Here is a 72089-nt window from a genome sequence, read left to right as displayed (position 1 = left end):
AGTAATTGGAATATTTTCGGTAAAAAGTTCGTAATTTCAAACTGCGAATACGTGCACAGAGTCAGAAATTGGCTCCAAAATACGGCTCAAGCGTTGAATTTGGGATGTTTGGGATATTTTGAAAACTGAAGGGAGGGTTTGAGCAAAATGTGAGCCATCGCCGCTTTCAGTAATTGGCATATTTTCGGAATAAAAAGACGTAATTTCAAACAGCGAATACGTGCAGAGAGCCAGAATTTGGCTCCAAACTATGGCTCAAGCGTTGAATTTGGGATGTTTGGGATATTTTCAAAACTGCAGGTTGGGTGTGGGCAAAATGTGACCCATCGTAGCTCTCAGTAATTGGCATATTTTCGTTATAAAAAGCCGTAATTTAAAACTGCGAATACGTGCAGAGAGCGAGAATTTGACTCCAAAATATAGCTCAAGCGTCTAATTTGGGATGTTTGCGATACTTTGAAAACTGCAGGGAGGGTTTGGGCATAATTTGACCCATCGCCGCTCTCAGTAATTGGTATATTTTCGGTATAAAAAGTCGTAATTTCAAACTGCGAATACGTGCAGAGAGCCAGAATTTTGCCCCAAAATATGGCTCAAGCGTCTAATTTGGGATGTTTGGGATATAAGAACATAAGAACATAAGAACAAAGGTAACTGCAGAAGGCCTATTGGCCCATACGAGGCAGCTCCTATTCTATAACCACCCAATCCCACTCATATACTTGTCCTACCCGCGCTTGAAACAATCGAGGGACACCACCTCCACCACGTTACGCGGCAATTGGTTCCACAAATCAACAACCCTGTTACTGAACCAGTATTTACCCAAGCCTTTCCTAAATCTAAACTTATCCAATTTATACCCATTGTTTCGTGTTCTGTCTTGTGTTGATATTTTTAATACCCTATTAATATCCCCCCTGTTATGTCCATTCATCCACTTGTAAACCTCTATCATGTCACCCCTAACTCTTCGCCTTTCCAGTGAATGCAACTTAAGCTTTGTTAATCTTTCTTCATATGAAAGATTTCTAATTTGGGGAATTAACTTAGTAATCCTACGTTGGACACGTTCAAGTGAATTTATATCCATTCTATAATACGGCGACCAAAACTGAACTGCATAATCTAAATGGGGCCTAACCAGAGCAAGATATAGCTTAAGTACCACACCAGGTGTCTTGTTACTATTGCTTCGATTAATAAATCCCAAAGTCTTATTCGCCTTATTACGAACATTCATGCATTGATCCTTTTGTTTTAAATTCTTACTAATCATAACTCCCAGATCCCTTTCGCAATCCGACTTCGCAATCTCAACACCATCTAGCTCGTATCTTGTAACTCTATCATCATTACCTAGCCTCAGAACTTTACATTTATCAGCATTAAACTGCATTTGCCAATCATTTGACCATTTCAAAACCCTATCTAGATCAACTTGAAGTGATAGTGAGTCCTCCGAATTAATTTCCCTACCGATTTTCGTATCATCGGCAAATTTGCAAATGTTGCTACTAAAACCTGAATCTAAATCATTTATATATATTATAAACAACAGAGGTCCCAGGACAGAGCCCTGAGGTACTCCACTAACAACATTATCCCACTCTGACTTAACCCCATTTATACTAACTCTGTTTCCTTTGGAATAGCCATGCCCTAATCCAAGTTAATATAGCTCCCCCAATACCATGAGCTTCTATTTTTTTAATTAGTCTTTCATGTGGCACTGTATCAAAAGCTTTGCTAAAGTCAAGGTACACAACATCACAATATGTTGATACACAACAAGGTACACAACATCAAAAGATACACAAAACATATTGGGAAAACTGCAGTGGATTTTGGGCAAAATGTGACTCATCGCAGTTTTCAGTAATTGGCATATTTTCGGTATAAAAAGACGTAATTTCAAACTGCGAATACGTGCAGAGAGCCTAAATTTGGCTCCAAAATATGGCTCAAGGGTCGAATTTGGGATGTTTGGGATATTTTGAAAACTGCTGGGAGGGTTTGGGCAAAATGTGACCCATCGCCGCTCTCAGTAATTGGCATATTTTCGGTATAAAAAGTCGTAATTTCAAACTAGAGGGGGGGGGGGGGGGTTTGGGCAAAATGTGACCCATCGCCGCTCTCAGTAATTAACATATTTTCGGTATAAAATGTCGTAATTTCAAACTGCGAACACGTGCAGAGAGCCAAAATTTGGCTCCAAAATATGGCTAAAGCGTCGAATTTGGGATGTTTAGGATATTTTAAAAACAACAGGGAGGGTTTAGGCAAAATGTGATCCATCGTCGCTTTAAGTAATTGGCATTTTTTCGGAATAAAAAGACGTAATTTCAAACTGCGAATACGTGCAGAGAGCCAGAATTTCGCTTCAAAATATTGCTCACGTGTCGAACTTGGAATGTTGGGGTTATTTTGAAAACTGAAGGGGGTGATTGGGCAACAAGGAACCCATCGCAGCTCTCAGTAATTAGCATATTTTCTGTATAAAAAGTTGCATTTTCAAATTGCGAACACGTGCCGAGAGCTAGAATTTGGCTCCAAAATATGGCTCAAGCGTCAAATTTGGGATGTTTGGGAGGTTTTGGGCAAAATGTGACCCATCTCTTCTCTCAGTATTTGGCATATTTTCGGTATAAAAATTCGAAATTTCAAACTGCAAATACGTGCAGAGAGCCAGAATTTGGCTCCAAAATATAGCTCAAGGGTCGAATTTGGGATGTTTGGAATATTTTGAGAACTACAGGGTTGTTTGGGCAAAATGTGACCCATCGCCGCTCTCAGTAATTGGCATATTTTCGGTATAAAAAGTCGTAATTTCAAACTGCAAACACGTGCCGAGAGCCAGAATTTGGCTCAAAAATATTGATCAAGCTTCGAATTTGGGATTGTTTGAATATTTTGAAAACTGCAGGAGGGGGGGGGGTAAGTTTGGGCAAAAGGTGTCCCATCGCAGCTCTCAGTAATTAACATATTTTCGGTATAAAAAGTCGTAATTTCAATCTGCGAATACGTGCAGAAAGCCAGAATTTGGCTCCAAATCATGGTAAAAGCTTCAAATTTGGGATGTTTATGATATTTTGAAAACTGCAGGGGATTTTGAGCAAAATGTGACCCATCGCTACCTTCAGTAATTTGCATATTTTCGGTATAAAAAGGCATAAATTCAAACTGCAAATACGTGAAAAGAGCCAAAATTTGGCTCCAAAATATGGCTCACTTGTCGCACTTGGAATGTTTGGGATTTTTTGAAAACTGCAGGGGGCGGTGGCAAAAAGAAACCCATCGCAGCTCTCAGTAATTAGCATATTTTCGGTATAAAAAGTCGTAATATCAAATAGCGAATACCTGCAGAGAGCCAGAATTTGGTTTCAAAATATGGCTCAATCGTCGATTTTGGGATGTTTGGGATATTTTAAAAACTGCATGGGGTTTGGGCAAAATGTAACCCATCGTCGCTCTTAGTAATTGGCATATTTTCTGTATAAAAAGTCGTAATTTCAAACTGCGAACACGTGCCGAAAGCCAGAATTTGGCTCCAAAACATGGCTCAAGCTTCGAATTTGGGATAGTTGGAATATTTTGAAAACTGCAGGGGGGGTTCGGGCAAAATGTGAACCATCACCGCTCTCATTAATTGGCATATTTTCGGTATAAAAATTCGTAATTTCAAACTGCGAATACACAGAGAGCCAGAATTTGGCTCCAAAATATGGACCTAGCGTCGAATTTGGGATGCTTGGGATATTGTCAAAACTGCAGGGAGGGTTTGGGCAAAATGAGATCCATCGCAGCTCTCAGAAATTTGCATATTTGCGGTATAAAAAGGCGCAATTTCAAACAGCGAATACGTGCAGAGAGCCAGAATTTGGCTCCAAGATATGGCTCAAGTGTCGAATTTGGGATGTTTCGGATATTTTCAAAACTGCGGGGTGGGTTTGGGCAAAATGTGACTCATCGCCGCTATCAGTAATTGGCATATTTTCTGTACAAAAAGTCGTAATTCCAAACTGCGATAACGTGCAAAGAGCCAGAATTTGGCTCCAAAATATGGTTAAAGCGTCAAATTTGGAATGTTTCTAATATTTTGAAAACTGCAGGGGGGTTTTGGCAAAATGTGACTCATCGCCGCTCCCAGTAATTGGCATGTATTCTGTATAAAACGTCGTAACTTCAAACTACGAATAAGTGCAGAGAGCGAGAATTTGGGTCCAAAATATTGCTCAAGCGTCGAAATTGGGATGTTCAGGATATTTTCTAAACTGCAGGGTGGGTTTGTGCAAACTGTGACCCATCGTCGCTCTCAGTAATTGGCATATTTTCGGAATAAAATTCGTAATTTCAAACTGCGAATACGTGCAGGGAGCTAGAATTTGACTCCAAATTTTGGCTCAAGCGTCGAATTTGGGACGTTTGGGATTTTTTGAAAAGTGCAGGGATGGTTTGGGCAAAATTGTGATCCATCGCCGCTTTCAGTAATTGACATATTTTCGTTATAAAAATTGGTAATTTCAAAATGCGAATATGCGCAGTGAACCAGAATTTGGCTCCAAAATATGGCTCAAGGATCGAATTTGGGATCTTTGGGATATTCTGAAAACTGCAGGTGGGGGGGGGGGGCAAAATGTGACTAATCGCCGCTTTCAGTATATGGCATATTTTCGGTATAAGAAGTCGTAATTTCAAACTCCGAATACTTGCAGAGAGCCAGAATTTGGCTCCAAAATATGGCTCAAGGGTCGAAATTGGGATGTTTAGGACATTTTGAAAACTGCAAGGGGGATTGGGCAAAATGTGACCCATCGCCGCTCACAGTAATTGGCATATTTTAGGTATAAAATTCCTAATTTCAAACTGCGAATACGTGCAGAGAGCGAGAATTTGGCTCCAAAATATGGCTCAAGCGTCGAATTTGCGATGTTTGGTATACCATGAAAACTGCAGGGGGAGGGGGGCAAAATGTGACCCATCGCTGCTCTTAAAATTTTCATATTTTCGGTATAAAAAGTCGTAATTTCGAAAGGCGAATACGTATAGAGAGCCAGAATTTGGCTCCAAAATATGGCTCAAGCGTCAAATTTGGAATGTTTGGGATGCTACGAAAACTGCAGGAAGGGTTTGGGCAAAATGTGATCCATTGCTGCTTTCAGTATTTCGCATATTTTCGGTATAAATTTCGTAATTTCAAACTGCGAATACGTGCAGAGAGACAGAATTTGGCTCCAAAATATGGCTCAAGTGTCGAATTTGGGATGTTTGGGATATTTTGAAAAATGCAGGGGGGGGGGGGGCAAAATGTGACCCATCGCCGCTCTCAGTAAGTGGCATATTTTCAGTGTAGAAAGTCGTAATTTCAAACGGCGAATACGTGCAGAGAGCCTGAATTTGGCTCCAAAATATGGCTCAAGGGTCGAATTTGGGATGTTTGTTATATTTTGAAAACTGCAGGGGGGTTTCGGCAAAATGTGACCCATCGCCGCTCTCAGTAATTGGCATATTTTCAGTGTAGAAAGTCGTAATTTCAAACGGCGAATACGTGCAGAGAGCCAGAATTTACCTCCTACATATGGGTTCAAGCGTCGAATTTTGGATGTTTGGGCTAATTTGAAAACTGCAGGAAGGGTTTGGACAAAATGTGATCAATCGCCGCTTTCTGTAATTCCATTTTTTCTGTATAAAAAGACGTAATTTTAAAGGGCGAATACATGCAGAGAGCCAGAATTTGGCTACAAAATATGGCTCAAAGTTCGAATTTGGGATGTTTGGGATATTTGAAAACTGCATTGAGAGGTTGGGCTAAATGTGATCCATCGCCGCTCTCAGTAATTGGCATATTTTCGGTATAAAATGTCTTAATTTCAAACTGCAAATACGTGCAGAGAGAGACAATTTGGCTCTAAAAAATGGCTCATGCGACCAATTTGGGATGTTTGGTATATTTTGAAAAATGCAAAGGGGGTTTGACCAAAATGCGACCCATTGCTGCTCTCAGAAATTTGCATTTTTTCGTTATAAATTTCGTAATTTCAAATAGCGATATCTTGCAGAGAGCCGGAATTTGCCTCCAAAATATGGCTCATGCATCGAATTTGGGACGTATGGTATATTTTGAAAACTGCAGGGAGTGTTTGGGCAAAATATGACCCATCGCTGCTCTCAGTAATTGGCATATACTTGGTATAAAAATTCGTAATTTTAAACTGCGAATACGTGCAGAGAGCCAGAATTTGGCTCCAAAATATGGCTCAACCTTTGAATTTTGGACGTTTAGGTTTGTTTTCAAAACTACAGGGAGGGTTTGGGCAAAATGTGATCCTTCGCTGCTTTCAGTAATTAACATTTTTACCTAAAAAAAAGTCGTAATTTTATACAGCGAATACATGCTGAGAGCCAGAATTTGGCACCAAAATATGGCTCTAGGGTCGAATTTGGGATTTTTTTGGATATTTTGTAAACTGCAGGGGGGGTTAGGCAAAATGTGACCCATAGATGCTCTCAGTAATTGGCATATTTCGGTATAAAAAGTCTAATTATAAACTGCGAATCCGTGCAGAGAGCCAGAATTTGGCTCCAAAATATGGCTCAAACGTCGAATTTTGGGATGTTTTGGATATTTTTAAAACTGCATGGAAGGGTTCGGTCAAAATGTGATCCATCGCCGCTTTCAGTAATTTTTATATTTTCGGTATAAAAAGCCGTAATTTTAAACTGCGAATACGAGCATAAACACAGAATTTGGCTCCAAAATATGGCTCAAGGGTCGAATTTGGGATTTTTGTTAAATTTTGAAAACTGCAGAGAGGATTATGCAAAATGTGACCCATCGCCGCTCTCAGTAATTGGCATATTTTCGGTGTAGAAAGTCGTAATTTCAAACTGCAAATACGTGCAGAGAGCCAGAATTTGGCTCCAAAATATGGCTCAAGGGTCGAATTTGGGATTCTTTTGATATTTTGAAAACTGCAAGGAGGGTTTTGGAAAAATGTGATCCATCGCTGTTTTCAGTATTTGGCATATTTTCGGTATAAAATGTCGTAATTTCAAACTGCGAATACGTGCAGGGAGCCAGAATTTGATTTCAAATTTTGGCTCAGGCGTCGAATTTGGCACGTTTGGGATTTTTTGAAAACTGCAGGGATGGTTTGGGCAAAATTGTGATCCATCGCCGCTTTCAGTAATTGACATATTTTCGTTATAAAAATTCGTAATTTTAAAATGCGAATACGCGCAGTGAGCCAGAATTTGGCTACAAAATATGTCTCAAGGGTCGAATTTGAGATGTTTGGGATATTCTGAAAACTGCAGGTGGCAAGGGGGGGGGGGGAGTTTGTGCAAAATGTGACTAATCGCTGCTTTCAGTATTTGGCATATTTTCGGTATAAGAACTCGTAATTTCAAACTGCGAATACTTGCAGAGAGCCAGAATTTGGCTCCAAAATATGGCTCAAGGGTCGAAATTGGGATGTTTATGACATTTTGAAAACTGCAGGGGGGTTTGGGCAAAATGTGACCCATCGCCGCTCACATTAATTGGCATATTTTCGGTATAAAAAGTGGTAGTTTCAAACTGCGAATACGTACAGAGAGCCAGAATTTTTGTCCAAAATATGGCTCAAGCGTCGAATTTGAGATTTTTTGGATATTTTAAAAACTGCAGGATGGGTTTGGGCAAAATGTGACCCATCGCTGCTTTCAGTAATTGGCATATTTTCGGTATAAATTTGTTTATTTCAAACTGCGAATACGTGCAGAGAGCGAGAATTTGGCTCCAAAATATGGCTGAAGCGTCGAATTTGGGTTGTTTGGTATACCATGAAAACTGCATGGGGGGGGGGGGCAAAATGTCACCCATCGCCGCTTTCAGTATTTGGCATATGTTCGGTATAAAAAGTCGTAATTTCAAACTGCGAATACGTGCTGAGAGCCAGAATTTGGCTCTAAAATATAGATCAAGCGTCGAATTTGGAATGTTTCGGATATTTTAAAAACTGCACGGTGGGTTTGGGGAAAATGTGACCCATCGCCGCTCACAGTAATTGGAATATTTTCTTTATAAAGTTCGTAATTTCAAACTGCGAATACATGCACAGAGCCAGAATTTGGCTCCAAAATATGGCTCACGCGTCGAATTTGGGATGTTTGACATACTATAAAAACTGCAGGGGGGGGGGGCGAAATGTGACCCATCGTTGCTCTCAGTAATTGGCATATTTTCGGTATAAAAAGTCGTAATTTCAAACTGCGAATACGTGCAGAGAGCCAGAATTTGGCTCCAAACTATGGCTCAAGCGTTGAATTTGGGATGTTTGGGATATTTTCAAAACTGCTGGTTGGGTGTGGGCAAAATGTGACCCATCGTAGCTCTCAGTAATTGGCATATTTTCGATATAAAAAGCCGTAATTTAAAACTGCGAATACGTGCAGAGAGCGAGAATTTGACTCCAAAATATAGCTCAAGCGTCTAATTTGGGATGTTTGCGATACTTTGAAAACTGCAGAGAGGGTTTTGGACATAATTTGACCCATCCCCGCTCTCAGTAATTGGCATATTTTCGGTATAAAAAGTCGTAATTTCAAACTGCGAATACGTGCAGAGAGCCAGAATTTTGCCCCAAAATATGGCTCAAGCGTCTAATTTGGGATGTTTGGGGTATAAGAACATAAGAACATAAGAACATAAGAACAAAGGTAACTGCAGAAGGCCTATTGGCCCATACGAATACGTGCAGAGAAACAGGTGGTCAGCAGGGCTCGCACGTGAGCTCCCACACCCTACCCCGCCACCTTTGTGGGCGTTGTGAGACAGGTTCTCTAGGGGAAACTCTCTGTGGGTCCTTGTTGCCTGTGTGTTGCAATCAGGGAGGACGTGCATCAGATGTAACTCTCTCACTCATAGTGAACTCGTATCGACACATCTTTCATTGCATGAAAGATTGCATTACGAGTACATTACTTTTCGGTAATTCACATTTCGTATCATTTCCTGGAACACTAATGAACAATTTATGTAGAACATATTTGTCAAATAATGTTAAGTGCTCTTAAAAGTTCAAATTTCTTCATGAATGGAGACCTCCTGGGCCTCCAAGCACAATATATAAAAACATTCTAGATTTTTTTATATATGCTTTCATCCTGGTAAAAGATGTGGCAATATAAGCAATTCTAATGTTTTCCATTATTACATTAACTGAAAATTTGCAAAAATTCATCTTTCACTTATGTGAAACAACTGGAGCCTAGTGCTTGAGCAAATGTTCATGGCTTCTGTGGAAGGCACATCACAACATCTTATTGCGTCCATAACAGTTTACATCTAACAAAATTACTGATTTTAGAAAGTTCGTCTATTATTCAGGGTTAACTTAACACAATGTGACAAATCCAAGTTTTGAGCATCTATTGGGAAGGGAGTTGGATGCCTCCAAGTTACTACAACAGTGTAATACATTGTGGAGATCTGGTAACCTGTTTAAGCCTATCAGGAACCTCTTGTCCAGGAGCAAGGTTGTCTGCTTGGTTACATGTAGGATACTGGTCTTAACTTGACTTGAAAGTATATTTTTATTTTCAGAAAGTAAAGGAAGTACCTAAGCAAACATTAGTTGTGGGAGATTCCCAGATAAGGTATTTGGATAGAACGTTTTGTGCTAGAGATAGGGGGAACAGGTTAAGGGTTTGCTATCCCGGAGCTGGCATTGGTGATATTATAAACAACATGAATGATATTATGGCTGGTAATGGGAACAATCCCATTATTTGCATTAGCGTGGGAGGAAATGATGTTGGTCGAGTCAGGAGTGAGGAACTGATTCAGAGGTATAAAACAGCCATAGAGTTAGTTAGGAGCAAGGGAGGAATCCCGATCATATGTGGCATTCTTCCAAGAAAGGGAGTGGGAAATGAATGGATATCGAGGGCACTTGGTGTCAATTGCCGGCTGGAAAGATATTGCAAATCAAATGCAATATCTTTCATAGACAACTGGGAACACTTCTATGGAAGAAATGAAATGTATGCTCGTGATGGGGTGCATCTATCGAGAGCTGGGGTTGTTGCTGTTGCGAACTCGCTAGAAGAAGTGGTTAGAGGTGTTTGTTTGGGTTTAAACTGTTAGTAGATAGAGGTATGGGAATTGATTTGGAGGAAGGAGGTAATAAAAGTATGTGTTTGTGGGAGAAAGGAATTGGCAAAACGATCAGGGAAAGAGAAGGTCCGCAAAATAACAATTCACTTAGGGTATATTACACTAACAGTAGAAGTCTAAGAAATAAAATTAACGAATTAAATGCTCTTGTCTGCACAGAAAAAATAGATATTATTGCACTTACCGAAACGTGGATGAATGTAGAAAATAGAGAACTATTAGCTGAATATCAAATATATGGATTTAAACTATTTCACACAGATAGATATATTAGACGAGGAGGTGGAGTAGCCATATATGTTAGGGACAATTTGAAATGTAGTCTCAAAGAGGGAATCAAAACAGAGCCACACACAGAAACTATTTGGATTGAATTAAACGAAAAAGCTAATAATATTATAATAGGAGTAATATATAGGCCACCAAATTTAGACAGAATGGAAGCAAAGCATCTATGGGATGAAATATCTAGAGCATCTAGATCTAACAGTATTTATGTCATGGGTGACTTTAATTTTAGCGGAATAAACTGGTTGAACAAAACAGGGAATAGTGAAGCAGAAGATTTTCTAGAATTAATTGACGATTGCTTTCTTACGCAACACATTAAGGAACCAACACGGGAAAATAATATTTTAGATTCAGTGTTAACTAACAGGGAAACGCAAATTAATGACATCGAAATAGGGAGTGAGCTAGGGAGCAGTGATCACAAAGAAATCAGATTTAGCATAGAATGGAATAGACCAGTAGGAGAAAATTCTGTTAAAGTGCCAGATTTTCGAAAAGCTGATTTTAATAGCCTAAGAAATTTTTTGGGTCAAATTGATTGGAAAGGCTTGGGTATGGGGTGTGGGCAGGTCTTGGAGCGAGACATGAACCCAGCGATAGGTGACTTAAATGGGGATTTCGATGTGGATTCAATATATAACTTATTTAAGAATATTCTAAACAAAGCACAGGAACGTAGTATACCATACAAATTGAATAGATCGTATACTAATGACCCAAAGTGGATAACAAAGAATTTGAAGAACCTTATAGGTAAAAAGAGAGCTTGGTACAAAAGGATTAAAAATGGGGAGGTCACTTTAGAACAGGAATTCGTACAACTGGTTAGAAATGTTAAAAAAGAGATAAGGAAAGCAAAAAGAAACTATGAAGTTCGCATAGCAGGGCAAGCAAAGACAAATCCTAAAGGGTTTTTTCAGTTATATCGTATTAAGACTAGGGAAAGGATAGGTCCATTAAAAACTGAGACAGGTCAAATAACAGATAGTGATGAAGAGATGAGTAGTATTTTTAATAAATATTTTGTATCTGTGTTTACTAAAGAGGAACTTAACAATATGCCTTCAGCCGAACAAGTCTATGTGGGTGGGGACGAGGACAGGTTGACGAGTTTAGCAGTTACCAGGGAGGATGTTCTTAAACAAATAGTAAAACTCAAACCAAACAAATCCCCAGGGCCGGATGAAGTGTTTGCTAGGGTGCTTAAAGAATGCAAAGAGGAGCTTTGTGACCCACTGTCAATCATATTTAATAAATCAATAGAGTCAGGCAGAGTGCCAGAGTTTTGGAAAGTTGCTAATGTGATACCAGTTTTTAAGAAAGGAGATAGATCACTTGCGTCTAACTATCGACCAATTAGCCTAACGTCTATTGTGGGAAAGTTACTCGAATCTATAATAGCAAATAAAATTCGTCTTCATCTTGAAAAACATAAATTAATAATTGAGTCGCAACATGGTTTTATAAATGGCCGTTCATGTTTAACAAATTTGTTATCTTTTTATTCTAGCATTGTTGAGGCAGTTGATAGTGGTAAGGATTGCGATGTTGTATACCTTGACTTTAGCAAAGCTTTTGATACAGTGCCACATGAAAGACTGATTAAAAAAATAGAGTCTCATGGTATTGGGGGTGCTATATTAAGCTGGATTAGGGCATGGCTATACCAAAGGAAACAGAGAGTTAGTATAAATGGAATCAAGTCAGAGTGGGAAAATGTTGTAAGTGGAGTGCCTCAAGGCTCTGTCCTGGGACCTCTGTTGTTTATAATATATATAAATGATTTAGATTCAGGTTTGAGTAGCAACATTTGCAAATTTGCCGATGATACGAAAATCGGTAGGGAAATTAATTCGGAGGAGGACTCACTATCACTTCAAGTTGATCTAGATAGGGTTTTGAAATGGTCAAAGGATTGGCAGATGCAGTTTAATGCTGATAAATGTAAAGTTCTGAGGTTAGGTAATGATGATAGAGTTACAAGATACGAGCTAGATGGTGTTGTGATTGCGAAGTCGGATTGCGAAAGGGATCTGGGAGTTATCCATCGCCGCTTTCAGTAATTGGCATATTTTCGGTATAAAAAGTAACTTCAAACTTCTAATACGTGTAGAGAGCCAGAATTTTCTTCCAAAATTTGGCTCAAGGGTCAAATTTGGGATGTTTGGGATATTTTGAAAACTGCAGGGGGGTTTGGTGAAAATGTGACCCATCGCCGCTCTCAGTAATTGGCATATATTCGCTAAAAAAAAGTCGCAATTTCAAACTGCGAATAAGGTGCAGAGAGCCAGAATTTGGCTCCAAAATATGGCTCAAGCGTCGAATTTCGGATATTTGGGATACTTTGGAAACTGCATGGGATATTTGTTCAAAATGTGACCCATCGCCGCTCTCAGTAATTAACATATTTTTGGTATAAAAAGTCGTAATTTCAAACTGCGAATACGTGCAGAGAGTCAGAATTTTTCTCTTAAATATGGCTCAAGCATCGAATTTGGGATGTTTGGAATATTTTGAAAACTGCAGGGAGGGTTTGGGCAAAATGTGATCCATCGCTGCATTCAGCAATTGGCATATTGTCGTTATAAAAAGACGTATTTTCAAACTACGAATACATGCAGAGAGCCAGAATTTGACTCCAAAATATAGTTCAAGGGTCGAATTTGAGTTGTTTGTTACATTTTGAAATCTGCAGGTGGGGGTTTGGGCAAAATGTGACCCATCGCCGCTCTCAGTAATTGGCATATTTTCGGTATAAAAAGTCGTAATTTCAAATTGCGAATACGTGCAGAGAGCCAGAATTTGGCTCCAAAAAAATGGCTCAAAAGTCGAATTTAGGATGTTTTGGATATTTTGAAAACTGCAGGGGGGTTTTGTGAAAATGTGATCCATCGCCGCACTCAGTAATTGGCATATTTTCGGTATAAAAAATCGTAATTTCAATCTGCGAATACGTGCGGAGAGCCCGAATTTGGCTCCAAAATATGGCTCAAGGGTCGAATTTAAGATGTTTATGATATTTTGAACACTGCAGGGGGGGGGGGGCAAAATGTGACCCTTCGCCGCTCTCAGTAATTGGCATATTTTCGTTATAAAATATCGTAATTTCAAACTGCGAATACGTGCAGAAAGCCAGAATTTGCTCCAAAATATGGCTCAATCGTCGAATTTGGGATGTTTGGGAGGTTTTGAAAACTGCAGGAAGGGTTTGGGCAAAATGTGATCCATCGCCGCTCTCAGTAATTAGCATATTTTTTAATTTCAAACTGCAAATACACGCAGAGCCAGAATTTGGCTCTAAAATATGGCTCAAGGGTCGATTTTGGGATATTTTGGATACTTTGAGAATTGCAGGGGAGTTTGGGCAAAATGTGACCCATCGCCGCTCTCAGTAATTGGCATATTTTCGGTATAAAAAGTCGTAATTTCAATCTGCGAATACGTGCAGAGCCAGAATTTAACTCCAAAATATGGCTCAAGGGTCGAATTTGGGATGTTTGGGATATTTTTAAAACTGCTGGGAAGGGTTTGGGCAAAATGTGACCCTTTGCCGCTCTCAGTAATTGGCATATCTTCGGTATAAAAAGTCGTTATTTCCAACTGCGAACACGTACTGAGAGCCAGAATTTGCTCGAAAATAAGGCTCAAGGGTCGAATTTGGGATGTTTGGGATATTTTGAAAACTTCAGGGGGGTTTGGGCAAAATATGACCCATCGCTGCTCTCAGTAATTGGCATATTTTCGGTATAAAAATCGTAATTTCAAACTGCGAATACGTGCAGAGAGCCATAATTTGGCCCCAAAATATGGCTCAAGCTTCGAATTTTGGATGTTTTGGATATTTTGAAAACTGCAAGGGGATTTTTGGGCACAATGTGACCCATCGCAGCTCTCAGTAATTGATATATTTTCGGTATAAAAAGTAACTTCAAACTTCAAATACGTGTAGAGTGCCAGAACTTATCTCCAAAATATGGCTCAAGCGTCGAATTTGGGATGTTTGGGATATTTTGAGAACTGCAGGGAGGGTTTGCGCAAAATGTGATCCATCGCCGCTTTCAGTAATTGGCATAGTGTCGTATAAAAATTCGTAATTTTAAACTGCGAATACGTGCAGAGAGCCAGAATTTGGCTCCAAAAATATGGCTCAAAGTTAGAATTTGGGATGTTTTGGATATTTTGACAACTGCAGAGGGGTTTGGGCAAAATGTGACCCTTTGCCGCTCTCAGTAATTGGCATATTTTTCGTATAAAAAGTCGTAATTTCAAACTGCGAATACGTGCAGAGCCAGAATTTAACTCCAAAATATGGCTCAAGGGTCGAATTTGGGATGTTTGGGATATTTTTAAAACTGCAGGGAAGGGTTTGGGCAAAATGTGACCCTTTGCCGCTCTCAGTAATTGGCATATCTTCGGTATAAAAAGTCGTTATTTCCAACTGCGAACACGTACCGAGAGCCAGAATTTGCTCGAAAATAAGGCTCAAGGGTAGAATTTGGGATGTTTGGGATATTTTGAAAACGTTTGGGCAAAATGTGACCCATCGCTGCTCTCAGTATTTGGCATATTTTCGGTATAAAAAGTAACTTCAAACTTCTAATACGTGTAGAGAGGCAGAATTTTCTTCCAAAATTTGGCTCAAGGGTCAAATTTGGGATGTTTGGGATATTTTGAAAACTGCAGGGGGGTTTGGTGAAAATGTGACCCATCGCCGCTCTCAGTAATTGGCATATTTTCGCAAAAAAAAGTCGCAATTTTAAACTGCGAATAAGGTGCAGAGAGCCAGAATTTGGCTCCAAAATATGGCTCAAGCGTCGAATTTGGGATATTTGGGATACTTTGGAAACTGCATGGGATATTTGTTCAAAATGTGACCCATCGCCGCTCTCAGTAATTAACATATTTTTGGTATAAAAAGTCGTATTTCAAACTGCGAATACGTGCAGAGAGCCAGAATTTTTCTCTTAAATATGGCTCAAGCATCGAATTTGGGATGTTTGGAATATTTTGAAAACTGCAGGGAGGGTTTGGGCAAAATGTGATCCATCGCTGCATTCAGCAATTGGCATATTGTCGTTATAAAAAGACGTATTTTCAAACTACGAATACATGCAGAGAGCCAGAATTTGACTCCAAAATATAGTTCAAGGGTCGAATTTGAGATGTTTGTTACATTTTTAAATCTGCAGGTGGGGGTTTGGGCAAAATGTGACCCATCGCCGCACTCAGTAATTGGCATATTTTCGATATAAAAGGTCGTAATTTCAAATTGCGAATACATGCAGAGAGCCAGAATTTGGCACCAAAATATGGTTCAAGAGTCGAGTTTTGGATGTTTGGGATATTTTGAGAATTGCTGGGGGTTTGGGCAAATTGTGACCCATCGTCGCTCTGAATAATTGGCATATTTTCGGTACAAAAATTCGTAATTTCAATCAGCGAATACGTGCGGAGAGCCAGAATTTGGCTCCAAAATATGGCTCAAGGGTCGAATTTGAGATGTTTATGATATTTTAAACACTGCGGGGGGGGGGGCAAAATGTGACCCTTCGCCGCTATCAGTAATTGGCCTATTTTCGGTATAAAATATCGTAATTTCAAAGTGCAAATACGTGCAGAGAGCCAGAATTTAGCTCCAAAATATGGCTCAAGCGTCGAATTTGGGATGTTTGGGATATTTTGAAAACTGCAGGCAAGTGTTTTGGGCAAAATGTGACCCTTCGCCGCTCTTAGAAATTGGCATATTTTCGGTATAAAAATACGTAACTTGAAATTGAGAATACGTGCAGAGAGCTAGAATTTGACTCCAAAATATGGCTCAAGCTTCCATTTTGGGATGTTTGGGATACTTTTAAATCTGCAGGGAGGGTTCGGGCAAAATGTGATCCATCGCCGCTTTCAGTAATTGGCATATATTGTAATTTCAAACTGCGAATACACGCAGAGAGCCAGAATTTGGCTCTAAAATATGGCTCAAGGGTCGATTTTGGGATGTTTTGGATACTTTGAGAAATGCAGGGGGAGTTTGGGCAAAATGTGACCCATCGCCGCTCACAGTAATTGGCATATTTTCGGTATAAAAAGTCGTAATTTCAATTTGCGAATAAGTGCAGAGAGCCAGAATTTAACTCCAAAATATGGCTCAAGGGTCGAATTTGGGATGTTTGGGATATTTTTAAAACTGCAGGGAAGGGTTTGGGCAAAATGTAACCCTCTGACGCTCTCAGTAATTGGCATATCTTAGGTATAAAAAGTCGTTATTTCAAACTGCGAACACGTACCGAGAGCCAGAATTTGCTCGAAAATAAGGCTCAAGGGTCGAATTTAGGATGTTTGGGATATTTTGAAAACTGCTGGGGGGTTTGGGCAAAATGTGACCCATCGCTGCTCTCAGTAATTGGCATATTTTCGGTATAAAATATCGTAATTTCAAACTGCGAATACGTGCAGAGAGCCAGAATTTGGCCCCAAAATATTGCTCAAGCTTCGAATTTTGGAATTTTTGGATATTTTGAAAACTGCAAGTGGATTTTGGGCAAAATGTGACCCATCGCAGCTCTAAGTAATTGGCATATTTTCGGTATAAAAAGTAACTTCAAACTTCAAATACGTGTAGAGAACCAGAACTTTTCTCCAAAATATGGCTCAAGGGTCGAATTTGGGATGTTTGGGATATTTTTAAAACTGCAGGGAAGGGTTTGGGCAAAATGTGACCCTCTGTCGCTCTCAGTAATTGGCATATCTTAGGTATAAAAAGTCGTTATTTCAAACTGCGAACACGTACCGAGAGCCAGAATTTGCTCGAAAATAAGGCTCAAGGGTCGAATTTTGGATGTTTTGGATATTTTGAAAACTGTAAGTGGATTTTGGGCAAAATGTGACCCATCGCAGCTCTCAGTAATTGGCATATTTTCGGTATAAAAAGTAACTTCAAACTTCAAATACGTGTAGAGAACCAAAACTTTTCTCCAAAATATGGCTCAAGCGTCGAATTTGGGACGTTTGGGATATTTTGAGAACTGCAGGGAGGGTTTGGGCAAAATGTGATCCATCGCCGCTTTCAGTAATTGGCATATTGTCGTATAAAAATTGGTAATTTTAAACTGCGAATACGTGCAGAGAGCCAGAATTTGGCTCCAAAAATATGGCTCAAAGGTAGAATTTGGGATGTTTTTTATATTTTGACAACTGCAGAGTGGTTTAGGCAAAATAAGACCCATCGCTGCATACAGTAATTGGCATATTTTCTGTATAAAATTCGTCATTTCAAACTGCGAATACGTGCACAGATCCAGAATTTGGTTCCAAAATATGGCTCAAGGGTAAAATTTGGGATGTTTAGGATATTTTGAAAACTGTAGGGGGGGTTTGGTGAAAATTTGACCAATCGACGCTATCAGTAATGGGCATATTTTCGGTATAAAAAGTCGCAATTTCAAACTGCGAATATGTGCAGAGCCAGAATTTTGCTCCCAATTATTGCTCAAGCGTCGAATTTGGGATGTTTGGGATTCTTTGGAAACTGCAGGGGGGGTTTGGGCCAAATGTGACCCATCGCTGCTCTCAGTAATTAAAATATTTTCAGTATAAAAATCGTAATTTCAAACTGTGATTACGTACAGAGAGCCAGAATTTGGCTCCATAATGTGGCTCAAGCGTCATATTTAGGATGTTTGTGATATTTTAAAAACTGCAGGAAGTGTTTGGGCAAAATGTGATCCATCGCAGCTTTCAGTAATTGGCATATTTTCGTTATAAAAAGACGTAATTTCAAACTGCGAATACGTGCAGAGAGAGAAATTTTGACTCCAAAATATGGCTCAAACGTCGAATTTGGGGATTGTTTGGGATACTTTTAAACCGCAGAGAGTGTTCGGTCAAAATGTGATCCATCGCCGCTTTCAGTAATTGGCATATTTTCGATATAAAAGGTCGTAATTTCAAATTGCGAATACATGCAGAGAGCCAGAATTTGGCACCAAAATATGGCTCAAGAGTCGAGTTTTGGATGTTTGGGATATTTTGAGAATTGCAGGGGGTTTGGCAAATTGTGACCCATCGTCGCTCTCAGTAATTGGCATATTTTCGGTACAAAAATTCGTAATTTCAATCAGCGAATACGTGCAGAGAGCCAGAATTTGGCTCCAAAATATGGCTCAAGGGTCGAATTTGAGATGTTTATGATATTTTAAACACTGCAGGGGGGGGGGGGCAAAATGTGACCCTTCGCCGCTATTAGTAATTGGCCTATTTTCGGTATAAAATATCGTAATTTCAAACTGCAAATACGTGCAGAGAGCCAGAATTTGGCTCCAAAATATGGCTCAAGCGTCGAATTTGGGATGTTTGGGATATTTTGAAAACTGCAGGCAAGGGTTTGGGCAAAATGTGACACTTCGCCGCTCTTAGTAATTGGCATATTTTCGGTATAAAAATACGTAACTTCAAATTGAGAATACGTGCAGAGAGCTAGAATTTGACTCCAAAATATGGCTCAAGCTTCCATTTTGGGATGTTTGGGATACTTTTAAATCTGCAGTGAGGGTTCGGGCAAAATGTGATCCATCGCCGCTTTCAGTAATTGGCATATTTTGTTATTTCAAACTGCGAATACACGCAGAGAGCCAGAATTTGGCTCTAAAATATGGCTCAATGGTCGAATTTGGGATGTTTTGGATATTTTGACAACTGCAGACGGGTTTAGGCAAAATAAGACCCATCGCTGCACTCAGTAATTGGCATATTTTCTGTATAAAAATTCGTCATTTCAAACCACGAATACGTGCACAGATCTAGAAGTTGGTTCCAAAATACGGCTCAAGGGTCAAATTTGGGATGTTTGGGACATTTTTAAAACTGCAGTTTTTTTTTTTGAAAATGTGACCCATCGCCGCTATCAGTAATGGGCATATTTTCGGTATAAAAAGTCGCAATATCAAACTGCGAATATATGCAGAGAGCCAGAATTTGGCTCCAAAATATTGCTCAAGCGTCGAATTTGGGATGTTTGGGATACTTTGGAAACTGCAGGGGGGGGGGGGCAAAATGTGACCCATCGCTGCTCTCAGTAATTGGCATATTTTCGGTATAAAAAGTAGTAATTTCAATCTGCGAATACGTGCAGAGAGCCAGAATTTAACTCCAAAATATGGCTCAGGGGTCGAATTTGGGATGTTTGGGATATTTTGAAAACCGCAGGGAAGGGTTTTGGGCAAAATGTGACCCTTTGCCGCTCTCAGTAATTGGCATATTTTCGGTATAAACAGTCGTAATTTCAAACTGCGGACACGTATTGAGAGCCAGAATTTGCTCGAAAATAAGGCTCAAGGGTCAAATTTGGGATGTTTCGGATATTTTGAAAACTGCAGGAAGGTTTGGGCAAAATGTGACCCATCGCCGCTCTCAGTAATTGGCATATTTTTGGTTATAAAAATTCGTAATTTCAAACTGCGGATATGTGCAGAGAGCCAGAATTTGGCTCCAAAAATATGGCTCAAAGGTCGAATTTGGGATGTTTTGGATATTTTGACAACTGCAGAGGGGTTTAGGCAAAATAAGACCCATCGCTGCACTCAGTAATTGGCATATTTTCTGTATAAAAAATCGTCATTTCAAACTGCGAATACGTGCACAGATCCACAATGTAGTTACAAAATAAGGCTCAAGGGTCAAATTTGGGATGTTTGGGATATTTTGAAAACTGCAGGGGGGGTTTGGTGAAAATGTGACCCATCGCCGATATCAGTAATGGGCATAGTTTCGGTATAAAAAGTCGCAATTTCAAACTGCGAATATGTGTACAGAGCCAGAATTTGGCTCCAAAATATTGCTCAAGGGTCGAATTTAGGATGTTTGGGATACTTTGGAAACTGCAGGGGGTGTTTGGGCAAAATGTGACCCATCGCTGCTCTCAGTAATTAAGATATTTTCAGTATAAAAATCGTAATTTCAAACTGTGAATACGTGCAGAGAGCCAGAATTTGGCTCCAAAATGTGGCTCAAGCGTCGAATTTGGGATGTTTGTGATATTTTAAAAACTGCAGGGAGTGTTTGGGCAAAATGTGATCCATCGCAGCTTTCAGTAATTAGCACATTTTTGGTATAAAAAGACGTAATTTCAAACTGCGAATACGTGCAGAGAGCGAGAATTTGACTCCAAAATATGGCTCAAGCGTCGAATTTGGGATATTTGGGATACTTTTACACCGCAGGGAGAGTTCGGGCAAAATGTGATCCATCGCCGCTTTCAGTAATTGGCATATTTTCGGTATAAAAATTCGTAATTTCAATCAGCGAATACGTGCAGAGAGCCAGAATTTGGCTCCAAAATATGGCTCAAGGGTCAAATTTGAGATGTTTATGATATTTTGAATACTGCAGGGGGGTGGGGGGGCAAAATGTGACCCTTCGCCGCTCTCAGTAATTGGCATATTTTCGGTATAAAATATCGTAATTTCAAACTGCGAATACGTGCAGAGAGCCAGAATTTGGCTCAAAAATATGGCTCAAGCGTTGAATTTGGGATGTTTGGGATATTTTGAAAACTGCAGGCAAGGGTTTGGGCAAAATGTGACCCTTCGCCGCTCTTAGTAATTGGCATATTTTCGGTATAAAAATACGTAACTTCAAATTGAGAATACGTGCAGAGAACTAGAATTTGACTCCAAAATATGGCTCAAGCTTCCATTTTGGGATGTTTGGGATACTTTTAAATCTGCAGTGAGGGTTCGGGCAAAATGTGATCCATCGCCGCTTTCAGTAATTGGCATATTTTGTTATTTCAAACTGCGAATACACGCAGAGAGCCAAAATTTGGCTCTAAAATATGGCTCAATGGTCGAATTTGGGATGTTTTGGATATTTTGACAACTGCAGACGGGTTTAGGCAAAATAAGACCCATCGCTGAACTCAGTAATTGGCATATTTTCTGTATAAAAATTCGTCATTTCAAACTACGAATACGTGCACAGATCTAGAAGTTGGTTCCAAAATACGGCTCAAGGGTCAAATATGGGATGTTTGGGATATTTTTAAAACTGCAGGGTTTTTTTTTGAAAATGTGACTCATCGCCGCTATCAGTAATGGGCATATTTTCGGTATAAAAAGTCGCAATATCAAACTGCGAATATATGCAGAGAGCCAGAATTTGGCTCCAAAATATTGCTCAAGCGTCGAATTTGGGATGTTTGGGATACTTTGGAAACTGCAGGGGGGGGGGGGCAAAATGTGACCCATCGCTGCTCTCAGTAATTGGCATATTTTCGGTATAAAAAGTAGTAATTTCAATCTGCGAATACGTGCAGAGAGCCAGAATTTAACTCCAAAATATGGCTCAGGGGTGGAATTTGGGATGTTTGGGATATTTTGAAAACTGCAGGGAAGGGTTTTGGGCAAAATGTGACCCTTTGCCGCTCTCAGTAATTGGCATATTTTCGGTATAAACAGTCGTAATTTCAAACTGCGAACACGTATTGAGAGCCAGAATTTGCTCGAAAATAAGGCTCAAGGGTCAAATTTGGGATGTTTCGGATATTTTGAAAACTGCAGGAAGGTTTGGGCAAAATGTGACCCATCGCCGCTCTCAGTAATTGGCATAATTTTGGTTATAAAAATTCGTAATTTCAAACTGCGGATATGTGCAGAGAGCCAGAATTTGGCTCCAAAAATATGGCTCAAAGGTCGAAATTGGGATGTTTTGGATATTTTGACAACTGCAGAGGGGTTTAGGCAAAATAAGACCCATCGCTGCACTCAGTAATTGGCATATTTTCTGTATAAAAAATCGTCATTTCAAACTGCGAATACGTGCACAGATCCACAATGTAGTTACAAAATAAGGCTCAAGGGTCAAATTTGGGATGTTAGGGATATTTTGAAAACTGCAGGGGGGGTTTGGTGAAAATGTGACCCATCGCCGATATCAGTAATGGGCATAGTTTCGGTATAAAAAGTCGCAATTTCAAACTGCGAATATGTGTAGAGAGCCAGAATTTGGCTCCAAAATATTGCTCAAGGGTCGAATTTAGGATGTTTGGGATACTTTGGAAACTGCAGGGGGGGTTTGGGCAAAATGTGACCCATCGCTGCTCTCAGTAATTAAGATATTTTCAGTATAAAAATCGTAATTTCAAACTGTGAATACGTGCAGAGAGCCAGAATTTGGCTCCAAAATGTGGCTCAAGCGTCGAATTTGGGATGTTTGTGATATTTTAAAAACTGCAGGGAGTGTTTGGGCAAAATGTGATCCATCGCAGCTTTCAGTAATTAGCACATTTTTGGTATAAAAAGACGTAATTTCAAACTGCGAATACGTGCAGAGAGCGAGAATTTGACTCCAAAATATGGCTCAAGCGTCGAATTTGGGATATTTGGGATACTTTTACACCGCAGGGAGAGTTCGGGCAAAATGTGATCCATCGCCGCTTTCAGTAATTGGCATATTTTCGGTATAAAAATTCGTAATTTCAATCAGCGAATACGTGCAGAGAGCCAGAATTTGGCTCCAAAATATGGCTCAAGGGTCAAATTTGAGATGTTTATGATATTTTGAATACTGCAGGGGGGTGGGGGGGCAAAATGTGACCCTTCGCCGCTCTCAGTAATTGGCACATTTTCGGTATAAAATATCGTAATTTCAAACTGCGAATACGTGCAAAGAGCCAGAATTTGGCTCCAAAATATGGCTCAAGCGTCGAATTTGGGATGTTTGGGATATTTTGAAAACTGCTGGCAAGGGTTTGGGCAAAATGTGACCCTTCGCCGCTCTTAGTAATTGGCATATTTTCGGTATAAAAATACGTAACTTCAAATCGAGAATACGTGCAGAGAGCTAGAATTTGACTCCAAAATATGGCTCAAGCTTCCATTTTGGGATGTTTGGGATACTTTTAAATCTGCAGTGAGGGTTCGGGCAAAATGTGATCCATCGCTGCTTTCAGTAATTGGCATATTTTGTTATTTCAAACTGCGAATACACGCAGAGAGCCAGAATTTGGCTCTAAAATATGGCTCAATGGTCGAATTTGGGATGTTTTGGATATTTTGACAACTGCAGACGGGTTTAGGCAAAATAAGACCCATCGCTGCACTCAGTAATTGGCATATTTTCTGTATAAAAAATCGTCATTTCAAACTACGAATACGTGCACAGATCTAGAAGTTGGTTCCAAAATACGGCTCAAGGGTCAAATTTGGGATGTTTGGGATATTTTTAAAACTGCAGGTTTTTTTTTTGAAAATGTGGCCCATCGCCGCTATCAGTAATGGGCATATTTTCGGTATAAAAAGTCGCAATATCAAACTGCGAATATATGCAGAGAGCCAGAATTTGGCTCCAAAATATTGCTCAAGCGTCGAATTTGGGATGTTTGGGATACTTTGGAAACTGCAGGGGGGGGGGCAAAATGTGACCCATCGCTGCTCTCAGTAATTGGCATATTTTCGGTATAAAAAGTAGTAATTTCAATCTGCGAATACGTGCAGAGAGCCAGAATTTAACTCCAAAATATGGCTCAGGGGTCGAATTTGGGATGTTTGGGATATTTTGAAAACTGCAGGGAAGGGTTTTGGGCAAAATGTGACCCTTTGCCGCTCTCAGTAATTAGCATATTTTCGGTATAAACAGTCGTAATTTCAAACTGGGAACACGTATTGCGAGCCAGAATTTGCTCGAAAATAAGGCTCAAGGGTCAAATTTGGGATGTTTCAGATATTTTGAAAACTGCAGGAAGGTTTGGGCAAAATGTGACCCATCGCCGCTCTCAGTAATTGGCATATTTTTGGTTATAAAAATTCGTAATTTCAAACTGCGGATATGTGCAGAGAGCCAGAATTTGGCTCCAAAAATATGGCTCAAAGGTCGAATTTGGGATGTTTTGGATATTTTGACAACTGCAGAGGGGTTTATGCAAAATAAGACCCATCGCTGCACTCAGTAATTGGCATATTTTCTGTATAAAAAATCGTCATTTCAAACTGCGAATACGTGCACAGATCCACAATGTAGTTACAAAATAAGGCTCAAGGGTCAAATTTGGGATGTTTGGGATATTTTGAAAACTGCAGGGGGGGTTTGGTGAAAATGTGACCCATCGCCGATATCAGTAATGGGCATAGTTTCGGTATAAAAAGTCGCAATTTCAAACTGCGAATATGTGTAGAGAGCCAGAATTTGGCTCCAAAATATTGCTCAAGGGTCGAATTTAGGATGTTTGGGATACTTTGGAAACTGCAGGGGGGTTTGGGCAAAATGTGACCCATCGCTGCTCTCAGTAATTAAGATATTTTCAGTATAAAAATCGTAATTTCAAACTGTGAATACGTGCAGAGAGCCAGAATTTGGCTCCAAAATGTGGCTCAAGCGTCGAATTTGGGATGTTTGTGATATTTTAAAAACTGCAGGGAGTGTTTGGGCAAAATGTGATCCATCGCAGCTTTCAGTAATTAGCACATTTTTGGTATAAAAAGACGTAATTTCAAACTGCGAATACGTGCAGAGAGCGAGAATTTGACTCCAAAATATGGCTCAAGCGTCGAATTTGGGATATTTGGGATACTTTTACACCGCAGGGAGAGTTCGGGCAAAATGTGATCCATCGCCGCTTTCAGTAATTGGCATATTTTCGGTATAAAAATTCGTAATTTCAATCAGCGAATACGTGCAGAGAGCCAGAATTTGGCTCCAAAATATGGCTCAAGGGTCAAATTTGAGATGTTTATGATATTTTGAATACTGCAGGGGGGTGGGGGCGCAAAATGTGACCCTTCGCCGCTCTCAGTAATTGGCATATTTTCGGTATAAAATATCGTAATTTCAAACTGCGAATACGTGCAGAGAGCCAGAATTTGGCTCCAAAATAGGGCTCAAGCGTCTAATTTGGGATGTTTGGGATATTTTGAAAAGTGCAGGGAAGGGTTTGGGCAAAATGTGACCCTTCGCCGCTCTCAGTAATTGGCATATTTTCGGTATAAAAATACGTAACTTCAAATTGCGAATACGTGCAGAGAGCTAGAATTTGACTCCAAAATATGGCTCAAGCTTCCAATTTGAGATGTTTGGGATACTTTTAAATCTGCAGGGAGGGTTCAGGCAAAATGTGATCCATCGGCGCTTTCAGTAATTGGCATATTTTGTAATTTCAAACTGCGAATACACGCAGAGAGCCAGAATTTGGCTCTGAAATTTGGCTTAAGGGTCGATTTTGGGATGTTTTGGATACTTTGAGAATTGCAGGGAAGTTAGGGCAAAATGTGACATATCGCCGCTCTCAGTAATTGGCATATTTTCGGTATAAAAAGTCGTAATTTCAATCTGCGAATACGTGCAGAGAGCCAGAATTTAACTCCAAAATATGGCTCAAGGGTCAAATTTGGGATGTTTGGGATATTTTGAAAACTGCAGGGAAGGGTTTGGGCAAAATGTGACCCTTTGCCGCTCTCAGTAACTGGCATATTTTCGGTATAAAAAGTTGTAATTTCAAACTGCGAATACTTACCGAGAGCCAGAATTTGCTCGAAAATAAGGCTCAAGGGTCGAATTTGGGATGTTTGGGATATTTTGAAAACTATTTTGATATTTTGAAAACACCACGCCTAGTTCAGTGAACACCACGCCAAGGATAGTAAACACCACTCCAAGGATAGTGAACACCACGCCAAGTTCAGTGAACACCACGCCAAGGTTAGTGAACACCACGCCAAGAATAGTAAACACCACGCCAAGGATAGTGAACACCTCGCCAAGGGTAGTGAACATGACGCCAAGGGTAGTGAACACCACGCCAAGGGTAGTAAACACCACGCCATGGGTAGTGAACACCATGTCATTGGTAGTGAACACCACGCCAAGGGCACTGAACACCACGCTAAGGGTAGGGAACACCACTTCAAGGGTAGTGAACACCACGCCAAGGGTAGTGAACACCACGCTACGGGTAGTGAACACTATGCCAAGGGTAGTGAACACCATGCCAAGGGTAGTGAACACCACGTCCAGGGTAGTGAACACCACGTAAAGGGTAGTGAACACCACTCCAAGGGTAGTGAACACCAAGTCAAGGGTAGTGAACACCACTCCAAGGGTAGTGAACACCACGCCAAGGATAGTGAACACCATGCCAAGGGTAGCGAACACCATGCCAATGGTAGTGAACACAAACCGAAGGGTGGTGAACACCAAGCCAAGGGTAGTGAACACCACGCAAAGGGTAGTGAACATGACGCCTAGGGTATTGAACACCACGCCAAGGGTAGTAAACACCACGCAATGGATAGTGAACACCATGCCATGGGTAGTGAACACCACGTAAAGGGCAGTGAACACCACGCCAAGGTTAGTGAACCCCACGCCAAGGGTAGTGAACATGACGTCATGGGTAGTGAACACCACGTTAAGGGTAGTGAACAACACGCCAAGGGTAGTAAACATGACGGCAAGGGTAGTGAACACCACGTCAAGGGTAGTGAAGAACATGGCAAGGGTAGTGATCACCACGCCAAGGGTAGTGAACACCACGCCAAAGGTAGTGAACACCATGCCATGGGTAGTGAACACCACGGCAAGTTCAGTGAACATCACGCTAAGGGTAATGAACACAACGCCAAGGGTAGTGAATACCACGGCAAGGGTTGTGAACACCACGCTAAGGATAGTGAAAACCACGCTAAGGATAGTGAACACCACGCCAAGGATAGTGAAAACCACGCCTTGGATAGTAAACACAACTCCAAGGATAGTGAACACCACGCTAAGGATAGTGAACAACACGCCTAGTTCAGTGAACACCACGCCAAGGATAGTAAACACCACGCCAAGGATAGTGAACACCACGCCAAGGATAGTGAACATCACGCCAAGGATAGTGAACACCACACAAGGATAGTGAACACTACGGGAAGGATAGTGAACACCACACCAGGGGTAGTGAACACCACGCCAAGGATAGTGAACACCACGCCAAGGATAGTAAACACTACGCTAAGGATAGTGAACACCACACCAAGGGTAGTGAACACCACGCTAAGGATAGTGAACACCACGCTAAGGATAGTGAACACCACGCTAAGGAAAGTGAACACCACGCTAAGGATAGTGAACACCACGCAAAGGATAGTGAACACCACACCAAGGGTAGGGAACACCACGCCAAGGGTAGTGATCACCACTCCAAGGGTAGTGAACACCACGCCAAGGGGAGTGAACACTATGCCAAAGGTAGTGAACACCATGCCAAGGGTAGTGAACAGCACGTGAACGGTAGTGAACACCACTCCAAGGGTAGTGAACACCACGCAAAGGGTAGTGAACACCACGCCAGGGGTATTGAACACCACGCTAAGGGTAGTGAACACCACGCCAAGGATAGTGAACACCACGCCAAGGGTATTGAACACCACGCCAAGGATAGTGAACACCACGCCAAGGATAGTGAACACCACGCCAAGGGTAGTTAACACCACGCTTTGGGTAGTGAACACTATGCCAAGGGTAGTGAAAACCATGCCAATGGTAGTGAACACTAAATGAAGGGTAGTGAACACCAAGCCACGGGTAGTGAACACCACGCAAAGGGTAGTGAACATGACGCCAAGGGTAGTGAACACCACGCTAAGGGTAGGGAACACCACGCGAAGGGTAGTGAACACCACGCCATGGGTAGTGAACACCATGCCATGGGTAGTGAACACTAACCGAAGGGTGGTGAACACCAAGCCAAGGGTAGTGAACACCACGCAAAGGGTAGTGAACATGGCGCCTAGGGTAGTGAACACCACGCCAAGGGTAGTAAACACCACGCTATGGGTAGTGAACACCATGCCATGGGTAGTGAACACCACGCCAAAGGCAGTGAACACCACGCCAAGGGTGGTGATCACCACGCCAAGGTTAGTGAACCCCACGCCAAGGGTAGTGAACATGACGTCATGGGTAGTGAACACCACGTTAAGGGTAGTGAACAACACGCCAAGGGTAGTAAACATGACGGCAAGGGTAGTGAACACCACGTCAAGGGTAGTGAAGAACATGGCAAGGGTAGTGATCACCACGCCAAGGGTAGTGAACACCACGCCATGGGTAGTGAACACTATGCCATGGGTAGTGAACACCACGGCAAGTTCAGTGAACACCACGTTAAGGGTAGTGAACAACACGCCAAGGGTAGTAAACATGACGGCAAGGGTAGTGAACACCACGTCAAGGGTAGTGAAGAACATGGGAAGGGTAGTGATCACCACGCCAAGGGTAGTGAACACCACGCAAAGGGTAGTGAACACCACGCCAAGGGTAGTGAACACCACGCAAAGGGTAGTGAACACCACGCCAAGGATAGTGAACACCACGTTAAGGATATTGAACACCACGCTAAGGGTAGTGAACACCATGCCAAGGGTAGTGAACACCATGCCAAAGGTAGTGAACACTAAGTGAAGGGTAGTGAACACCAAGCCAAGGGTAGTGAACACCACGCAAAGGGTAGTGAACATGACGCCTAGGGTAGTGAACACCACGCCAAGGGAAATAAACACCACGCCATGGGTAGTGAACACCATGTAATGGGTAGTGAACACCACGAAAAGGGCAGTGAACACCACGCCAAGGGTGGCAAACACCACGCCAAGGTTAGTGAACCCCACGCCAAGGGTAGTGAACATGACCACATGGGTAGTGAACACCACGTTAAGGGTAGTGAACACCACGCCAAGAGTAGTGAACACCACGTTAAGGGTAGTGAACACCACGCCAAGGGTAGTAAACATGACGGCAAGAGTCGTGAACACCACGTCAAGGGTAGTGAAGAACATGCCAAGGGTAGTGATCACCACGCCAAGGGTAGTGAACACCACGCCATGGGTAGTGAACACCATGTCATGGGTAGTGAACACCACGGCAAGTTCAGTGAACATCACGCTAAGGGTAGTGAACACCAAGCCAAGGGTAGTGAATACCACGGCAATGGTTATGAACACCACGTTAAGGATAGTGAACACCACGCCAAGGGTAGTAAACACCACGCCATGGGTAGTGAACACCATGCCATGGGTAGTGAACACCACGCCAAGGGCAGTGAACACCACGCCAAGAATGGTGAACACCACGCCAAGGTTAGTGAACCCCACGCCAAGGGTAGTGAACATGACGTCATGGGTAGTGAACACCACGTTAAGGGTAGTGAACACCACGAAAAGAGTAGTGAACACCACGTTAAGGGTAGTGAACACCACGCCAAGGGTAGTAAACATGACGGCAAGGGTAGTGAACACCACGTCAAGGGTAGTGAAGAACATGGCAAGGGTAGTGATCACCACGCCAAGGGTAGTGAACACCACGCCATGGGTAGTGAACACCATGCTATGGGTAGTGAACACCACGGCAAGTTCAGTGAACACCACGTTAGGGTAGTGAACAACACGCCAAGGGTAGTAAACATGACGGCAAGGGTAGTGAACACCACGTCAAGGGTAGTGAAGAACATGGCAAGGGTAGTGACCACCACGCCAAGGGTAGTGAACACCACGCAAAGGGTAGTGAACACCACGCCAAGGGTAGTGAACACCACGCACAGGGTAGTGAACACCACGTCAAGGATAGTGAACACCACGTTAAGGATATTGAACACCACGCTAAGGGTAGTGAACACCATGCCAAGGGTAGTGAACACCATGCCAAAGGTAGTGAACACTAAGTGAAGGGTAGTGAACACCAAGCCAAGGGTAGTGAACACCACGCAAAGGGTAGTGAACATGACGCTTAGGGTAGTGAACACCACGCCAAGGGTGGTGAACACCACGCCAAGGTTAGTGAACCCCACGCCAAGGGTAGTGAACATGACGTCATGGGTAGTGAACACCACGTTAAGGGTAGTGAACACCACGCCAAGAGTAGTGAACACCACGTTAAGGGTAGTGAACACCACGCCAAGGGTAGTAAACATGACGGCAAGAGTCGTGAAAATCACGTCAAGGGTAGTGAAGAACATGCCAAGGGTAGTGATCACCACGCCAAGGGTAGTGAACACCACGCCATGGGTAGTGAACACCATGTCATGGGTAGTGAACACCACGGCAAGTTCAGTGAACATCACGCTAAGGGTAGTGAACACCACGCCAAGGGTAGTGAATACCACGGCAAGGGTTGTGAACACCACGTTAAGGATAGTGAACACCACGCTAAGGATAGTGAACACCACGCCAAGGATAGTGAATATCACGCCTTGGATAGTAAACACAACTCCAAGGATAGTGAACACCACGCTAAGGATAGTGAACACCACGCCAAGGGTAGTAAACACCACGCCATGGGTAGTGAACACCATGCCATGGGTAGTGAACACCACGCCAAGGTTAGTGAACACAACGCCAAGGTTAGTGAACCCCACGCCAAGGGTAGTGAACATGACGTCATGGGTAGTGAACACCACGCCAAGAGCATTGAACACCACGTTAAGGGTAGTGAACACCACGCCAAGGGTAGTAAACATGACGGCAAGGGTAGTGAACAACACGCCAAGGGTAGTGAAAATGACGTCATGGGTAGTGAACACCACGTTAAGGGTAGTGAACACCACGCCAAGAGTAGTGAACACCACGTTAAGGGTAGTGAACACCACGCCAAGGGTAGTAAACATGACGGCAAGGGTAGTGAACACCACGTCAAGGGTAGTGAAGAACATGGCAAGGGTAGTGATCACCACGCCAAGGGTAGTGAACACCACGCCATGGGTAGTGAACACCATGCCATGGGTAGTGAACACCACGGCAAGTTCAGTGAACACCACGTTAAGGGTAGTGAACAACACGCCAAGGGTAGTAAACATGAGAGCAAGGGTAGTGAACACCACGTCAAGGGTAGTGAAGATCATGGCAAGGGTAGTGATCACCACGCAAAGGGTAGTGAACACCACGCAAAGGGTAGTGAACACCACGCCAAGGGTAGTGAACACCACGCAAAGGGTAGTGAACACCACGCCAAGGATAGTGAACACCACGTTAAGGATATTGAACACCACGCTAAGGGTAGTGAACACCATGCCAAGGGTAGTGAACACCATGCCAAAGGTAGTGAACACTAAGTGAAGGGTAGTGAACACCAAGCAAAGGGTAGTGAACACCACGCAAAGGGTAGTGAACATGACGCCTAGGGTAGTGAACACCACGCCAAGGGAAATAAACACCACGCCATGGGTAGTGAACACCATGCCATGGGTAGTGAACACCACGCCAAGGGCAGTGAACACCACGCCAAGGGTGGTGAACACCACGCCAAGGTTAGTGAACCCCACGCCAAGGGTAGTGAACATGACGTCATGGGTAGTGAACACCACGTTAAGGGTAGTGAACACCACGCCAAGAGTAGTGAACACCACGTTAAGGGTAGTGAACACCACGCCAAGGGTAGTAAACATGACGGCAAGAGTCGTGAACACCACGTCAAGGGTAGTGAAGAACATGCCAAGGGTAGTGAACACCATGTCATGGGTAGTGAACACCACGGCAAGTTCAGTGAACATCACGCTAAGGGTAGTGAACACCACGCCAAGGGTAGTGAAGATCATGGCAAGGGTAGTGATCACCACGCAAAGGGTAGTGAACACCACGCAAAGGGTAGTGAACACCACGCCAAGGGTAGTGAACACCACGCAAAGGGTAGTGAACACCACGCCAAGGATAGTGAACACCACGTTAAGGATATTGAACACCACGCTAAGGGTAGTGAACACCATGCCAAGGGTAGTGAACACCATGCCAAAGGTAGTGAACACTAAGTGAAGGGTAGTGAACACCAAGCAAAGGGTAGTGAACACCACGCAAAGGGTAGTGAACATGACGCCTAGGGTAGTGAACACCACGCCAAGGGAAATAAACACCACGTCATGGGTAGTGAACACCATGCCATGGGTAGTGAACACCACGCCAAGGGCAGTGAACACCACGCCAAGGGTGGTGAACACCACGCCAAGGTTAGTGAACCCCACGCCAAGGGTAGTGAACATGACGTCATGGGTAGTGAACACCACGTTAAGGGTAGTGAACACCACGCCAAGAGTAGTGAACACCACGTTAAGGGTAGTGAACACCACGCCAAGGGTAGTAAACATGACGGCAATAGTCGTGAACACCACGTCAAGGGTAGTGAAGAACATGCCAAGGGTAGTGAACACCATGTCATGGGTAGTGAACACCACGGCAAGTTCAGTGAACATCACGCTAAGGGTAGTGAACACCACGCCAAGGGTAGTGAATACCACGGCAAGGGTTGTGAACACCACGTTAAGGATAATGAACACCACGCTAAGGATAGTGAACACCACGCCAAGGATAGTGAATATCACGCCTTGGATAGTAAACACAACTCCAAGGATAGTGAACACCACGCTAAGGATAGTGAACACCACGCCAAGGGTAGTAAACACCACGCCATGGGTAGTGAACACCATGCCATGGGTAGTGAACACCACGCCAAGGGCAGTGAACACCACGCCAAGAATGGTGAACACCACGCAAAGGTTAGTGAACCCCACGCCAAGGGTAGTGAACATGACGTCATTGGTAGTGAACACCACGTTAAGGGTAGTGAACACCACGCCAAGAGTAGTGAACACCACGTTAAGGGTAGTGAACACCACACCAAGGGTAGTAAACATGGCGGCAAGGGTAGTGAACACCACGCAAAGGGTAGTGAACATGACGCCTAGGGTAGTGAACACCACGCCAAGGGAAATAAACACCACGCCATGGGTAGTGAACACGATGCCATGGGTAGTGAACACCACGCCAAGGGCAGTGAACACCACGCCAAGGGTGGTGAACACCACGCCAAGGTTAGTGAACCCCACGCCAAGGGAAGTGAACATGACGTCATGGGTAGTGAACACCACGTTAAGGGTAGTGAACACCACGCCAAGAGTAGTGAACACCACGTTAAGGGTAGTGAACACCACGCCAATGGTAGTAAACATGACGGCAAGAGTCGTGAACACCACGTCAAGGTTAGTGAAGAACATGCCAAGGGTAGTGATCACCACGCCTAGGGTAGTGAACACCACGCCATGGGTAGTGAACACAATGTCTTGGGTAGTGAACACCACGGCAAGTTCAGTGAACATCACGCTAAGGGTAGTGAACACCACGTCAAGGGTAGTGAATACCACGGCAAGGGTTGTGAACACCACGTTAAGGATAGTGAACACCACGCTAAGGATAGTGAACACCACGCCAAGGGTAGTAAACACCACGCCATGGGTAGTGAACACCATGCCATGGGTAGTGACCACCACGCCAAGGGCAGTGAACACCACGTTAAGAATGGTGAACACCACACCAAGGTTAGTGAACCCCACGCCAAGGGTAGTGAACATGACGTCATGGGTAGTGAACACCACATAAGGGTAGTGAACACCACGCCAAGAGCAGTGAACACCACGTTAAGGGTAGTGAACACCACGCCAAGGGTAGTAAACATGACGGCAAGGGTAGTGAACCCCACGCCAAGGGTAGTGAACATGACGTCATGGGTAGTGAACACCACGTTAAGGGTAGTGAACACCACGCCAAGAGTAGTGAACACCACGTTAAGGGTAGTGAACACCACGCCAAGGGTAGTAAACATGACGGCAAGGGTAGTGAACACCACGTCAAGGGTAGTGAAGAACATGGCAAGGGTAGTGATCACCACGCCAAGGGTAGTGAACACCACGCCATGGGTAGTGAACACCATGCCATGGTAGTGAACACCACGGCAAGTTCAGTGAACACCACGTTAAGGGTAGTGAACAACACGCCAAGGGTAGTAAACATGACGGCAAGGGTAGTGAACACCACGTCAAGGGTAGTGAAGAACATGGCAAGGGTAGTGATCACCACGCCAAGGGTAGTGAACACCACGCAAAGGGTAGTGAACACCACGCCAAGGGTAGTGAACACCACGCAAAGGGTAGTGAACACCACGCCAAGGATAGTGAACACCACGTTAAGGATATTGAACACCACGCTAAGGGTAGTGAACACCATGCCAAGGGTAGTGAACACCATGCCAAAGGTAGTGAACACTAAGTGAAGGGTAGTGAACACCAAGCCAAGGGTAGTGAACACCACGCAAAGGGTAGTGAACATGACGCCTAGGGTAGTGAACACCACGCCAAGGGAAATAAACACCACGCCATGGGTAGTGAACACCATGCCATGGGTAGTGAACACCACGCCAAGGGCAGTGAACACCACGCCAAGGGTGGTGAACACCACGCCAAGGTTAGTGAACCCCACGCCAAGGGTAGTGAACATGACGTCATGGGTAGTGAACACCACGTTAAGGGTAGTGAACACCACGCCAAGAGTCGTGAACACCACGTTAAGGGTAGTGAACACCACGCCAAGGGTAGTAAACATGACGGCAAGAGTCGTGAACACCACGTCAAGGGTAGTGAAGAACATGCCAAGGGTAGTGATCACCACGCCAAGGGTAGTGAACACCACGCCATGGGTAGTGAACACCATGTCATGGGTAGTGAACACCACGGGAAGTTCAGTGAACATCACGCTAAGGGTAGTGAACACCACGCCGAGGGTAGTGAATACCACGGCAAGGGTTGTGAACACCACGTTAAGGATAGTGAACACCACGCTAAGGATAGTGAACACCACGCCAAGGATAGTGAATATCACGCCTTGGATAGTAAACACAACTCCAAGGATAGTGAACACCACGCTAAGGATAGTGAACACCACGCCAAGGGTAGTAAACACCACTCCATGGGTAGTGAACACCATGCCATGGGTAGTGAAAACCACGCCAAGGGCAGTGAACACCACGCCAAGAATGGTGAACACCACGCCAAGGTTAGTGAACCCCACGCCAAGGGTAGTGAACATGACGTCATGGGTAGTGAACACCACGTTAAGGGTAGTGAACACCACGCCAAGAGTAGTGAACACCACGTTAAGGGTAGTGAACACCACACCAAGGGTAGTAAACATGGCGGCAAGGGTAGTCAACACCACGCAAAGGGTAGTGAACATGACGCCTAGGGTATTGAACACCACGCCAAGGGAAATAAACACCACGCCATGGGTAGTGAACACCATGCCATGGGTAGTGAACACCACGCCAAGGGCAGTGAACACCACGCCAAGGGTGGTGAACACCACGCCAAGGTGAGTGAACCCCACGCCAAGGGTAGTGAACATGACGTTATGGGTAGTGAACACCACGTTAAGGGTAGTGAACACCACGCCAAGAGTAGTGAACACCACGTTAAGGGTAGTGAACACCACGCCAAGGGTAGTAAACATGACGGCAAGAGTCGTGAACACCACGTCAAGGGTAGTGAAGAACATGCCAAGGGTAGTGATCACCACGCCAAGGGTAGTGAACACCACGCCATGGGTAGTGAACACCATGTCATGGGTAGTGAACACCACGGCAAGTTCAGTGAACATCACGCTAAAGGTAGTGAACACCACGCCAAGGGTAGTGAATACCACGGCAAGGGTTGTGAACACCACGTTAAGGATAGTGAACACCACGCTAAGGATAGTGAACACCACGCCAAGGATAGTGAATATCACGCCTTGGATAGTAAACACAACTCCAAGGATAGTGAACACCACGCTAAGGATAGTGAACACCACGCCAAGGGTAGTAAACACCACGCCATGGGTAGTGAACACCATGCCATGGGTAGTGAACACCACGCCAAGGGCAGTGAACACCACGCCAAGAATGGTGAACACCACGCCAAGGTTAGTGAACCCCACGCCAAGGGTTGTGAACATGACGTCATGGGTAGTGAACACCACGTTAAGGGTAGTGAACACCACGCCAAGAGCAGTGAACACCACGTTAAGGGTAGTGAACACCACGCCAACGGTAGTAAACATGACGGCAAGGGTAGTGAACCCCACGCCAAGGGTAGTGAACATGACGTCATGGGTAGTGAACACCACGTTAAGGGTAGTGAACACCACGCCAAGAGTAGTGAACACCACGTTAAGGGTAGTGAACACCACGCCAAGGGTAGTAAACATGACGGCAAGGGTAGTGAACACCACGTCAAGGGTAGTGAAGAACATGGCAAGGATAGTGATTACCATGCCAAGGGTAGTGAACACCACGCCATGGGTAGTGAACACCATGCCATGGGTAGTGAACACCACGGCAAGTTCAGTGAACACCACGTTAAGGGTAGTGAACAACACGCCAAGGGTAGTAAACATGACGGCAAGGGTAGTGAACACCACGTCAAGGGTAGTGAAGAACATGGCAAGGGTAGTGATCACCACGCCAAGGGTAGTGAACACCACGCAAAGGGTAGTGAACACCACGCCAAGGGTAGTGAACACCACGTAAAGGGTAGTGAACACCACGCCAAGGATAGTGAACTCCACGTTAAGGATATTGAACACCACGCTAAGGGTAGTGAACACCATGCCAAGGGTAGTGAACACCATGCCAAAGGTAGTGAACACTAAGTGAAGGGTAGTGAACACCAAGTCAAGGGTAGTGAACACCACGCAAAGGGTAGTGAACATGACGCCTAGGGTAGTGAACACCACGCCAAGGGAAATAAACACCACGCCATGGGTAGTGAACACCATGCCATGGGTAGTGAACACCACGCCAAGGGCAGTGAACACCACGCCAAGGGTGGTGAACACCACGCCAAGGTTAGTGAACCCCACGCCAAGGGTAGTGAACATGACGTCATGGGTAGTGAACACCACGTTAAGGGTAGTGAACACCACGCCAAGAGTCGTGACCACCACGTTAAGGGTAGTGAACACCACGCCAAGGGTAGTAAACATGACGGCAAGAGTCGTGAACACCACGTCAAGGGTAGTGAAGAACATGCCAAGGGTAGTGATCACCATGCCAAGGGTAGTGAACACCACGCCATGGGTAGTGAACACCATGTCATGGGTAGTGAACACCACGGCAAGTTCAGTGAACATCACGCTAAGGGTAGTGAACACCACGCCAAGGGTAGTGAATACCCCGGCAAGGGTTGTGAACACCACGTTAAGGATAGTGAACACCACGCTAAGGATAGTGAACACCACGCCAAGGGTAGTAAACACCACGCCATGGGTAGTGAACACCATGCCATGGGTAGTGAACACCACGCCAAGGGCAGTGAACACCACGCCAAGAATGGTGAACACCACGCCAAGGTTAGTGAACACCACGCCAAGGTTAGTGAACCCCACGCCAAGGGTAGTGAACATGACGTCATGGGTAGTGAACACCACGTTAAGGGTAGTGAACACCACGCCAAGAGTAGTGAACACCACGTTAAGGGTAGTGAACACCACACCAAGGGTAGTAAACATGGCGGCAAGGGTAGTGAACACCACGTTAAGGGTAGTGAACACCACGCCAAGAGTAGTGAACACCACGTTAAGGGTAGTGAACACCACACCAAGGGTAGTAAACATGGCGGCAAGGGTAGTGAACACCACGTCAAGGGTAGTGAAGAGTAGTAGGGATGGCAACGTACAGACGATTTTTTTTTTGGGGGGGGGGGGAAATCGTCTGTGTGAGCCATGGTTTTCAGGTTCCAATATCCCACGTGTGAGCCAGGGTTTTCAGGTAAATTTTGTCAGTCACAGATTTTAGAAGTTTGTTAAAGTTCTTTTGATGAAAATAATGTCATACGAGTTTTGTTAAAGTTCTTATGGGAGAAATTCAAAATCGTGTTTATGATCCAGTGTTTTCAGGTAAATTTTGTCAGTCACATATTTTAGAAGTTGTTAAAGTTCTTATAATGAAAATAATATCATACGTGTTTGTTAAGAGTTCTTATGAAAATAATGTTATACGAGTTTTGTTAAGAGTTCTTATGGGATTCTTACTTAGAAACTAGTATATTGCTATATATCTCAATCATTTCACGGCCTTCCCCTGCATCTCCCGCTCATACCTCACACCCCCTCCCTCCCCCCCTTACCTCACAATCTGTGGCCCACCTGTGTTTACCTTACGGTCCCAGTCAGACGCGGCCTTCAGGTTACCTCTTATCTTATCTTATCTTATCTTCTCCATAATATCTGGACCGTCCCTCCCTCTCTCTCTCTCTCTCTCTCTCTCTCTCTCTCTCTCTCTCTCTCTCTCTCTCTCTCTCTCTCTCTCTCTCTCTCTCTCTCTCTCTCTCTCTCTCTCTCTCTCTCTCTCTCTCTCTCTCTCTCTCTCTCTCTCTCTCTCTCTCTCTCTCTCTCTCTCTCTCTCTCTCTCTCTCTCTCTCTCTCTCTCTCTCTCTCTCTCTCTCTCTCTCTCTCTCTCTCTCTCTCTCTCTCTCTCTCTCTCTCTCTCTCTCTCTCTCTCTCTCTCTCTCTCTCTCTCTCTCTCTCTCTCTCTCTCTCTCTCTCTCTCTCTCTCTCTCTCTCTCTCTCTCTCTCTCTCTCTCTCTCTCTCTCTCTCTCTCTCTCTCTCTCTCTCTCTCTCTCTCTCTCTCTCTCTCTCTCTCTCTCTCTCTCTCTCTCTCTCTCTCTCTCTCTCTCTCTCTCTCTCTCTCTCTCTCTCTCTCTCTCTCTCTCTCTCTCTCTCTCTCTCTCTCTCTCTCTCTCTCTCTCTCTCTCTCTCTCTCTCTCTCTCTCTCTCTCTCTCTCTCTCTCTCTCTCTCTCTCTCTCTCTCTCTCTCTCTCTCTCTCTCTCTCTCTCTCTCTCTCTCTTTCTCTCTCTCTCTTCCTATTTCCTTACAGCTATTTTCAGAGTTTCAAATAATCATAGAATTTTATTTATATGTTTATGACCGAATTTGTAAAAAGACCATTTTCAGAGAATATTGTCTTAGATGTTTTGTTAAGGAAAACAGACAACTTAGCCATAACATTTAGTTTTATATCCATTTACGGCTATTTCACCTGTAAAGACCAAAATTGAACAGAGCCCAGTTATAGACAGAATTTTGTCAGAGACCATTTTATACCTAAAAATGACCAGAGTCGACTTTGTGAGCAAAATTAGTCAGAGACAGTTTTAAGCTCATATTTCATCAGAGTCCAATTATCAACAGAAATTCGCCAGAGTCCAGTTTGCTAGCAAAATTAGTCAGAGACAGTTTTAAGCTCAAATTTCATCAGTCCTGTATTTTATACCCAATTTTCGTCAGAGTCCAGTTTATGCTCAAATTCGCCAGAGTCTACTTTGAGAGCAAAATTCATCAGAGTCCAGTTCTTGATCGAAATTAATCAGAGTCCAATTGAAGACCCAAATTTGACAGAGACCCCATTTTCGCTACTAGCAGTCCAATCCCCCATGAAATTTTAAACAGTCATATTTCAGTCGTAGTAAATAAGATCAAGTCAGTTACTGAGCTCCAGCTCTCGTCCCCCACCCTACTCCACCCTCAAGTCTTTGGTAATATCCTATCAATTCCCCTGAAATTTTTACCCTCTGTATTTCAGGCACCGTAAATAAGATCAAAACAGTTAACGAGCTCCAGCTTTCGTCCCCACCTTAGTTCTCTCTCGTATCTTTGTAAATAACCCATCAATTTCCCTGAAATTTTTACCCTCTGTATTTCAGACAGAGTAAATATGATGTAAACAATTATAAAACTCTAGCTCTTGTCCTCTGTCCAAGTTCACTCCTGTAAATTCATTACTATCAGTCCAAATTCCCCTGAGATTTAAACACCCAACTACATTTTCAGACATAGTAAATAAAAACCAGTTCAGTTATCAAGTTTCAACTCTTGTCCCCCAGCTTAGTTCATTTTGTACAAGTTCTTTATTTTCCAACTAAATCACCCTGAGATTTAAGATCACCTTATTTCTAACGTAGTAAAATTAATCTGGACATAAGCCAAGCTCCATTTCCTCTGTCTTAGATCATCGAACATAAATATATCCGATCAAGTCCCTCTCCAACCTAACTCTTTATCAGAGTAGTCACAAAACCCCAACCTGTGTAATTATCTTTCATCCCCAACGTATCCAAACCTTCAATAATCATCTTACTGTATTTGCATATTTTCTCTATATTCAGCTGTGCTCTTCACATTTTTTCCATGTTTTCTGTGTTCATTCCATGTTCTACAAATGTTCACCGCATGCTCAGTTCAAATTTTTTCTACCATTTTCCCCGTATGTTCATTATGTTCTTTGTCATGTTTTCATGTACATTATTGTTCTCTGTATAACTTTTATACTCAATATTCATGTTCTCAATGTTCTTAGCTTGTTCTTCACATGTTCAGTGTTCATTCTTGTATTCCCTATGTTCCTTATCATGTCTTCATATTCTCTATAAGTTCATATTCCCTGCATGTTCACTCTATTCATCAACTTTTTCTTACATGTTTTCTGTGTTCACCGTATGTTCACTGTGTTCATTCCCCTACTTAACCTCAATTTTTTTTATGTTCTTTGTTTCTTTAAACTAATTTGTTTCTTCCATTCACTAACTAGTTCTTTGTCAAATAATATTATATTGCAATACAGTTCCCTCAACAATTTTAGTCACCAAGTTTTTATTTGCAAAACTATGTCAAAGTAATTCTCGTAGTCAACTTAATAGTTCTACCATCCCTGTTCTTAAACAAATCTACACTTTATTCAGTTCCAAATTTACAAAGACAAACCTTTCTTGTAACTTCTTAACTAAAAATCTTTCGTCAAAAATCAATCAAATTTCGTTAAAAATCAGTTCCAAATTTACAAAGACAAACCTTTCTTGTAACTTCTTAACTAAAAATCTTTCGTCAATCAACTAAAACATAGTCACTTTCCTCATTTCTCAACTAAACTTATTATCCAATCAACCAAAAAATAGTCAAAGGAATCTTTCCAACACTGTTCATAACTAAACTTATTCCCTAATCATCAGAAAATAACCGTGTTCTTCATGTTTCATTGTCATTTCATAACTAACTTTATCCGTCTTCAAGTAATTGAAAATAGTCTTGTTCATCATTTCGTAACAGCCATTATGTTTTTGTCAAGTAAGAAAAAATAACCAAAGATATCTTTCATCGCTGTTCTTAACTGACATTATACTTTGGGGAGCACAAAAATAGTCTCCCTCGTCATGTTTTGTCTTTTTCCTTAACTAAAAGTATTCATCAGTCAACTAAAAAATAGTTAATTCATCATGTTTCCTTGTCATTTCTTAACTGAAATACCACTTCTCTCATCTGAAAATAGTCATGTGTAGCCTCTTTCCAACACTGTGCTTAACTAAAGTAACCTTTCACTTCGCTAAAATAGTCATATTCATCATTGTTCCTAACTAAAATTACATGTCGTTAAGTAAGAAATATAGTCAAAGACACTCTTCGAGACATCAAGGACTTACTCAAAGACATCAAAGTTGCACTCAAAATCATCCTTTGAGACATCAAAAACATCCTTTAAGACTTCAAGGGCACTCTTCGAGATATCAAAAGACACTCTCAAACACTTAAAAAATTTACTCGCATCCTCAAAGTTATTCTCAGGGTCATCAAAAAATTAATCTCAGTCATCAAAATGTTATTCTCTAAGTAACCTTTCGTTCATCAGAGAAACTTTCTAAGACATCTTCGTTCATTAAAGTTAATCTCAGAGGCATAAAAGTTATTCTCAGAGCTAACAAAATTATTCTCGATGGCATCAAAAAGTATTTTCTCGTTCATCAAACTTAATCTCATAGTTAACAAAGGTAATCTCTAACTCACTCTCGTTCATCAAAGTTGCACTCAAAGACATCCTTTGAGACATCAAAGACATCCTTTAAGACATCAAAGTTATTCTCAGAGGCGTAAAAGCTATTCTCAGAGACATAAAAGTTATTTTCAGGGACATAAAAGTTATTCTCTAAGTAACCTTTCGTTCGTCAGAGAAACTTTCTAAGACATCTTCGTTCATTAAAGTTAATCTCAGAGGCATAAAAGTCCTTCTCAGAGCTATCAAACTTGTTCTCAAAGTCATCAAAGTTTTCCAAGACAAAGTTAATCTAAGACATCATCTTTCATCAAAGATATTCTCTCTAAGCCATCAATGTTCTTCTCTAAGACATAAAAAGTTATTCTCTATGTCATCAAAAAGTTATTCTCTGAGCTAACAAAATACTACTCATGTTCTCAAAGACATTCTCAAAGTCATCAAAGTTGTTCTGTAAGATATCTTCAAGACATCAAAGTTACTCTTCATTACATCAAAGACGCATTCAAAATACTACTCAGGTTCTCAGAAGTCATTCTCAAAGTCATCAAAGTTATTCCAAGAGACATCAAATGTTATTCTCGAAGTCATCAAAGATATTCTCAGAGTCATCGAAGGTAATCTCTAACTCACTTTCGTTCAACATAGTAATTCTCTAAGTCATCAAAGTTATTCTCTAAGACAACAAAGTCATTCTCAGAGTCATCAAAAGCTATTCTCAGAGTCACCTTTGTTATTCAAAGATGCCTTCTGAGACATCCTCGTTCAACAAAAACTGTCCTCAGAGCCATCAAAAAGTTTAATACAGTCATCAAAGTTATTCTCTAAGTATCTTTTCGTTCATCAGAGAAGCTTTCTAAGACATCTTTGTTCATCAAAGTTGTTCTCTAAGACATCAATGTTGTTCTCTAAGACATCAAAGATGTTCTCTAAATCATAAAAGTTAATCTATAAGTCACCTTCGTTCATTAGAGAAACTTTCCAATCCATCTTCGTTGATCAAAGTTATTCGCAAAGTCATCAAAGTGATCTCTAATTCACCTTCGTTCTCCAAAAAGTTGTTCTCTAAGACACCTTCGTTCATCAAGGAAACTCTTCTTCTTCCATAATGTTATTCTTTAAGACATCTTCAGTCATAAAATTTCTATCCAAAATGTAACTAGTTCAGCTTTTCTTACCAAACCTACACTTCTGTTAAAATATATTTTCGTAGTCACTTTACCCTAAAACTGTTCTCTGAACTATCCTAACTTAACTTACCTTACCTTACCTATCTTACCTAACTTAACCTGCGTAACCTAACTCTACCTATCGTAACATAACTTACCTTACCTTTACCTATCTTACCTAACTTAACCTGCATAACCTAACTTTACCTATCCTAACATAACTTACTTTACCTTACCTATCTTACCTAACTTTACCTATCGTAACATAACTTACCTTACCTTACCTATCATACCTAACTTACCTAACCTAACCTAACTTATCCTGCTTAACCTAACTTACCTTACCTTACCTATCTTACCTAACTTTACCTATCGTAACATAACTTACCTTACCTTACCTATCATACCTAACTTACCTAACCTAACCTAACTTATCATGCTTAACCTAACTTACCTACATTTACCTAACTTAACCTGCTTAACCTAACTTTACCTACCTTACCTAACTTAACCTGCTTAACCTATCTTACCTACCCTACCTAACTTGACCTAACTTATCCTGCTTAACCTAACTTACCTTACCTTACCTAACTTAACCTGCTTAACCTAATTTACCTACCCTACCTAACTTAACCTGCTTAACCTAACTTACCTTACCTTACCTAACTTAACCTGCTTAACCTAACTTACATAACTTAACCTAACCTAACTTACGTATCTTATCCTACCTATCCTAACCTAACCTAACTTGCTTTACCTAACTTAATCTTACATTCCCAAACTGATGTATCCTAACTTATCTAGTCCAACCAGACATGATCTAACTTACATAATTATTCCAGCTTGTCTTTTGTGTTTCGTCAATCATTGTCTCATATTCATTTACTCATTTCAAGGGTTAATTTCTCAAATGGATATTTTTGCATTTCAAGTGTTATTTGTTTAAGATTGGGTGTTTAACCATTTCAAAGGATTTTTGTTATATATGGGAATTTACTCGTTTCAAGGGCTAATTTCTCAAATGGCCATTTTTGCAGATCAAGGGTTATTTGTTAAAGTTCGTCAAGTTGCTCATAAGTTGTATTTATTATGTTTGTTATCATTTATTCTTATTCCCCAACCCCTTAACCTAACCTCTTGTAATCTTAGTGTATTTAGTAGGTTCTATCATATGTTCTTATTCCCCAACCCTTTAACCTAACCTTTCAGATGTAGTTTATTGTGTTTTTGACGTATTTGTTGAATATATTATCCTTTTCATAACCTTTCAGATGTAGTTTTGTTTCTCCTTTGTATATTTTTTTTTACCCACCATCCCACTTAACCTTCTTTACTTCTTTTACTTTGTTTTCACATATAAGTTCATTCTTTATCTTATTAATAATAAAATTACAATAGTAAATAATCAGATTTACTAAGACTTGAAATTCAGAAAAAACAATAGAGCAAGGGAGTGAGAGCATGAAAAGAGGAGAAAAGAGTAAGAGAGAGGGGGAGGAAGAGCATGGGAGCACTAAGACTTGAATTTGAGAAACAAGAGAGCATTTGAGCAAATGAGTGAGAGAGGGGGGGAGGAAGAGAGAGAATAAGGGAGAGAGATAGAAAAGGAGGGTTAGAAGGAGTAGGAGAAACAAAGTAAAAGAAGGGAAGAATGTTAAGTGGGATGGTGGGTAAAAAAAAATATACAAAGGAGAAACAAAACTACATCTGAAAGGTTAAGAAAAGGATAATATATTCAACAAATGCGTCAAAAACACAATAAACTACATCTGAAAGGTTAGGTTAAAGGGTTGGGGAATAAGAACATATGATAGAACCTACTAAATACACTAAGATTACAAGAGGTTAGGTTAAGGGGTTGGGGAATAAGAATAAATGATAGTTTATTCACCACGCCTTGGATAGTAAACACAACTCCAAGGATAGTGAACACCACGCCTAGTTCAGTGAACACCACGCCAAGGATAGTAAACACCACTCCAAGGATGGTGAACACCACGCCAAGTTCAGTGAACACCACGCCAAGGTTAGTGAACACCACGCCAAGGATAGTGAACACCACACAAAGGGTAGTGAACATGACGCCAAGGGTAGTGAACACCACGCCAAGGGTAGTAAACACCACGCCATGGGTAGTGAACACCATGCCATGGGTAGTGAGCACCACGCCAAGGGCACTGAATACCACGCCATGGGTAGTGAACAGCACGCTAAGGGTAGTGAACACCACGCTAAGGGTAGGGAACACCACGCCAAGGGTAGTGAACACCACGACAAGGGTAGTGAACACCACGCCAAGGGTAGTGAACACTATGCCAAGGGTAGTGAACACTATGCCAAGGGTAGTGAACACCATGCCAAGGGTAGTGAACACCACGTCCAGGGTAGTGAACACCACGTGAAGGGTAGTGAACACCACTCCAAGGGTAGTGACCACCACGCAAAGGGTAGTGAACACCACGTGAAGGGTAGTGAACACCACGCCAAGGGTAGTGAACACCACGCCAAGGGTACTGAACACCACGCTAAGGGTAGTGAACACCATGCCAAGGGTAGAGAACACCATGCCAATGGTAGTGAACACTAACCAAAGGGTAGTGAACACCAAACCAAGGGTAGTGAACACCACACAAAGGGTAGAGAACATGACGCCTAGGGTAGTGAACACCACGCCAAGGTTAGTAAATACCACGCCATGGGTAGTGAACACCATGCCATGGGTAGTGAACACCACGCTAAGGGCAGTGAACACCACTCCAAGGGTGGTGAACACCATGCCAAGGTTAGTGAACCCCACACCAAGGGTAGTGAACATGACGTCATGGGTAGTGAACACCACGCTAAGGGTAGTGAACACCACCCCAAGAGTAGTGAACACCACGTTAAGGACAGTGAATACCACGCCAAAGGTAGTAAACATGAAGGCAAGGGTAGTGAACACCACGTCAAGGGTAGTGAAGAACATGCCAAGGGTAGTGATCACCACGCCAAGGGTGGTAAACACCACGCCATGGGTAGTGAACACCATGCCATGGGTAGTGAACACCACGGCAAGTTCAGTGAACATCAAGCTAGGGGTAGTGAACACCACGCCAAGGGTAGTGAATACCACGGCAAGGGTTGTGAACACCACGCTAAGGATAGTGAACACCACGCCAAGGATAGTGAACACCACGCCTTGGATAGTAAACACAACTCCAAGGATAGTGAACACCACGCTAAGGATAGTGAACACCACGCCTAGTTCAGTGAACACCACGCCAAGGATAGTAAACACCACTCCAAGGATAGTGAACACCACGCCAAGTTCAGTGAACACCACGCCAAGGTTAGTGAACCCCACGCCAAGGATAGTGAACACCACGCCAAGGATAGTGAACATCACGCCAAGGATAGTGAACACCACACAAAGATAGTGAACACTACGGCAAGGATAGTGAACACCACACCAGGGGCAGTGAACACCACGCCTAGGATAGTGAACACCACGCCAAGGATAGTAAACACTACGCTAAGGATAGTGGACACCACACCAAGGGTAGTGAACACCACGCTAAGGATAGTGAACACCACGCCAAGGATAGTGAACACCACGCAAAGGATAGTGAACACCACGCCAAGGGTAGTGAACACCACGCTATAAGTAGTGAACACCACGCTAAGAGTAGGGAACACCACGCCAAGGGTAGTGATCACCACGCCAAGGGTAGTGAACACCACGCCAAGGGTAGTGAACACTATGCCAAGGGTAGTGAACACCATGCCAAGGGTAGTGAACACCACGCCCAGGGTAGTGAACAAAACGTGAAGGGTAGTGAACACCACTCCAAGGATAGTGAACACCACGCAAAGGGTAGTGAACACCACGCCAAGGGTATTTAACACCACGCCAAGGGTAGTGAACACCACGCCAAGGATAGTGAGCACCACGCCAAGGGTAGTGAACACCACGCTAAGGGTAGTGAACACCATGCCAAGGGTAGTGAACACCATCCCAATGGTAGTGAACACTAAGCGAAGGGTAGTGAACACCAAGCCAAGGATAGTGAACACCACGCAAAGGGTAGTTAACATGACGCCAAGGGTAGTGAACACCACGCCAAGGGTTGTAAACACCACGCCAAGGGCAGTGAACACCACGCCAAGGGTAGTGAACACCACGCCAAGGGTTGTGAACACTATGCCAAGGGTAGTGAACACCACGCCAAGGGCAGTGAACACCACGCTAAGGGTAGGAAACACCACGCCAAGGGTAGTGAACACCACGCCAAGGGTAGTGAACACCACGCCAGGGGTTGTGAACACTATGCCAAGGGTAGTGAACACCACGCCAAGGGCAGTGAACACCACTCCAAGGGTGGTGAACACCATGCCAAGGTTAGTGAACCCCACACCAAGGGTAGTGAACATGACGTCATGGGTAGTGAACACCACGCTAAGGGTAGTGAACACCACCCCAAGAGTAGTGAACACCACGTTAAGGGCAGTGAATATAACGCCAAAGGTAGTAAACATGAAGGCAAGGGTAGTGAACACCACGTCAAGGGTAGTGAAGAACATGCCAAGGGTAGTGATCACCACGCCAAGGGTAGTAAACACCACGCCATGGGTAGTGAACACCATGCCATGGGTAGTGAACACCACGGCAAGTTCAGTGAACATCAAGCTAGGGGTAGTGAACACCACGCCAAGGGTAGTGAATACCACGGCAAGGGTTGTGAACACCACGCTAAGGATAGTGAACACCACGCTAAGGATAGTGAACACCACGCCAAGGATAGTGAACACCACGCATTGGATAGTAAACACAACTCCAAGGATAGTGATCACCACGCTAAGGATAGTGAACACCACGCCTAGTTCAGTGAACACCACGCCAAGGATAGTAAACACCACTCCAAGGATAGTGAACACCACGCCAAGTTCAGTGAACACCACGCCAAGGTTAGTGAACACACGCCATGGATAGTGAACACCACGCCAAGGATAGTGAACATCACGCCAAGGATAGTGAACACCACACAAAGATAGTGAACACTACGGCAAGGATAGTGAACACCACACCAGGGGCAGTGAACACCACGCCAAGGGTAGTGAACACCACGCCAAGGGTAGTGAACACCACGCCAAGGGTTGTGAACACTATGCCAAGGGTAGTGAACACCATGCCAAGGGGAGTGAACACCACGTCCAGGGTAGTAAACACCACGTCCAGGGTAGTGAACAACACTCCAAGCGTAGTGAACACCACGCAAAGGGTAGTGAACACCACGCCAAGGATAGTGAACACCACGCCAAGGGTATTAAACACCACGCTAAGGGTAGTAAACACCATGCCAAGGGTAGTGAACACCATGCCAATGGTAGTGAACACTAAGCGATGGGTAGTGAACACCAAGCCAAGGGTAGTGAACACCACGCAAAGGGTAATGAACATGACGCCTAGGGTAGTGAACACCACGCCATGGGTAGTGAACACCATGCCATGGGTAGTGAACACCACGCCAAGGGCAGTGAACACCACGCCAAGGTTAGTGAACCCCACGCCAAGGGTAGTGAACATGACGTCATGGGTAGTGAACAAAACGTTAAGGGAAGTGAACACCAAGCCAAGAGTAGTGAACACCACGTTAAGGGTAGTAAACACCACGCAAAGGGTAGTAAACATGACGGCAAGGGTAGTGAACACCACGTCAAGGGTAGTGAAGAACATGCCAAGGGTATTGATCACCACGCCAAGGGTAGTGAACACCACGCCATGGGTAGTGAACACCATACCATGGGTAGTGAACACCACGGCAAGTTCAGTGAACATCACGCTAAGGGTAGTGAACACCACGCCAAGGGGAGTGAATACCACGATAAGGGTTGTGAACACCACGCTAAGGATAGTGAATACCACGCCTTGGATAGTAAACACAACTCCAAGGATAGTGAACACTACGCTAAGGATAGTGAACACCACGCCAAGGGTAGTGAATACCACGGCAAGGGTTATGAACACCACGCTATGGATAGTGAACACCACGCCAAGGATAGTGAACACCACGCCATGGATAGTAAACACAACTCCAGGGATAGTGAACACCACGCTAAGGATAGTGAACACCACGCCTAGTTCAGTGAACACAACGCCAAAGATAGTAAACACCACTCCAAGGATAGTGAACACCACGCCAAGGATAGTGAACACCACGCCAAGAATAGTGAACACCACGCCAAGGGTAGTGAACATGACGCCATAGGTAGTGAACACCACGCTAAGGGTAGTAAACACCACGCCATGGGTAGTGAACACCATGCCATGGGTAGTGAACACCACGCCAAGGACACTGAACACCACGCCATTAGTAGTGAACACCACGCTAAGGGTAATGAACACCACGCTAAGGGTAAGGAACACCACGCCAAGGGTAGTGAACACCACGCCAAGGGTAGTGAACACCACGCTAAGGGTAGTGAACACAACGCCAAGGGTAGTGAACACTATGTCAAGGGTAGTGAACACCATGCCAAAGGTAGTGAACACCACGTCCAGGGTAGTGAACACCACTCCAAGGGTAGTGAACACCTCGCAAAGGGTAGTGAACACCACGCCAAGGGTAATGAACACTATGCTAAGGGTAGTGAACACCATGCCAAGGGTAGTGAACACCACGTCCAGGGTAGTGAACACCTCGCAAAGGGTAGTGAACACCACGCCAAGGGTAGTGAACACCACGCCAAGGGTAGTGAACACCACGCCAAGGATAGTGAACACCACGCCAAGGGTACTGAACACCACGCTAAGGGTAGTGAACACCATGCCAAGGGTAGTGAACACCACGCAAAGGGTAGTGAACATGACGCCTAGGGTAGTGAACACACGCCAAGGGTAGTAAACACCACGCCATGAGTAGTAAACACCATGCCATGGGTAGTGAACACCACGCCAAGGGTGGTGAACACCACGCTAAGGTTAGTGAACCCCACGCCAAGGGTAGTGAACACCACGCCAAGGATAGTGAACACCACGCCAAGGGTACTGAACACCACGCTAAGGGTAGTGAACACCATGCCAAGGGTAGTGAATACCACGCCAAGGGTAGTAAACATGATGGCAAGGGTAGTAAACATGATGGCAAGGGTAGTGAACACCACGTCAAGGGTAGTGAAGAACATGCCAAGGGTAATGATCACCACGCCAAGGGTAGTGAACACCACGCCATGGGTAGTGAACACCATGCCATGGGTAGTGAACACCACGGCAAGTTCAGTGAACATCACGCTAAGGGTTGTGAACACCACGCTAAGGATAGTGAACACTACGCTAAGGATAGTGAACACCACGCCATGGATAGTGAACACCACGCCTTGGATAGCAAACACAACTCCAAGGATAGTGAACACCACGCTAAGGATAGTGAACACCAGGCCTAGTTCAGTGAACACCACGCCATGGATAGTAAACACCACTCGAAGGATAGTGAACACTACGCCAAGTTCAGTGAACACCACGCCAAGGTTAGTGAACATCACGCCAAGGATTGTGAACACCACACAAGGATAGTGAACACTACGGCAAGGATAGTGAACACCACACCAGGGGTAGTGAACACCACGCCAAGGATAGTGAACTCCACGCCAAGGATAGTAAACACTATGCTAAGGATAGTGAACACCACACCAAGGGTAGTGAACACCACGCTAAGGGTAGTGAACACCACGCCAAGGATAGTGAACACCACGCCAAGGATAGTGAACACCACGCCAAGGATAATAAACACCACGCCTAGGATAGTGAACACCACGCCAAGGATAGTGAACACCACGCCAAGGATAGTGAACACCACACCAGGGGTAGTGAACACCACGCCAAGGATAGTGAACACCACGCCAAGGATAGTAAACACTAAGCTAAGGATAGTGAACACCACACCAAGGGTAGTGAATACCAAGCTAAGGATAGTGAACACCACGCCAAGGATAGTGAACACTACGCTAAGTATAGTGAACACCACGCCAAGGATAGTGAACACTACGCTAGGGATAGTGAACAACACGCCAGAGGGTAGAGAACCCCACGTCAAGGATAGTGAACACAACGCCAAGGATAGTGAACAACACGCCAGAGAGTAGTGAACACCACGTCAAGGATAGTGAACACCACGCCAAGGATAGTGAACATTATTCTAAGGATAGTGAGCACCACACTAAGGAAAGTGAACACCACGCCAAGGATAGTGAACATAACACTAAGGATAGTGAACACTACGCTATGGATAGTGAACATAACACTAAGGATAGTGAACACTACGCTAAGGATAGTGAACACCACACCAAGGGTCGATGAAGAGAAAACATCAATATTATAGTGCTTTAATTTTAACTAATTTGTTTGTCACATTTTTAACGTATTGCTCGATTACGTAAATTGCGATGTAATAGGAGTAGGCCACTATCTCCAGAGGAAGATCACATCTCGAGAAGATCACATCTCGAGAAGATCTCATCACGGGAAGATCACATCTCGAGAAGATCACATCTCGAGAAGATCACATCACGAGAAGATCACATCTCGAGAAGATCACATCTCGAGAAGATCACATCACAGGAAGATCACATCTCGAGAAGTTCACATTTCGAGAAGATCACATCTCGAGAAGATCACATCACAGGAAGATCACATCTCGAGAAGATCACATCTCGAGAAGATCACATTTCGAGAAGATCACATCACAGGAAGATCACATCTCGAGAAGATCACATTTCGAGAAGATCACATCACGGGAAGATCACATCACGAGAAGATCACATCTCGAGAAGATCACATCTCGAGAAGATCACATCACAGGAAGATCACATCTCGAGAAGATCACATTTCGAGAAGGTCACATCACAGGAAGATCACATCTCGAGAAGATCACATTTCGAGAAGATCACATCTCGAGAAGATCACATCACAGGAAGATCACATCTCGAGAAGATCACATCTCGAGAAGATCACATTTCGAGAAGATCACATCACAGGAAGATCACATCTCGAGAAGATCACATTTCGAGAAGATCACATCTCGAGAAGATCACATCTCGAGAAGATCGAAATCTTCCTGTGATGTGATTTCGAGAAGATCACATCACAGGAAGATCACATCTCGAGAAGATCACATTTCGAGAAGATCACATCTCGAGAAGATCACATCACAGGAAGATCACATCTCGAGAAGATCACATCTCGAGAAGATCACATTTCGAGAAGATCGCATCTCCAGAAGATCACATTCCCAGAAGATCACATCTCCAGAAGATAACATCTCCAGAAGATCACATTACCAGAAGATCACATTCCCAGAACATCACATCTCCAGAAGATAACATCTCCAGAAGATCACATCACCAGAAGATCACATCACCAGAAGATCACATCACCAGAAGATCACATCTCCAGAAGATCACATCTCCAGAAGATCACATCTCCAGAAGATCACATTCCCAGAAGATCACATCTCTAGAAGATAACATCTCCAGAAGATCACATCACCAGAAGATCACATCACGAGAAGATCACATCACCAGAAGATCACATCTCCAGAAGATCACATCTTCAGAAGATCACATCTCAAGAAGATCACATCTCGAGATCACATCTCGAGAAGATCACATCTTGAGAAGATCACATCTTGAGAAGATCACATCTCGAGAAGATCACATCTCGAGAAGAACACATCTCGAGAAGATCACATCTCGAGAAGATCGCTTCTCGAGAAGATCACATCTCCAGAAGATCACATCACCAGATGATCACATCTCCAGAAAGTCACATCTCGAGAAGATCAAATATCGAGAAGATCACATCACCAGAAGATCAAATCTCCAGAAGATCACATCTCGAGAAGATCACATCTCGAGATGATCACATCTCTAGAAGACCACATCTCGAGAAGATCACATCACCAGAAGATCACATCTCGAGAAGATCACATCCCCAGAAGATCACATCTCCAGAAGATCACATCTCCAGAAGATCACATCTCGAGTAGATCACATCTCGAGAAGATCACATCCCCAAAGGATCACATCTCCAGAAGATCACATCTTGAGAAGATCATATCTCTAGAAGATCACATCGCCAGAAGATCACATCTCCAGAAGATCACATCTCCAGAAGATCACATCTCCAGAGGAAGATCACATCTCCAGAAGATCACATCTCGAGAAGATCACATCACAGGAAGATCTCATCTCGAGAAGATCACATCTCGAGAAGATCACATCTCGAGAAGGTCACATCTCGAGAAAAACGCATCTCCAGAAGATCACATTCCCAGAAGATCACATCTCCAGAAGATCACATTACCAGAAGATCACATTCCCAGAGAATCACATCCCCAGAAGATAACATCTCCAGAAGATCACATCACCAGAAGATCACATTACCAGAAGATCACATCTCCAGAAGATCATATCTCGAGAAGATCACATCTCCAGAAGATCACATTCCCAGAAGATCACATCTCTAGAAGATAACATCTCCAGAAGATCACATCACCAGAAGATCACATCACCAGAAGATCACATCACCAGAAGATCACATCTCCAGAAGATCACATCTTCAGAAGATCACATCTCAAGAAGATCACATCTCGAGATCACATCTCGAGAAGATCACATCTTGAGAAGATCACATCACCAGAAGATCACATCTCGAGAAGATCACATCTCGAGAAGAACACATCTCGAGAAGATCACATCTCGAGAAGATCGCTTCTCGAGAAGATCACATCTCCAGAAGATCACATCACCAGAAGATCACATCTCCAGAAAGTCACATCTCGAGAAGATCACATCTCGAGATGATCACATCTCCAGAAGATCACATCTCCAGAAGATCACATCTCGAGATCACATCACCAGAAGATCAAATCTCCAGAAGATCACATCTCGAGAAGATCACATCTCGAGAAGATCACATCTCGAGAAGATCACATCCCCAAAGGATCACATCTCCAGAAGATCACATCTCGAGAAGATCATATCTCTAGAAGATCACATCGCCAGAAGATCACATCTCCGGAAAATCGCATCTCGAGAAGATCACATCTCCAGATCACATCTCCAGAAGATCACATCTCCAGAAGATCAAATCTAAAGAAGATCACATGTTCAGAAGATCACATCTCCAGAAGATCACATCTCCAGAGGAAGATCACATCTCCAGAAGATCACATCTCGAGAAGATCACATCTCTAGAAAATCCCGTCTCCAGAAGATCACGTCTCCAGAACATCACATCTACAGATGATCACATCTCCAGAAGATCACATCTCCAGAATATCACATCTCGGGAACATCACATCTCCAGAAGATCACATCTCCAGAAGATCACAACACCAGAATATCACATCTCCAGAAGATCACATCACCAGTTGATCACATCTCGAAAAGATCACTTCTCCCGATGATCACATCAGCAGAAGATCACATCTCGAGAAGATCACATCTCTAAAAATCAAATCTCGAGAAGATCACATCACCAAAAGATCACACCCCCAGAAGATCACATCCCCAGAGAATCACATCCCCAGAAGATCACATCCTTGGAAGATCACATCACCAGAAGATCACATCTCCAGATTATCACATCTCCAGAAGATCACATCACCAGAAGATCACATCTCGAGAAGATCACATCTCGAGAAGATCACATCTCCAGAAGATCAAATTTCCAAAAGATCACATCACCAGAAGATCACATCTCCAGAAGATCACATCACCAGAAGATCACATCTCGAGAAGATCAATATGCCAATTACTGAGAGCGGCGATGGAACACATTTTGCCCAAACCCCCCCGCAGTTTTCAAAATATCCCAAACATCCAAATTCGACACTTGAGCCATATTTTGGAGCCAAATTCTTGCTCTCTGCACTTATTCGAAGTTTTAAATTACGATTTTTTTCCGAAAATAAGCCAATAACTGGGAGCAGCAATAGGTCACATTTTGCCCAAACCCCTCTCCATTTTTCAAAATATCCCAAACATTCTAAATTCGACGCTTAAGCCATATTTTGGAGTCAAATTCTGGCTCACTGCACGTATTCGCTGTTTGTAATTATTACTTTTAATACTGAAAATATGCCAATTACTGAGAGCTGCGATGGGTCAAATTTTGCCTAACCCCCCCCCCCCCCTGCAGTTTTCAAAATATCCCAAACATCCCAAATTCGACGCTTGAGCAATATTTTGGAGCCAAATTCTGGCTCTCTGCACGTGTTAGTAGTTTTAATTTACGATATTTTATACCGAAAATATGTCAATTACTGAGAGCGGCGATGGGTCACATTTTGCCCAAACCCCCCTGCAGTTTTCAAAATATCCCAAACATCCCAAATTTGACCCTTGAGCCATATTTTAGAGCCAAATTCTGGCTCTCTGCACGTATTCGCAGTTTGAAATTTCGAATTTTTATACCGAAAATATTCCAATTACTGAAAGCGGCGATGTATCACATTTTGCCCAAACCCTCCCTTTAGTTCTTAAAATATCCCAAACATCCCAAATTCGACGCTTGAGCCCTATTTTGCAGCCAAATTCTGGCCCTCTGCACGTATTCGCAGTTTGAATATACGAATTTTTTTACCAAAAATATGCCAATTACTGAGAGAGGCGATGGGTCACATTTTGCCAAAACCCCCCTGCAGCTTTCAATATATTATAAACATCCCAAATTCGACGCTTGAGCCATATTTTGGAGCCAAATTCTGGCTCTCTGCACGTATTCGCAGTTTGAAATTACGACTTTTTATACCGAAAATGTGCCAATTTCTTGAATGCAGCGATGGATCACATTTTGCCCTAACCCTCCCTGCTATTTTCAAAATATCCCAAACATCCCAAATTCTACACTTGACCCATATTTTGGATCCAAATTCTGGCTCTCTGCACGTATTCGCAGTTTGAAATTACGACTTTTTATACAGAAAATAGGCCAATTACTGAAGGTCAGGTCAGGTCAGGTTGTGTCAGGTCAGGTTGAGTCAGGTCAGGTAGCGTCAGATCAGGTTGCGTCAGGTCAGGTTGTGTCAGGTCAAGTTGTATCAGGTCAGGTTGCGTCAGGTCAGGTACCATCAGGTCAGGTTGCGTCAGGTAAGGTTGCGTCAGGTCAGGTTGTGTCAGGTCAGGTTGCGTCAGGTCAGGTAGCGTCAGGTCAGGTCTGGTTGCGTCAGGTTAGGTTGCGTCAGGTCAGGTTGCGTCAGGTCAGGTTGCGTCAGGTCAGGTTGCGTCAGGTTAGGTTGCGTCCGGTCAGGTTGCGTCAGGTCAGATAGGTTCAGGTTAAGTTGCGTCAGGTCAGGTTGCGTCAGGTCAGGTTGCGTCAGGTCAGGTAGCGTCAGGGCAGGTAGCGTCAGGTCAGGTCAGGTTGCGTCAGGTTAGGTGGCGTCAAGTCAGGTTGCGTCAGGTCAGGTAGCGTCAGGTCAGGTTGCGTCAGATCAGGTTGAGTCAGGTCAGGTAGCGTCAGGTCAGGTTGCATCAAGTCAGGTTCCGTCAAGTCAGGTAGTGTCAGGTCAGGTTGTATCAGGTCAGGTTGCGTCAGGTCAGGTTGCATCAGGTCAGGTTCCGTCAGGTCAGGTAGTGTCAGGTCAGGTTGTATCAGGTCAGGTTGCGTCAGGTCAGGTTGCGTCAGGTCAGGTTGCGTCAGGTTAGATGTCATTACCTAAACCATGACTGACATATGAAGGTGATAGTATCTGTGTTCCAGTAACATGTGTGAGAGAATCCTTGTGAACCACATTTATTCCTGATAGAGTCTGTACGTACCAGAAATATCGAAGTTTAACTGTTTTATGATATATAATGAGATAAAGAGAAAGATATGTATAGAGAGAGGAAGACATGGAGACAGAGAGAGTAAGCCACACAAGCACACATATACTCAAACTGAGACATATGAAAGTTTTACGTGATCATTGTTGACTCAAAATCCGGAATTCTAGGTTCGATTACCAGTGGCTGCAGAAATGGCTTGGGCACATTTCCTCTCACCTAATGCATCTGTTCACCTAGCAGTAAATATGAACCCAGTACTTAGTCAGCATGTTGTGGGGTTGTATCGTGGGGTAGGGTAGTAATTGGACCTACTAAGCCGTTCACGACATAAAATGTTTGGGCACATTTCCTCGGTCCGTCTAATTACCACAAGCTACCACTAACTACACAAACTTCAGAAAGCTTCCTGGCAATACGTTAGTAATGAATAAATATGATATATTTACTCATTAAAATGTTGGTGCTGAATGTACATCACGAAAAAACATAATTTTAATCTGAAAAAGTATCTTATATAAAGAAATTAGACGAAAATAAAAAGCTGGTGACGCCAAATGAAGTCGACGATCCAAGCTTCGGTTAGGTTACGTGAGGTTTGGTTAAGTTAGGTTAGGTTAGGTTAGGTTAGGTTAGGATAGGTTAGGATAGGTTAGGTTAGGTTAGGTTAGGTCAGCCTAACTTAATATATCATATTTATTCATTACTAACGTATTGCCAGGAAGCTGTCTGAAGTTTGTGTAGTTTGTGGTAGCTTGTGGTAATTAGACGGACCCCATTTCCTCTCATTAAATGCATCTGTTCACCTAGCAATAAATTGGTAGCCAGGAGTTAGTCAGCATGTTGTGAACTGGTATCATGGGAGAGCGAGAGAGGCAGAAATACAGAGAAAGAAACAGGCATAACATACAAAGTCAGAAAGAGAACAGAAGAGAGGAAGATGAGAGAGAGAGACAACGAGAGAACGGCAACAGCCTGTTTGTATAAATTAGCTGTACTCACTCCTACTCTGCAGATAAGGAGAAAAAACTCTTACAATGTTGATTGCCCTTTTTTTTCTAACTAATAGCTTACCACAATTCCTACAACTTCTCTCACAAAGTGAAAATAGTCCCTTTCAGTACCATAAAAGTTAGTAAATTATTAACCTTCATGAGTCAAAAAAACACTTGAGTTTTTCTCTTTAAATTTTACTTCTGTGTATATTAATTTAAATGTCGAAAAATGCCCTCAATATTGTCTAAGTTATCAACGTGTTGGTCTCCTTCTGGGCTTCACACTCCCCCTTCAGCTTCCAGTCAAGACGTCATCCTCCTCCTCCTCCCCAAATAACCCAAACAAAAACCCATCCACGCCAGGCAAATTTACGTCGGAGCTTTACCCTGTTTATTAACGCCCAAATACAATAATTACAGATATTATTTACTCAAACGTATCAAAGGTAACTGTTGCAGCCAAATATATATTTTGTTCAGGTGGAATATTGGAGCATTAAACCACCGACGACATGTTACCAAATTACTCAATATAAATATAAGAACCAGCTTTGGAAAACTTGGCGACCCCAGAATGGCCTAGTCGGATGGGAATATGTTCTCATGAGAACTGACGTGTGTTCGAGTCTGTCAAAACGGTGTAACTACAGGGCACAGATTTGTGTGTGTCCCGTCCTGTAGCTGCGTCCGTCCATCTCGACTGTGAGGTCTCTGGGTAGCTAAAACTTGACCTGACCTGACCTGACCCTGGGATGTGGGGAAGGGTGGAAGTCCGGGGGCCCACGGACCCACACCTGGACCCGAGTTAGATTAGGTAAGGCGAGGTCAGGTCGTGTCGGGTCAGGTCGTGTCTATATAATAAAATAAATAATATGTCTATATCTAATGTCTGTAATCTAATATCTAATGTAATGTAATTTAATGTAATAACTAATGTAATCTGTATATCTAATGTAATGTATATCTAATGTAATGTATATCTAATGTAATATATATGTATAATGTCTATATAATAAAATAAATAATATGTCTATATCTAATGTCTGTAATCTAATATCTAATGTAATGTAATGTAACATCTAATGTAATCTGTATGTCTAATGTAATGTATATATATATATATATATATATATATATATATATATATATATATATATATATATATATATATATATATATATATATATGTAATGTATTAAATGTAATATGTATATGTAATGTATTAAATGTAATATGTATATGTAATGTATATGTAATGTATATGTAATGTATATAATGTATGTGTAATGTATATAATGTCTATATAATAAAATAAATAATATGTCTATATCTAATGTCTGTAACCTAATATCTAATGTAATGTAATATCTAATGTAATCTGTATATCTAATGTAATGTATATATATATGTAAATATATATTTACATACATATATTATTATATGTAAATAAATATGTCTATAAAATAAATAAAAAATTAAAAAATAAAAATAAAATAAATAAAAATGAATAAATAAAAATGAATTAATAAAACGCCGAATGAATCGTAAATCGTCGGGTAAGTCGTAGGGTAAATCGTCGGGTAAATCGTCGGGTAAATCGCCGGATAAATCGCCGGATAAATCGTTGGGTAAATCGTCGGATAAATCGTCGGGTAAATCGTCGGGTAAATCGTCGGATATTTTTTGCCCGTGTAAAAACGGGTAAACCCGACAGGTAAACCCGACGGGGTTTACCCGTCGTGTAAGTCGAATAAATAAAATAAAATAGTCGAAAATCTGTTCTCATGATAACTGACGTGTAAACTGTAAATTAAACACGTCGGGTAAACTGTCAGGGTAAAGAGTCGGGTAAACCGTCGGGTAAACGTCGGATACAGCGTCGGGTAAAGCGTGAAAGACCCCTGCCAGTGTGTTGCTGGAGACCCTTGCCAGTGTGTTGCTGGAGACCACTGCCAGTGTGTTGCTGGAGACCCCTGCCAGTGTGTTGCTGGAGATCCCTGCCAGCGTGTTGCTGGAGACCCCTGCCAGTGTTGCAGGAGACCTCTGCCAGTGTGTTGCTGGAGACCCATGCCAGTGTGTTGCTGGAGACCTCTGCCAGTGTGTTGCTGGAGACCCCTGCCAGTGTGTTGCTGGAGACCTCTGCCAGTGTGTTGCTGGAGATCCCTGCCAGCGTGTTGCTGGAGACCCCTGCCAGTGTTGCAGGAGACCTCTGCCAGTGTGTTGCTGGAGACCCATGCCAGTGTGTTGCTGGAGACCTCTGCCAGTGTGTTGCTGGAGACCTCTGTCAGTGTGTTGCTGGAGACCCCTGCCAGTGTGTTGCTGGAGACCTCTGCCAGTGTGTTGCTGGAGAAGCATACCAGTGTGTTGCTGGAGACCCCTGCCAGTGTGTTGCTGGAGACTTCTGCCAGTATATTGCTGGAGACCCCTGCCAGTGTGTTGCTGGAGACCTCTGCCAGTGTGTTGCTGGAGACCCCTGCCAGTGTGTTGCTGGAGACCTCTGCCAGCGTGTTGCTGGAGACCTCTGCCAGTGTGTTGCTGGAGACCTCTGCCAGTGTGTTGCTGGAGACCCCTGCCAGTGTGCTGCTGGAGACCTCTGCCAGCGTGTTGCTGGAGACCTCTGCCAGTGTGTTGCTGGAGACCTCTGCCAGTGTGTTGCTGGAGACCTCTGCCAGCGTGTTGCTGGAGATATCTGCCAGTGTGTTGCTGGAGACCTCTGCCAGTGTGTTGCTGGAGACCTCTGCCAGCGTGTTGCTGGAGATATCTGCCAGTGTGTTACTGGAGACCTCTGCCAGTGTGTTGCTGGAGACCTCTGCCAGTGTGTTGCTGGAGACCCCTGCCAGTGTGTTGCTGGAGACCTCTGCCAGCGTGTTGCTGGAGACCTCTGCCAGTGTGTTGCTGGAGACCTCTGCCAGCGTGTTGCTGGAGAGCTCTGCCAGTGTGTTGCTGGAGACCTCTGCCAGTGTGTTGCTGGAGACCCCTGCCAGTGTGTTGCTGGAGACCTCTGCCAGCGTGTTGCTGGAGACCTCTGCCAGTGTGTTGCTGGAGACCTCTGCCAGTGTGTTGCTGGAGACCCCTACCAGTGTGTTGCTGGAGACCTCGTCCAGCGTGTTGCTGGAGACCTATGCCAGTGTGTTGCTGGAGACCTCTGCCAGTGTGTTGCTGGTGACCTGCCTAATAACTTACATAACTTAACCTAACCTAACCTGCTTAACCTAACTTACCTTACCTTTACCTATCTTACCTAACTTACCTAACTTAACCTAACTTACCTACCTTACATAACTTAACCTGCTTAACCTAACTTACATTACCTTACCTATCTTACCTAACTTACCTAACTTAATCTTACATTCCCAAACTGATGTATCCTAACTTATCTAGTCCAACCAGACAATGATCTAACTTACATAATTATTCCTGCTCTTCTTTTGTGTTTCGTCAATCATTGTCTCATATTCATTTACTCATTTCAAGGGTTAATTTCTCAAATGGACATTTTTGCATTTCAAGTGTTATTTGTTTAAGATTGGGTGTTTAACCATTTCAAAGGATTTTTGGTATATATGGGAATTTACTCGTTTCAAGGGTTAATTTCTCAAATGGTCATTTTTGCAGATCAAGGGTTATTTGTTAAAGTTCATCAAGTTGCTCATAAGTTGTATTTATTATGTTTGTTATCATTTATTCCTATTCCCCAACCCCTTTAACCTAACCTCTTCTAATCTTAGTGTATTTAGTAGGTTCTATAATATGTTCTTATTCCCCAACCCTTTAACCTAACCTTTCAGATGTAGTTTATTGTGTTTTTGACGTATTTGTTGAATATATTATCCTTTTCATAATCTTTCAGATGTAGTTTTGTTTCTCCTTTGTATATTTTTACCCAAACCCACCATCCCACTTAACCTCCTTTCCTTCTTTTACTTTGTTTCTCCTACTCCTTCTAACCCACCTTTTCTATCTCTCTCCCTTATTCTCTCTCTTCCTCCCCCTCTCTCTCACTCATTTGCTCAAATGCGCTCCTCTTTCTCAAATTCAAGTCTTAGTGCTCCCATGCTCTTCCTCCCCCCTCTCTCTTACTCTTTTCTCCTCTTTTCATGCTCTCATTCCCTTGCTCTCTTGTTTTTTCCTCAATGTCAAGTCTTAGTAGATCTGATTCTTTACTATTGTAATTTTATTATTACTAAGATAAAGAATGAACTTATATGTGAAAACAAAGTAAAAGAAGGACAGAAGGTTAAGTGGGATGGTGGGTTTGGGTAAAAATATACAAAGGAGAAACAAAACTACATCTGAAAGGTTATGAAAAGGATAATATATTCAACAAATACGTCAAAAACACAATAAACTACATCTGAAAGGTTAGGTTAAAGGGTTGGGGAATAAGGAAATATGATAGAACCTTCTAAATACACTAAGATTAGAAGAGGTTAGGTTAAAGGGGTTGGGGAATAGGAATAAATGATAACAAACATAATAAATACAACTTATGAGCAACTTGATGAACTTTAACAAATAACCCTTGATCTGCAAAAATGATCAATTGAGAAATTAACCCTTGAAACGAGTAAATTCCCATATATAACAAAAATCCTTTGAAATGGTTAAACACCAAATCTTAAACAAATAACACTTGAAATGCAAAAATGTCCATTTGAGAAATTAACCCTTGAAATGAGTAAATGAATATGAGACAATGATTACCGAAACACAAAAGACAAGCAGGAATAATTATGTAAGTTAGATCATTGTCTGGTTGGACTAGATAAGTTAGGATACATCAGTTTGGGAATGTAAGATTAAGTTAGGTAAGTTAGGTAAGATAGGTAAGGTAAGGTAAGTTAGGTTAAGCAGGTTAAGTTATGTTAGGTAGGTAAGTTAGGTTAAGTTAGGTAAGACAGGTAAAGGTAAGGTAAGTTAGGTTAAACAGGTTAGCTTAGGTTAAGTTATGTAAGTTAGGTTAAGCAGATTAAGTTAGGTAAGGTAAGGTAAGTTAGGTTAAGCAGGTTAAGTTATGTAAGGTAGGCAAGTTAGGTTAAGCAGGATAAGTTAGGTTAAGTCAGGTAAGTTAGGTAAGATAGGTAATGCATCACTGTCTTGGGCCTCTGCATCACTCTTTTGAGCCTCTGCATCACACTCTTGAGCCTCTGCATCACTCTCTTGAGCCTCTGCATCACTCTCTTGAGCCTCTGCATCGCTCTCTTGAGCCTCTGCGTCACTCTCTTGAGCCTCTGCATCACTCTCATTAGCCTCTGCAACTCTCTCTTCAGCGTCTGCATCACTCTCTTTAGCCTTTGCACCCCTCTCCTAAGCCTCTGCATCACTCTCTTAAGCCTCTGCATCACTCTCGTAAGCCTCTGCATCCCTCTCTTGAGCCTCTGCATAACTCTGTTGAGTCTTTGAATCCCTCTCTTGAGCCTCTGAATCCCTCTCTTGAGCCTCTGCATCACTCTCTTCATCCTCTGTATCCCTCTCTTAAGCCTCTGCATCACTCTCTTAAGCCTCTGCATCACTCTCGTAAGCCTATGAATCACTCTTTTGAGTCTCTGCATCACTCTCTTGAGCCCTTTGCATCCCTCTCTTGAGCCTCTGCATCACTCTCTAAAGCCTCAGCATCACCCTCTTAAGCCTCTGCATCCCTCTTTTGAGCCTCTGCAACACTTTCCTAAGCCTCTGCATCACCCTCTTAAGCCTCTGCATCCCTCTTTTGAGCCTTTGCATCACTCACTTAAGCCTCTGCATCCCTCTTTTGAGCCTCTGCATCTTTTTTTTAAGCCTCTGCATCCAAAAATATGGCTCAAGCGTCGAATTTGTTATGTTTGGGATATTTTGAAAACTGCAGGGAGGGTTTGGGCAAAATGTCATCTATATCGCCGCTTTCAGTAATTTTCATATTTTCGGTATAAAAAGTCGTAATTTCAAACTGCGAATACGTGCAGAGAGCCAGAATTTGGCTTCAAAATATGGCTCAAGCCTCGACTTTTGGATGTTTTGGATATTATGAAAACTGCAGGAAGGGTTTGGGCAAAATGTGATCCATCGCCGCTCTCAGTAATTGGCATTTTTTCGGTATAAAACGTCGTAATTTCAAACTGCGAAAACGTGCAAAGAGCCAGAATTTATCTCCAAAATATGGCTCATGCGTCAAATTTGGGATGTTTGGCATATTTTAATAACTGCAGGGAGGGTTTGGGCAAAATGTGATTCATCGCCGCTCTCAGTAATCGGCATATTTTCGGTATAAAATGTCGTAATTTCAACCTGCAGATATGTGCAGAGAGCAAGAACTTAGCTCCAAAATATGGCTCAAGGGTGGAATTTGGGATGTTTGGGATATTTTGAAAACTGCAAGGAGGGTTTGGGCAAAATGTGATCCAACGCTGCTCTCAGTAAGTGGCATTTTTTCGGTATAAAAAGTCGTAATTTCCAATTGCGAATACGTGCAGAGAGCCAGAATTTGGCTCCAAACTATGGCACAAGCGTCGAATTTGAGATGTTTGGGATATTTTTAAAGCTGCAGGGGGGCGGGGCAAAATGTGACCCATCGCAGCTCTTAGTAATTGGCATATTTTCTGTATAAAAAGTCGTAATTTCAAACTGCGAATACGGGCAAAGAGCCAGAATTTATGTCCAAAATATGGCTCAAACGTCAAATTTGTTTTTTTTTATATTTTCAAAACTGCAGGGAGGGTTTAGGCAAAATGTGATCCATCGCTGCTTTCAGTAATTGGCATATTTTCGGTATAAAAAGTCGTAATTTGAAACATCGAATACGCGCAGAGAGCCAGAATTTGGCTTCAAAATATAGCTCAAGCGTCGATTTTTGGATGTTTTGGATATTTTAAAAACTGCAAGGAGGGTTTGGGCAAAATGTGATCCATCGCCGCTCTCAGTAATTGGCATTTTTTCAGTATAAAAAGTCGTAATTTCAAACTGCGAATACGTGCAGACAGCCAGAATTTGGCTTAAAAATATAGCTCAAGGGTCGAATTTGGGATGTTTGGGACATTTTGAAAATTGCAGGGGAGGTTTTCGCAAAATGTGACCCATCGCCGCTCTCAGTAATTGGTATATTGTCGGTGTAAAATGAAATATTTTCAAACTGCAAATACGTGCAGAGAGCCCAAATTTGGCTCCAAAATATGTCTCAAGCGTTGAATTTGGGATGTTTGGAATATTTTGAAAATTTCAGGGGGGAGGTTTAGGCAAAATGTGACCAATCGCTGCTCTCAGTAATTGGCATATTTTTGGTATAAAATTTCGTAATTTCAACCTGCAAATATGTGCAGAGAGCCAGAATTTGGCTCCAAAATATGGTTCAAGGGTCGAATTTAGGATGTTTGGGATATATTGAAAACTGCCGGGAGGGTTTGGGCCCAATGTGATCCATCGCCGCTCTTAGTAATTGGCATATTTTCGGCATAAAAAGTTGTAATTTCAAACTGCTAATACGTGCAGAGAGCCGAAATTTGGCTCCAAAATATGGTTCAATCCTTGAATTTGGGATGTTTGGGATATTTTGAAAACTGCAGGGAAGGTTTGGGCAAAATGTTACCCATCGCCGGACTCAGTAATTGGCATATTTTCGGTATGAAAAGTCGTAATTTCAAACTGCGAATAAGTGCAGAAAGCCAAAATTTGGCTCCAAAATATGGCTCGAAGTTCGAATTTGAGATGTTTGGGATATTTTGCAAACTGCAGGGGTGTTTGGGCAAATCATGACCCATCGCTGGTTTCAGTAATTGGTATATTTTCAGTATAAAAATCGTAATTTCAAACTGCGAATACGTTCAGAAAGCCAGAATTTGGCTCCAAAATAAGACTTAAGTGTCAAATTTGGGATGTTTGGAATACTTTGAAAACTGCAGGGAGGGGTTGGGTCAAAATGTTATCCATCGCCGCTTTCAGTAATTGGCATATTTTCGGTTTAAAAAGTCGTAATTTCACACTGCGAATACGAGCAGAAAGGCAGAATTTGACTCCAAAATATGGCTCAATGGTCGAATTTTGGATGTTGGGGATATTTTAAAAACTGCAGGGAGGGTTTGGGAAAATTTGACCCATAGCCGCTCCCAGTAATTGGCATATTTTCGGTATAAAAATTCGTAATTTCAAACTGCGAATACGTGCTGAAAGCCAGAATTTGGCTCCAAAATATGGCTCAAGGGTCAAACTTGGGATGTTTGGGATATTTTGAAAACTGCAGGGAGGGTTTGGGCAAATTGTGTCCCATCGCCTCTCTCAGTAATTGGCATATTTTCGGTGTAAAATGTCGTAATTTCACACTGCGAATACGGACAGAGAGCCAGAATTTGGCTCCAAAATATTGATCAAGCGTTGAATTTTGTATGTTTGGGATATTTTGAAAACTGGAATGGGGGGGGGGGGGGCAAAATTTGACGCATCGCCGCTCACAGTAATTGGCATATTTTCGGTATAAAAAGCCGTGTAAAAAGGTGTAAAAAGCCGTAATTTCAAACTGCGAATACAAGCAGAGAGCCAGAAATTGGCTCCAAATTATGCCTCATGGGTCGAATTTGGGATGTTTGGGATATTTTGAAAACTGCGGGGAGGGTTTGGGCAAAATGTGATCCATCGCCGCTTATAGTAATTGGCATATGTTCGGTATAAAAAGTAGTAATTTCAAACTGCAAATACATGCTGAGAGCAAGAATTTGAGCAAGAAAAAACCATAGAGCGAGGTTGCGTATTGTTTTGATTATTAAAAAGGCATATGAAAACGTTGTTTCCAATTCAAATGGAAAAAATGAATGTATTTTCTTTAGAATTAACGAAAATTTTACTGAATTTCCGTTTATATTACTGAATTCGTAAAACAGCTCTAATCTGCCTGAAACGTCGAAATATGCTTTAAAAACAGAAAATCTCTTCTAATCAATAGCTTACTCACTATTTTACCGAGGAACAAATAGTTGACTCACAATAAGTTATTTAATTTTAATTTGCAATTAATTATGTGTTTGCATCATATTTATCGTATATTTATTGAATTAATGGCAATAAACCGAAAAGGCTTGAAAACGTGGAAAAACGGGCAAATGTGGCCTAAATCGTTCATATTTGGTTTAAATCTCATAAAGGGAACAAGGATAAAAAACCTAAAAATATTACTAAATTCGATGATATTAAGTACAAAGTACAATGCAAGAAAACTTGCTTAAAACGCAATATTATGTGAAGTTCTGAGATTTGAAGGCCAAATCACATATAGTGGGACAACATGAAGTAGTATCAATATATAAGTATATTCGAACATTTTTTCCTAAAATCACTGTACATGAAAAACGTGAAAACAGTGACTATAATACCAAATTCGAAGATTTTTACTTCAAATCAAAGAGCGAGATTGCGTATAATTTTGATCATAAAAAAGTCATATGAAAACGTTGTATCCAATTTAAATGATGATAATCAATGTGTCTTCATTCGAATTAATTAAAATGATCCTGAATTTCCGTTTATATTATTAAAAGAAGAGGTACTCGTAAAAACCGCTCTAATCCGGCAGAAACGTCGAAATATGCAATAAAAACAAAAAATCCCTCCTAATCAATATCTGACTCACTATTTCAGCGAGGTACAAATAGTTGATTGAAAATCAAGTATTTAAGGGTAATTTACAATTAATTACGTGTTTGATTCATATTTATAGTGTGACGATAATCTCTTTCAAGAGAGATTGAGCCTGCTCTTCCCTACATCATTACGTTGTAACATACAAGATACTATATAGAAGATACGTCCACCAGTATCGCCAAACGTTTTGTCCAGGAAGCAAATGGTACCCTGCACACCCCGACACCTGCTACAGCCCGCCGTAACCAGCAAACTGCTCATCCTCTGCCTGCCTGTTGCTGATTGGCTGGTGTCTCGTCGCACCTGCACTCCGCCACCACCACGAGTCGTCGTCTGGGCAGCAGCATGCCAGACTCGTCAGAATATCTTTGTGCTCCTTGGAGTTGACATCTCTCGCTAGTAGACTAAGCCTTGGCTTTCGTGTACTAAGGGAGGTGGCAGCTTGAAGCCAGTATTCCAGCACCGCACATATTTTATTTTGCTATCACTGTAACTTACTTGTCTTAGCGTAACTTTTCATTTGCCAGTGATTATTCATGTTTTGTTTGTTGACTTGTCCTGCATTTTATGAGATTGCCTTTATTCATGTCTTGTTTTCTAGAGTAATTAAAATTTCATTGTTTATATACTTGTGTTTTGTGTGTCTTCCCACAACCTTACCACAGACGAAAGGACAAATTTTCTCTTTTTTTTTGTGATGTGACGAGTCCCTGCCCCCAGCTTTTGAAACAGCCGAACACCAACGCTTTACCGTCACAATAGTAAATTTAATGAATTAAAGGCAATAAACCGAAAAGTCTTTAAAACGCGGAAAACGGCAAAATGTTGCCTAAATCGTAGATATTTGGGTTAAATCTCGTAATGAAAAATAGGATGAAAAACCTCAAAATATTGCTTAATTCGATGATTATAAGTACAAAGCACAATGCAAGAAAACTTCCTTAAAAACGCAATATTATGTGAAAATTTGAGATTTGTAGTCCAAATCACATATAGTATTTCACAACATAAAATCACAACAAGAAGTAGTATAAAAATATTAGTAAATTCGAACATTTTTCCCTTAAATCACTCTACATGATAAACGTGAAAAAAAGTCACTATAGTACCAAATTCGAGGATTATTACATCAAACCATAGAGCGAGGTTGCGTATTGTTTCGATTATTAAAAAAGGCGTATGAAAACGTTGTTTCCAATTCAAATGATAAAAATCAATTTGTTTTCTTTAGAATGAACTAAAATATTCCAGAATTTTCGTTTATATTAATGAGAGAAGAGTTACTCGTAAAACTGCTCTAATCCGACAGAAACGCCGAAATATGCAATGAAAACAGAAATTCTCTCCTAATCAATACCTAATTCACTATTTTAACGAAGTTCAAATAGTTGATTGAAAATCTTGTATTTAAGGTTAATTTGCAATTATTTACGTGTTTCCATCATATTTATCGTGATTTTAATGGCAATAAACCGAAAAGACTTGAAAACGCGGAAAAACTGCAAAATATTGCCTAAATCGTAGATATTTGGATGAAATCTCGTGAAGGAAACAGGAATGAAAAATCTCAAAATATTGCTAAATTCGACGATACATTGTACAGAGAACAATGCAAGAAAACTTGCTTATAAACGCAATATTATGTGAAATTTTGAGATATGTAGGCCAAATCACAAATAGAGAGACAACATGAAGTAGTATCAAAGTACTAGTAAGTTCGAACATTTTTACCTAAAATCACCCTACATGACAAACTTGAAAAAAGTGACTACAATACCAAATTCGAGGAATTTTAATTCAAATCATAGAGCAAGGCTGCATATTATTTTGATTATTAATAAGGTATATGAAAACGATGTTTTCAATTCAAATGATAAAAATCAATGTGTTTTCTTTAGTATTAACTGAAATGTTCCTGAATTTCCGTTTATATTACTGAATTCGTACAACCGCTCTAATCTGGCTAAAACGTCGAAATATGCAATAAAAACAAACTCTCCTAATCAACATCTTACTCACTATTTTAACGAGGTACAAATAGTTGATTTAAAATCAAGTATTTATTTTATATTGCGATTAATTACGTGTTTGCATCATATTTATCGTAATTTTATTGAATTAATGACAATATACCGAAAAGGCTTGAAAACGTAGAAAAACGGTAAAATATTGAATAAATTTTTATATATAAATATTTGGTTTAATCTAAATATTTGGTTTAAATCTCATAACGGAAACAAGGATGAAAAACCTCAAAATATTACTAAATTCGATGATAATTTGTACAACATTGTTCAAAGCACAATGCAAGAAAACTTGCTTAAAAATGCAATATTATGTGAAATTTTGAGATTTGTAGGCCAAATCACAAATAGAGAGACAACATGAAGTAGTATCAAAATATTAATAATATCGAACATTTTTACCTTAAATCACCCCTACATGAAAAACGTGAAAAAAGTCACTATAATACCAAATTCGAGGATTTTTACATCAAACCACAGATCGTGGTTGCATATTATTTTGATTATTAAAAAGGCATATGAAAACGTTGGTTCCAATTCAAATGATAAAAATCAATGTGTTTTCTTTAGAATTAACTAAAATGTTCCTGAATTTCAGTTTATATTACTGAGAGAAGTGGGACTCACTATTTTAACGAGGTACAAATAGTTGATTGAAAATCAAGTATTTAAGGGTAATTTGCAATTCATTACGTGTTATCATCATATTTATCGTAAATTTATTGAATTAATTGCAATAAATCGAAAATGCTTGAAAACGTGGAAAAACGGCCAAATATGGCCTAAATCGTTGATATTTGGATGAAATCTCGTAAATGAAACAACGATGAAAAACCTCAAAATATTGCTAAATTCGATGATTTTATGTATAAGGAACAATGCAAGTAAACTTGCTTAAAAACGCAATATTATGTGAAATTCTGAGATTTGTAGGCCAAATCACAAATAGAGAGACAATATAAAGTAGTATAAAGAATTAGTAATTTCGAACATTTTTACCTAAAATCACCTTACATGAAAAATTTGAAAAAAGTCTCTATAATACCAAATTCGAGGATTTTTACTTCAAATCATAGAGCGAGGTTGCGTATTATTTTGATCATTAAAAAGGCATATGAAAACGTTGTATCCAGTTCAAATAATTAAAATCTATCTGTTTTCTTTAGAATTAACTAAAATGTTCCTTAATTTCCGTTTATATTACTGAATTCGTAAAACCGCTCTAATCTGGCTGAAACGTCGAAATATGCAATAAAAACAGAAAATCTCTCCTAATCAATATTTTATTCACTATTTTACCAAGGTACAAATAGTCGATATAAAATCAGTTATTTAATTTTAATTTGCAGTTAATTACGTGTTTGCATCATATTTTCGTAAATTTATTGAATTATTGGCAATAAACCGCAAAGGCTAGAAAACGCAGAAAAACAGCAAAATATATCCTAAATATTTGGTATAAATCTCATAAAGGAAACAAGGATGAAAAACTTCAAAATATTACTAAATTCGCTGGTATTAAGTACAAAGCACAATGCAAGAAAACTTGCTTAAAAACGCAATATTATGCGAAATTCTGAGATTTTGTAAACTAAATTACATATCGTAAGATGACATGAAATAGTATAAAAATATATGTACACTCGAACATTTTTACCTAAAATCACCCTACATGAAAAACGTGAAAAAAGTCACTATAATACCAAATTCGAGGATTTTTACTTCAAATCATAGAGCGAGGTATTATTTTGATCATTAAAAAGAGCATATGAAAACGATGAAAACGACCTAAAATCACCCTACATGACAAACTTGATAAAAAGTCACTACAATACCAAATTCGAGGATTTTTAATTCAAATCATAGAGCAAGGTTGCGTATTATTTTGATTATTAATAAGGCATATGAAAACGATGTTTTCAATTCAAATGATAAAAATCAATGTGTTTTCTTTAGTATTAACTAAAATGTTCCTGAATTTCCGTTTATATTACTGAATTCGTACAACCGCTCTTATCTGGCTAAAACGTCGAAATATGCAATAAAAACAGAAACTCTCCTAATCAATATCTTACTCACTATTTTAACGAGGTACAAATAGTTGATTTAAAATCAAGTATTTAATTTATATTGCGATTAATTACGTGTTTGCATCATATTTATCGTAAATTTATTGAATTAATTGCAATATACCGAAAAGGCTTGAAAACGTAGAAAAACGGTAAAATATTGCCTAAATCGTTGATATTTGGTTTAAATCTCATAACGGAAACAAGGATGAAAAACCTCAAAATATTACTAAATTCGATGATAATGTGTACAACATTGTTCAAAGCACAATGCAAGAAAACTTGCTAAAAATGCAATATTATATGAAATTCTGAGATTTGTAGGCCAAATCACAAATAGAGAGACAACGT

The sequence above is a fragment of the Procambarus clarkii genome, chromosome 20 (genome assembly GCF_040958095.1).
Source record: "Procambarus clarkii isolate CNS0578487 chromosome 20, FALCON_Pclarkii_2.0, whole genome shotgun sequence".
In the NCBI taxonomy this organism is placed as follows: Eukaryota; Metazoa; Arthropoda; class Malacostraca; order Decapoda; family Cambaridae; genus Procambarus; species Procambarus clarkii.
The sequence above is the reverse complement of the archived record's forward strand: the minus strand, read 5'-3'. Positions refer to the sequence as shown.